Source organism: Gallinula chloropus, assembly GCF_964237585.1.
Source record: "Gallinula chloropus genome assembly, chromosome: 9".
NCBI lineage: Eukaryota > Metazoa > Chordata > Aves > Gruiformes > Rallidae > Gallinula > Gallinula chloropus.
In genome coordinates, this window is record NC_140094.1 from 21,635,736 (window position 1) to 21,707,824 (window position 72,089).

At 39.3% G+C, this 72,089-nt stretch overlaps 2 protein-coding genes across 2 annotated transcripts in view; one reads left to right on the forward strand and one right to left on the reverse strand.

Annotated features, from left to right (window-relative positions):
• Positions 1 to 1,646: 1,646 nt before the first annotated feature.
• On the forward strand, positions 1,647 to 47,590 carry LIPC (lipase C, hepatic type). The gene is made up of 9 exons (XM_084267886.1): positions 1,647 to 1,743; positions 32,757 to 32,944; positions 34,537 to 34,716; positions 36,898 to 37,015; positions 38,523 to 38,756; positions 40,160 to 40,402; positions 44,090 to 44,210; positions 44,893 to 45,111; positions 47,373 to 47,590. The coding sequence occupies exons 1-9, from the start codon at positions 1,662 to 1,664 to the stop codon at positions 47,476 to 47,478; spliced, it is 1,491 nt and encodes a 496-aa protein (XP_084124012.1). The 5' UTR covers positions 1,647 to 1,661; the 3' UTR covers positions 47,479 to 47,590.
• A 3,491-nt stretch (positions 47,591 to 51,081) lies between these two features.
• Positions 51,082 to 72,089, reverse strand: part of ADAM10 (ADAM metallopeptidase domain 10) — a 47,790-nt gene continuing 26,782 nt past the window's right edge. Inside the window, exons 5-16 of the mRNA XM_084268072.1 lie at positions 67,095 to 67,198; positions 65,509 to 65,658; positions 64,551 to 64,643; positions 63,755 to 63,938; positions 61,548 to 61,711; positions 59,787 to 59,970; positions 58,695 to 58,845; positions 56,192 to 56,375; positions 55,107 to 55,215; positions 54,595 to 54,815; positions 53,796 to 53,922; positions 51,082 to 53,340 (exon numbers count right to left, since the gene is read on the reverse strand). Coding sequence (XP_084124198.1) covers positions 53,246 to 53,340; positions 53,796 to 53,922; positions 54,595 to 54,815; positions 55,107 to 55,215; positions 56,192 to 56,375; positions 58,695 to 58,845; positions 59,787 to 59,970; positions 61,548 to 61,711; positions 63,755 to 63,938; positions 64,551 to 64,643; positions 65,509 to 65,658; positions 67,095 to 67,198 — 1,766 coding nt within the window. The 3' untranslated portion in view covers positions 51,082 to 53,245. The remainder of the gene's footprint in view (positions 53,341 to 53,795; positions 53,923 to 54,594; positions 54,816 to 55,106; positions 55,216 to 56,191; positions 56,376 to 58,694; positions 58,846 to 59,786; positions 59,971 to 61,547; positions 61,712 to 63,754; positions 63,939 to 64,550; positions 64,644 to 65,508; positions 65,659 to 67,094; positions 67,199 to 72,089) is intronic.

Consider the following 72,089-nt stretch of genomic DNA (forward strand, 5'->3'; position numbering starts at 1 on the left):
TTTCTAGCTGTCTGCTATACACTAGAGTTGAAGCTTTTTGGAGTGAGCAGGGAAAGGAAGTGATCTGTATTTTTCTACTTTGTTCATGCAACATACAGCACCATGGGCCACTTTCCATGAACACTAAAATAGTTCTTAACTACATATAACTTACAGTTCTTTAAGGACACTAAAATAGTTCTGAATTATAAAAACAATAGAACAATGAAAAATTCATCAGTTTGGGATGGTATAGATATTATTTCACATGTTCTAGACTTAGTAATTAAGACAACAGGCTTCAATAACAAATCTGGGGACCACTGCATACTCAAAATACACTTCTTCAAATTTATAAGCTCTGTTTCCTTTGCTTAGTCTGACACAGACAGTTCTGAAGTTCTTAAAATACTGCCTTGATTCGCTAGTACTAAAAGAAATCCTTAATAAACTCAGTTTAGCAAAGAATTTACACTATTACCCTCTCTTGAGCATGAGGGTTTCTTAATCATTTAGAACCTGTGAGAAAGCTTACTGTGACAGAGGCCTGTTTCTAAGGAAAATTCTTCAATTCTGCCAAAGCATGTAAGTGAAGCATTGCCTGGATATCTGGCTAATTATACACCAGCTCAGGTATGCAGGTAGTGATGGAGGTTGGCAAGGTTAACCTACATAGCTAGCAATGATTAGTGGAAATGCAGGTCGATTTGCAGCCCGTGCTAAGCACTGTGCCACCATGGCTACGTGATAACTGGCACTTGGTTCCTTTAAAATGAGCTAGAATATGTCTCAGGAACACTGATGTGGGAAACCTATGGTGCTCCAGGCTGATGCTAACAAGGCCCAGAGGACAGCATTTGATCCTGCTCTTAAGTGATATCTCACTTCATGGTAGTACTTGCTGCCCTATCCAAGGATACTTTTTGCCCTGTCACACTGCACAGTGTGTACCTATTCATCATGGCATTTAAGCACACTGCTGTAATGAACATTCTGGTTTGATTTTCAGTATAAAACATACCATACTACTTGTAACTTTTTATCTGAAATGACTCCTACATTTACTACATACACTTCCTTCTGATTGTTTCACCAGCCTTGGAGAAAGAGGTTGGTTAGTTGTACTTCATTACTGAATTTCTTAAGTGATTAAAATAGTTCATTTAATTTGAAAGGAAATACTTTGCAATAGCTAAATCTGTACCAATTTTGTCACTGAAATAAGAGAAGTCTTTAGAACATAGAGAGAACTCTGATGTTTCCTTTACTGGGATTTGTCTATGTTAATGAAATATTTAGATTAACCTTCAGCTCTTACAGTTATTTTGCAATGTGTTCAGACTGAGCTGTTGACTAAATTCAAGCTGCCTACCCATGGCCTTTAGCTGTATTAGAGAAACAAACACCCCAAGTCTGCTGTGTTCAGAGCTCAGCACCACTGACCATAGAAAGAACCAGTTACAAATTATTTCTGCCATTCAAATAAAAAGGAAGAGGCTGGAAACTGGCAACTTCCATTTTCATTTCCATAAAAGGAAAGGCCAGAGCAATGGACAGGAGACTTCAAAGTTAATGATTAATGGGCAAAGAATTTCCTGCAAAACACTGATAATTGTTCCCTTTTCCATCTCTTGGCAGAATTTAGTGGTGCATTCCCCAACTCTCATTCAGGGAAAGAAGAAATGAAAAGTTTGCAACTTCTCGTATTTTTGTTGCTTTCTTGTATGATCATCACAGCAAATACATATGGAGGAAAGAAAAAAGGTAATATCCTACGAGAAATAAATAACGAGCATGATTTTTTTTTTAAGTGCTTATGCTATAAAAGTTAAGTTGTATTGGCTGGTCATCAGAATGTTGGGGTTTGGGGTTTGTTCTTTAGTGTTACATTCCCTTAAAGTATGTTTACCTGTGTTTATTGGAAAATGTAGTTATTTGTAATTATAACAAGTATTTCTCTGTGGAAATCTACACATTCTGAGTCCATAGGTTTATGGTAACCTGGCCTTTAACAAAACTGCTGAAGCTAATTTAGAAACGTATTTGTTTGAAAATACACAGGGAACTGACATCAGTTACCAGCCTGGCCTGGAAGCAGTCTATAAAATAGACAGGGTCTCCTCCTATGAATAAAAATTGCTAGTTATCTGGCAGTGTTTAAGCTTTCATTTTCAGAGCTGCCTCAAGTAGGCTGCCTTTCACCTCAAGTGTGATGAGTATCTTTGAGTGAAAGATACATCTGCAGCATGTTTTATAGGGAAGCACTGTGGAGGATCTTTATCAGTTACAGGGTCGTGCAACCATTTTCATTTGTGCCTCTGCACATGATGTCAGTGTCTGTGTGACTTGGATGTGACAGTGCATCACACCACTGCATTTCTTTAAACCTCTCCAGTGTGACTGATAAAGACAATTCCAGGTTTGCCTCCATCATTGAGAGATGCACATCAAGCATTAGTATTCCTTCTTATCTACCTGCATTTCTAATGCTCTAAGTCTAGGGGGGATAAATGTAGCTTTTTAAACTCCCAGGAGCATGCCCCCTTTCAGGAGTGGTGTTTTGCAATTACGTTTATTTGCTTTAACAGTTTTAGAAAACATTTGCTATAAAACTGCTTTATATGTAATAGGCACAGTGACTTCAATCTACAGGAGGCAGGGTCACCTTTCTGTGATTCTGCACATTAAATTTCCCCTTGGGTTTAATTTTGAACAATAGAAACCCCTTGAATTAAACCACAATGGGAACTGTAAATATCAGTTAAGGCCATAGCTTGGCCCAGCTTACCAGGCAGCAAGGCCTGCACATCCTTACCAACTGCTGAACCTTAACAAGCTGTTCAGAAACCTTGATCAAATTCTGTATGTTTGAGAGAACCAAAAACCAGAGCACTGATTTTAGCTTGAGGCTTCTCACATCATCTTTGCCCAGATCTATTCAAAATCCACCATGTGCTTAAAGTTTAGTTCACCTTAGATGCAAACACAAGGCAGAGGGCGGAAGTCACTGCACTCCCCTTCTTTCACAGTCAAAGGTCTTGCCTGATGCCAGCTCACACTCTCCTACCCCCACTATCTGTGGCACCATTTATAGCAAGGTCAGTCACTTCACTCTCTCCATCCCCCTTTCCCCTCGTGACCTAGTACTCCTATGTCAACAGACCTCACTTGTTTGCTCATTGCTTCTGCAGCTTGAAACCCTGCTTGTGGGCCACAAAAGACAAGTCACATGTCATATAAAAACTAGCAGATACACCTAGCTCATAGTATGTTGAAATGAGAGCCTGACTTAAGCAGCAGAGCAGGTACATCTCTAAAAATATAAATACATCTACTTTGTTTTCTTCTAGAGGCTATACACAGCCTAACAAGAACTGCTACAGAGAGTAGTTACAAGGTTAAAGGCCCTAATATTCTATTATGTCAAACTAAGACCCTCATCTTCTGCCAGTTTTAATTTGGTACAGCTCTAATTCCAACTATCCATTTATACAAATGTATATTTCTGCATCTTTTACTCCCTTGTTCTCCTTTTCCAATCTAACCTCAGCCATACCAGCTTTGTGCAGAAGGTAATGTGATTCCCTGTTCTTGACACTTTGACTTACTTCTGTTACCATTTGACTCATCAGTATTGCTCAGGTGGTTCTGTCCTTCCCCAGGCCAGCTCTGGTGTGCTGGCCACAGCTAGCAGCCTCAAGGAGTCTTTCCTCATTTCACTTCTCAGTGCAGCAAGTCCATTTGCCACAATGGTGTATGCAAATGGCAGTAAAGCATTACTCCACTAAGGAAGGGCAGCGAAGCTTATAGCCCTACATGAGAGGCCTTTAACACTGTCAAGTGGAGATGGCTTTTAGTGAGCACAGTATATATTTTACCTGAATATCCTTCTGCCTCAGAGCTTGCTTGTTCTTGCTTCAGCAGGCACTGCAGTAACAAACAATACAAGGAGCTGCAAAGTCTTCTCAAAGCAGAGAGTCTGGCATGTAATTTTAGCACAAGCAATTGCCTGTAAGGGAACCATCCTCCAAAAGAGCAATCACTGTGTAAAAGTCCCTCTCATTTATTTGTACTCGGCAAATAAACTACTCTCTGCTTCAATTTTCTCAGTATCATTCTATCCACCTACACAACAGAAATTACATTACAAAAGAAGAATGTATAGGAATTAGATTGCAGTAGCTAAATGGCTGTAGATAGGTGTATGTAAATCCTTTTGCTTGTTATGTACATTAATGCATTTTATAGGTTCTTATTTTATTCACTAACTACATACAATGAGATGGGCTGCACTACCAAGCAAACACAACATAACATTTAAAACTCACACAGAGGGTATTCTTAAAAAGCCACAGAGTGTTTCTGAAATGCCATGTTTCTCTTGTATATTTATATAGCACAAAATAAGTTTGGCAATTTAAAAAAAAAAACAAACCACAAAAACCCAAACCAAAAATAAGCACCTAAAAAATAACACCACTGAACTCGAGCCAAGATGATTCTTTCTAAAAGCATGTAAAAAATATTGCAACATAAGCTCTTATTTATTTTGATTTCTCTTCTGAAAAAAACCCAACCCACTAGGTGGGAATTTATTCCATTATTCTACTTCACTGTGTAGAGCAGAATTATTCAGTAGTTGACATGAAAATGCACGTTGTTGAGCTAGCACTTCTTACCTGACAGTCTCACAGATGGCAGTTGAACTGGATCTTTTTTTTGCCCAAAAGAGAAGACAACATCTTAGTTGTCATCCAATTCTGCTATATTGTAACTATGACAATGTTAATACGTTAAGATTATAGCACAGACCATAAGAATGGATTACAGAGAAATTTAAATAGCTGTTGTTGTCTTTATTCCCCACTTGTATTACGGAAACATAAAAGACATGTTTGGCTTGTATCTAGGCTTTGGAGGATTTGAGAATTCCTCAGTAAAAAGCAGTGTGCATGGAGTACACCATATCAGAGCTTTTCTACCAGAAGCTGAAAAACTTCTAGAAACACATGAAACGTCTAAGACTCAAAAGCCAGTTAAACTAGAGATGAGAACTAAGGTCTGCTAAGATGATGATCACCTTTGACATTGAAAGTGAATATAACTTTTACAATCTAATGTTTCTTTAGAGTCAACAATAAATACTAAAACCATAGAGAAGACCTCATTTTTAATTCCTTGAAGCATATTCAGTATAATAATAGTAACCTGTGCTTCAACTTTCCATTAATTCCATGCAATTTGTGTTTATACTAAACTGACAAAAGAACACAGAATAAAGTCAACAATCTCACAGGATACTTGTCATCCAGTCTTCTCTCAAACTAGAAGTAAAATTATAATTTTTCATCACAGACAGAGCACTAAAATAGCAAGCTCAGTTCCTGCCATGAGACAGAGTGGCATGGTAATCTGTTCCTCCAGTTAAAACTCCTTGGCTAAAATGTCCAACTACAAACTCGACTGGAACACGCTCAGGCTTCCACTCTCCTCAGGTAGACAAATGAAGCATCTCATCAGTTGTGCACTACTTACAAACCATGGCTTGATGGGTGACTGAATTTAAAATTAACACTTCCATGAGCAGCAGAAGTAACGTTGGTTTCCAGTCCCTTTGACTCTACAATCCTACACTCCTCATGTCCTAAACTCTAGCTGTGCTTCCAGGACATTACTGTCCCAAGGCTCTCCATTCCTTCTCCATTAGGAAAAGTCCTACAAATCTGTTTGTTGCCATTTCCTGAGTGGCTGTTTCAGAAACACTGGATGTGGATGCAGCATTTGCAATACTCTTGGGAGTATTAGAATTCTACCAGAATTTCTATTGTCTAAACCAGCTATTCTTCCTGTCAGTAGCTGGAAAAAATCTACAAATATAATTGCAGGTGTAAATTTTCACCACAGAGTCGAAAATAAAACTATAGCCTAAGTGAAGACCCTTTGCTTTTTCCCATGAAAAGAAACAATAATGGGAACTGGATTGACAAAGGAACTATCCATGCATGAAACAAGTTTCAGTATTTCTACTAATGCAAGTGACTGAACATCTTAATGAGGAGGCTAAATTCACCAGAGGATTGTAGTTCACTCCACCTCAGCATTACATTCTTCTGACTACCCCTGTACCAGAGTGGATAGTGGTTGAACTGATATTTGAGAAAGTTGAACATACAGAAACACTCTTGATACTGTGGCAGTGGGATCTTACTGCTTAACTAATTTCCTTTCTTTTTCTCTCAAAATAGAGGTTATAGTTGTTTTTAAATATATATAATTTTAATGGAAAGTATCAATAAAAACATTGGTTATTAAAGAGAACGTTTTTCTTTTCTGGTTACTTGGTGTTGATGCTAGGTTTACATTGTACATTTCATTCTGGAAAACAGTTATGACTAATCCATGTGGAGCTTCATGGTTTGTAATAGGATTGCATCAAGAGCAGTGCAATATCGGTGATGTAGCTCATAACACCATATGGTCCCCTAGGGTGGCCTTAGCACAGTGACCTTTTTCCCTATATGTCAGCTAGAGCTCCAAGACTCTTTGTTGAAGCTAAGTCGGACTCCTTATACAGTAGAATAGCTTGGCAGCAGGTGGATGGGCCAGCAGCCACTTCCAAGCAGCATGATTAAGATTTCCTGGCAACATAAGCAATAACTGGCAAAAGAGACAGAAGGGGCCATCTATCTGCACATGCCAAGGCTGGGTGATAAAGTTCACTGCTTTGGCAATAGGCCAAATCTGAATTACAATTCTTGAAAAAAAATACTCTAATGTCTATGTTCAAAGTAAAAAAAACCCTCTCTATCCTTTGCACACTTTGTGGCCCTTCTAGAGAAATGTACTGGTTCTGAAATGACATCTTTCTCAATTGTTTCTTTTCATTTTTAAAAAATAGTTACAATTGGTAATATTCCCAGGAAGCATTAACTGCACATCACTGCACAGCCTTTCACAAACCCATTGCCATCAGCCAACGAAAGCTTTTGCTGGTGCTGAAATGCTTCTTATGCAACATGGCTGCAGGAACAGGAGTCGTTGCCTAAAAATACTCATTCTCCTGCCCTCTCTGATTTGCTTGCCCAGCCCAGTAAAATCCCTTTAAATCTTTTACCAACAATACTGTTTATATTTGGGCTCCTATTTGGCCTCTGGACTTTGCAGTGCAACAAATAGCTACAGGTAAATAACAGAAAGGAAGGGACAAGGAAGAAATCTAGAGATAGGAGTGGAGGGTGTTTAAATACATACTGCTCTCCAGCCTAAGGCAGCATGTCCTATGTGAAAGATCAATTTTTATTAAAGAAGGTCCCAAAACTTCTTGCTATTTGATCCAAATGCCTTTTCCTAATTTTGCATATGGCTTTACTGAGTAAGTGAACCTGATGGAGACTGCTGCCAGAGGGAGGTACTGTAGCGTGGGGGAGATGACAGAGCAGCTCCAAGGACACACACACACACGTTTCATCTTGCTTTGCCTCTGGAGTTGACAAACCCCTATAAAATTCTGCCACACTGGCAGGCTTTCTCATATCTTAATGCTAACATTTTAAATATCTAGAAACACTGCTGAGATTATTTTTTTTCATTTAAAAATCCTTTGTATATTAAATCATGTGTGTGTCTGTACATTTCAGTCTGAAAATCATCTGTGGTATCTGGCTGTAGGATTTTATCCAGTCTTTCCCCTTTCAGCAGTAACAGGTCATGTGAGATGTTGAAGGACATCAGTTAAGGTTTAACCCCATGTTTGCCAACCTGCATTTCCAGAAGCCACTCAAATTACGGACTCTGTCATATCAGAGCATGAGGGGAGTGTGTGTTCCTTAGAGGGATAAAAAAGATATACTGAAAAAAAAAAAAATATTCTCATTTATTTACCAGGCAATTCATTACCTAATTAATGCACTAAGCAGTTAACAGTCATGACTTCAGCCTAAAACCTGTCGAGAACTGACCTTTGATGAGAATTCTATGAGTTGTTATATAAATAGGGATAATTACATTTCAGGGGCTCTTTCAGATGAGAAAACATGTTAATAAATTATATAAATTATTTAAGAGGGTAGTATTTTGATTAGTTGTGTCTCCAGCTGATTATTTTCCACATTTTGGTAGAATTATTAGCTTTCATATTTATATCACTTGTACATTTAACTTGAGATGACACTGCCAGTGCCTTCAAGGTTTCCTTTTTATGGGCTGGCGATAGGAAGGGAAGGGACATGGGAGACACTCTGATCTTATTTTGAAAGGGAAATTGTTTGGGCAATTTTTATTCACTCCAAACAAAATATTTTGCATGGCTTACAGCCTTCCAAGGAATTTTTTAAAAAATTTTAATCACTTGCAGAGAATGATGGATACTATTTTAAATTGTTATAATTATTTTCTGAGAGATATGAGAGGTACTGCATTTCTGAAAGCAATTACTGCTACTGAAGGAGAATATTGCTTCCAGTGCCTAAGCTGTAAGGAAGAAATAACAATATCAAGGGTTTTAGGACATGTGGAAAAGGTTTACTCTCCAATTTATTGTGCCAGAGAAGATTTGTAAACTATGCATCTTTCTTACCAAATTAGATTATGTAAGAATCCCAAAAGCCTTCTATAGGTATTTGAATCAAGCCCTGAGTTGTTACTTAAATTCTTTCTTAATGTCTAATCCTAGACTCTAGTCCCTATTACTGCTGCAATATTTCTCTCCTGCAAGTCCCTAGAGTCAGCAGTTTTCAGACCTTTCAAACTCCTGTACAATATTATAACTAATCTTGACTAAAATAGTTTGTCTGTGCCTACAAATAGATTGCCACCTACAGAACAATGCCTGGCTAAACTACAAGGAAACTCGACAGCCTTAATCACATTTCAAGTTTATGCAAGTGAGTAAGCTGGATGCAGCACGACCTAGAGCAGAGCTTCACTATGGAGAGCAAGACTTTCAAAGCCCGTATCTGTGCAGGTTTCCCCAAATCTGCAGTTCCACCTAAGGACCAGCTGCAACCAGGAAGAAAACAAAGTCTTCTCTGACACTTGAAAGTAACCTCAAAGCAGCTTTTGTATATTTTTCAAGAAGTAGTACAGAGTTTAACTGACAGGATGCATTCCTCCCCCCAGAGTTCAGAGGAAATGGAGGGAACTGTGACTAGATTACAGTTAATTCTCTGGCCTCCTCTTCCATTAGTGCAGAAATGAGCAGGGCAGGTTGTAAAATTAGCATCTAGACCTAAAAGAAAGAAGGGAATTGAGAATATTAATATTAAATGCTAAGCATTAGTGACTGGACCTCTGTGGTGCTAGAAGCTACATGGAAAGCCAGCTGGCACATCATCTAAAATCCTCCTGTGCCCTCTACCCATCACGCTGACCTTCTGCTTGCCCAGGAATACAAATTAAAGCTTGTTCTTGTCATTTGGAACAGGTGTTTTCTAAGGGAGGTGCTAAATCATTGCTTTCTTAGTAGATGGCATCAAAGAGTGATGAAAGCTGAGATACTTTTGTGAGGCATTTGTATCAAAAAATCTTTGTCTATAGCTTCCTCTAAAAAGATTCCTAACCAGAATACATCCGTGCTCCTCCGTGTTTCACTGACCACTCAATTCTGCCATCCTTACTCACAGTGGGTGGTATTTCCTTATGCCCAAGCTTGCTTGCATACCATGGTAGTCTGCAATATAAATGTGAGTGCACTGCTTGCACCAAAAGCACAGCATTTCAACTGGTTCCAGTTGACCTGGACATAGTGCTGTCGAGGGCACACCGAGGGCAGTATAGAGGAAAGAAGCACTGAAAGCCTTCTTCTGGCCAATTAATCATCAAGTAACATCAAGAAACATCAAGTATACATAGTATGGATACTATAAACATGATATTTCAGTTATTATACATGAACTGGCAACCATTAGCCACTATTCCACACCAGTAGAATACATTGTCCCACAGAGACCACAGGGAGCTTTCCACATTTTTCCTAGGGTGCAGATACCTTTAGGATTCACCCATTCCTAAAACTTCACATGCCCTTCCTCTCCACCAGAACTCTACCTCCAACCCAACTGCAATCCCTGCACTCTTCCCTGGTGAGAGTTCTTCACGATCCTTCTGCATGTGATTTAATAGCCTTGGTCTCTTCTCACATGCTATGTGACCATAATGGGATCTTTTACTTCAATCTGGTTAACTTTTACAAAACCCCAGCCCAGGAATGTCTCTCAGCACCCCCTGGCTTGGTAGGGTCAATGTTTCTAAGGAATGCAACAGAGATTCCTAACTGAAGTAGATGGGCAAAACTTACAGTCTCTGAGCCAGCTCCCAAAATAGACAGTTGTGCTGCTTACTATTTTAATCTCCCTAAGTCACAGCTCAGATTAAGTGGCAATGGGAAGGACTGCTGACTACACTGTATTCTTCAGGAGGGCAGGACACACAGAAATTTGCTGAGTGTACAGACCTTGACATCTAGAATTTCAGGCAGCAGAAACACAAAACTACTGCAGAGGTTCTTACACAATAAAAATAAAAAGCAGGATTATGATGTATGGATCCACTCCAGAGTTATCTTTGCATCTTTCTCCCAAACCCATCTCTGGAATTTTAGTAAATTCACTTTGGATTTGTTTTGTGGTTTTGTTCAGGTTTTGGAGGTTTTTTTCTCTTATGATTCTGTGCCATTTTTATCTTTCTAGTTTATGAAGACTGTGTATATCTGTAAAAAAATCTTCACATTTAAAAACATGAAGTGCTAATCAATGAATTCCATTGAGGATACCTGCACGGCCTTAAGATTTCCCTGGCTGTTCATTCAAACGAAACATTACTCCCCTGAAAACCATAAACACAAGATGTATTTAAGTTACTAGTTAGTTTCCATCTGTGAAGTATCAATGTTAGTTCTTAAGATGGCAAAAAAAGCCCCCAAAAACCTCAACTTCTGGCTTTCTGTACTTTGAATATGATAGTTCTGATATGCAGAAGGGAATGGAATTCTCACTGCATCCGTTCAGGGACTAGGCACTCTGAGCTCAAGACTTCTCACAACATATGCATGAGATCAGCTTTTAGCACTCTGCAACCCCAGAACACCATTGTGATCTCCTCTTTAGACATTCTGGACCAAGTCCAGAGTAATCTGAACTAATAAGTCTTGGGTCTTTAACAAGTGATTGCAGACTTCTTGTACAGTTACTCTGTAATCTACTTTAAGTAACAAGTCAGCCACTGCCTACCTCTATTTCTGTTTTTCAAAGCAAACACAGCCACACAACTTAATTGTTGTACTAAAGAACTCTCTCCATCCCTAAAATTTCTGAATAGATGATTGTGTGTTTCAGATATCCCTTTATTTCAATAAAATATTCTTTGATTTTAGCTTAAGAAAAATTAATCAGGACTGAAATTATTTAAAGTAAATTTCTAGTAAAGCTGCTAGTATGTTCCCCCTTGGATTTTCTGTGAGCTGATACTGCCTGGAAATTTCTACCTTGATTGCATATTACAAGCTCTTAGATGGTGTGGGTAGTTGGAAAACACAGTAAATCAACATTTCCCCCCCTGCTGTGCAGCAAGATAGTCCCTCAGTCCATAACTGTGATCCTGAGAAAACTTAATTGACCAGAATATGGAAATCAAATGTGAATATGCTTTGCTCTTTGATTTTTAGAGTGCCCTTGAACAGTATAACAAAAAATGAGACTAAGGACATGAGTTATGCCAATTTATGAATCTAAAAGACATCAAATATTTATATTAATACAGGACAAGGGGTGACTTTAGATCCTCGTCCAGCTCTGAGGAAAATCAAGGCCTCAAATATCTGATTTGTGTGTTTTGTACTTGACCAGTGTTAAGTGATGACAGATTTTGTAAAACCAGAGAGAAAGGCTGCAGCTCACTGCACACTCAGAGACATTAACAACTTAAATAGCCCTTGCCTCAGGCCACTGTTGCAGATATTTCATAAGCCTTTCATTGTGCCAGTACAGCTGCTGGTGACAAAACAGCTTGGAAACCCATCCAGTTGAAAGACAATCCTATTTTTTCCTGGGGATCCTACTTTTTCGCTGGATCAGCCCCCTGATCTTGTTCACCAAGCAACTAAGTGACCGGCTGTGCTGGAACAATGGTGGGGACTACAGGTCAGAAACAAGCAACAAGATGGGAAGAAGTCTGCTCAGCTGTTCAGGCAGCACTGAAGGGTAGTTAAAGATTAAAGACCCTAACCATTGAGTCCTTCTATTTTTTTTATTTTATTTTTTCTATAAATTGAGGAAAAAAATGCAGTCTACCTTACCAGGCTTCCCATCATCTACTTTAGGAACAGCATTTGGAAAAAAATAAACTATTGTAGAGTTTACAAAGGAGTAAACACTAGTTACAGCATTACTGGAGCTGACAGAACAGTGGAAAACATTTCTCATGCTCAGCCCAGGCATAGTCATTTGTTGATTTTTCTTAAAATTCCTCTTACATCATAAAGACTACAGTGACCAGATTTTGATGTCATTTATGTCATTAAAAATTTGGGTTAATCTCAACAGTTTCTGGGAAGAATTCTCAACTAATTCTTGTGGAGGAGAATGTAAGCTTTACTTTTCTATGTGTGACTACAATGATTCTTTTATCACTCAGCCCTATTAGAATTTTAAGGACCCTTCTTCCCTCTACTTTAATTGATTTTCAAAGATTGTTTTAGCAAAAGAAAGAGAAGTCAGAAATTTATCATTCCAATAGCAGCTCACAAAAGATTGCAATTCTTTCTTTCTGATTAGTGTTAATAATATTTACACTGGAGAAGTCTCCTTGCAAATACAATTGTTTCCTGCACCATCAGCAACCTATTAGCCAGGTAAAATAAAAAAAAACTCTTGCACTCAGGGCTTTTTTGGGTACTTGCTCAAATTAAAGCTTTAGTTTGCCTCAGACCCTTTGTACATATTTGAGTGAACTAACCATGAAAAAAGGTACCAAAATTAGAGAAAAAAGGTTTAATTATGAATAATCCAAGTCCTATTCTAATTGTCATCCTATTATTATTTCTGGTTTTTATAAAGGTATTTATCCTACAAGAGAAATCCCTCCAACAATGGAATTCTGCTGTAGTATTTGTGAGAGCCCTCTTTGCCTTTTCCCCCTTGATTCCCCAACACCACCCACTTCTCTTTCATTCTGACAAAAGGACCCACTTAGTTGTGTGTTATCACTAAACACAGAAACAAGAAGGCATGAGTGTTCCTAATCAGACACATGCACAGAAACAAAATATCTATCCTTCAAGGACAGGGTAATTTCTGTCAGGCCTTTTAAAGCCAAGACAGTTCACTGAAGTTATTATTAGCTCTAATTAGCACTCCCACAAGCTGTTGAATTCTTTACCTGCAGCCAAAGGGCACTCAATATGGTGCAGAATTTGCTAACATCTCTGAAAGAATCAGAGAAATAGCTCCTTTTTAGAAACATGGGTCTAGTGCATGTGAATAGGCTTTTGGTAAAAGTATGTCTGATCCACTACTGGATGATCTATAGAAGCAGAAATGTGATGAAAGTTGCAAAACAAGAGAGTTCTGCAAATATCTAAACAGAATCGTAATGAGAAAAGGAAGATGCCTGGCTTTATAGTGGTGCTACATTTTAAACTTTCTAGCAGGTTACAGACACATAATTCGTACCCCATCTCAGTTACAGCACTGCTCTTTTAAGAGAATATTTTATGTAGGAATTTAAAGAGATGTCTGAATGAAAACTAATTTTTTTTCACCTTGTGAGCAGCCTCCCCTTGGGAATGAGAGAGACCTGAGCTGAGTCACAGAGCTCCAAGTAAAATACTGATTCTAATTGTGAAATTGGCTAGGATCTGATGAAAGCCCAGTAAGGCGTCACTTTTGTATGTTAGGCACATTTCTAACAAAGTGCTGTAACAAGGCAGCCTGGCAATAGCTCTCATTAGTAAAAAGCACTGCTACAGAGCAGTAGAAAGCTTCATTTGAAAGGGGAGAAAGAAAATGTGTTAAAATAAGCTATTTTGGGTGTACAAAATAATCCACAGTATGACCTTTAGTCTAGAGACAAAGTTTCTACAAAAAGTAAGCAAACTTGTAAGGAGTCAAAAAGCAACATATTGTTAAAGTAAAGCTAGCAAAATATTTATTGTAGAACCTGGCACCTAACAGATTCAAGGACCAGCTCAGTGCAGCTAGACCAGTGGCACCTCTCCATCAGCTGGACCCTTAACCCACCAGATAAAAGCTAATAATGACCAGCATCCAGATGGGGGGTTGCCTGTGCCACCCAGCTATGCCCCAGTTGTCACCAAGAGACTGCCGCTTCCCCGCGAGCTCCGCTTGGCTGCGCACTCGGGCAGTACTGTTATTCCCACTGGGAATAACCACCCCAGGATATACATCACTCCTATGTAATGCAACACATCACACTTGGTGGCTGCAATGGTCAGCCAGCCCCTTTTGACTTCACGTTCAAAGTTTTAAAGAACAAGTCTCCAACTCTGAAGTACTGGTAATATTTAATGGGCACAATTCTTGTGTGCTCAGATCCCTCTGCTTTAAATTACACACCAAACCCCCAAGCTTCTAGGTACCATTACACAGGATTCAGTGCCAGCACTGGAATCCATATTTTCAGTCTCCTGGTCCCAGTCTTGAACCAATTTGCTTTGCTACAGTGCAGACAGCAATATATTTCCTGTAAAAGTAATATACAAATAGCATTAGAATCCTGGCCTCCGGTCCCTCAGTAAGAACACCATTAGGAAACAAATCAAGGTCATGGCTTTTTTTATTTGCAGTACCCACTGTTTGAAAAGGAAGTGCCACAAACTGAGATGTGATACCAGCTGCCAGTGAAGTCTCTCATTTTCTGTAATTTGCAGCAATGTGCTTTTGTAGTGTATTCATTATTGAGTCACTTGATTTTCTGACATCAGGGCACAGCTACAAGGTGTATTTCTGGGAATGCAAAAATCCCATGATCTGTTTACTTTAGCATCATGCCAACAGCTAAAGGGTGAAATAATTGCCTGAAGTGCATTGAGTTGTGTCATTCTGCTAAACTAATTAGGATAATGGGAATTCTGGAACTAATTCCCTGGACATCTAACTAAAATCAAGCCTTTTAAACACTATGACAGACATTAATGTCAACTGTATCAGGAACCCTTTCCTTCACAGATGCAGTAAGACAAACCTATCTACAAGAACAAGCTTCAGTGACTCATAGTAAGAAAGAAAAAAAAATTCTAACAGATAGTGATGATTCTAACACAATTGGTTCACTGGCAAGTCATTTATGAGGTTACAAAGCCATGTAAAAGTTGCCAAGCATTTCCAAATAAATAAGAACTGGACAAATTCAAAGAAAGAGGATGGTGCTTATTTATATATATATGCTTATATATGGTTTTCAGCTTGTGTTTCAACAAAAATATGAGCAAAATTATAGAACTGAAAACAAAAAACTCTGGTTTTGTTAATGCAACACAAGAGATTGTGATTTTGGTATCTGGAGACTAGAAGGCATGCATACTACCCTGTTCACTGAACGATTCACAATGAAAGTAACCAAATGTGTAATGCCTATCTACAAGAAAACAAAGCTCTGATAAATCGAGTATGAACAGTGATGAGCGTTTCACTCATGATTTCACTTATGAAAGGATGACTTTTTTGGGTAACACAATTTTGCAAGACTTTTAAAATTAAATAGAAAGGCATAGCAACTAGCTACTGTCACACAGCATGTAACATTTCATGTTTAAACTGGATTCTGTATAATAAAACCACTTTTATTTTATATATTGGTAGAGAATAAGGCTTATCTTGTTAAGTATGAGGAGTTAATATATACTAGGTCTTGAAGTCAGAATTGTAGAAATAGAAATGGTACAATTAAAACTCATAGTAATTTTATTTCCAGATGTACTGTCATTCAAAAGCGACTTTGAAAGGTCTCATTACTAAGATGAATGGTTAACAGCCAGGCTGAGCAAGGCTTTCATTTTTTTTAACTTATGCTCTGTAAAATCTATTGAGTTTTATTTCTTCTTTAAACATTGTTTACATTCTCAAAAAAAATTTGCACTCTGCTGGTTGAATGTTGAAACAAGTGGCAGGAAATCAGACACAACATTTTACAAGTTTCACTGTGAGGTTCTGCTGAGAAATGATCGTTAGCAGAAAGGCTTTTTTTCCAGCAACGACGTGTACATTTTCTCTCTCCTTTTTTCTTTCCCTTGGTGGTATGTCTAGAAAAATGTTTATATAAAATCACCTCCTCCTCGAATTCCAATTTTTGTTTAAGAAAATTTTGTATTACCTTAGACACACAGCTGTCTCAAACCAGAATCATTTTACACTGAAGTCCTCTGTGCCAGCTACTCCTCACTCCCACAACGGCCCCTCTACCAGGCACGGCCCCCACTGCAGCCATGTACCCAGGCAAACTATTCCTATGACTCACCCCCACTCAAGCATCCGCTTTTCTTTCTAGGGAGGGTACACTTGATGCTTCTGATTGAGGGGAAAAAAACCCAAAACCAGACAAAAACCCAACTGCACATTAATGTCAGGTAAATGAGACCATTTGATTCCTGCTGGCAGTACGGCTGCGTTCTACAGCATATGCTTTCTCATATCGCTCCTTTTCATTGAGGGGCTGTAGAAAATACCTGGTACCATAGAAAGAAGGAGAAAAAGTCTCCACAGTCAGGATTTAGGCTCATATAAAATAACTTTGAAATGTGGATGTATGTTTAAAAATCTATCTTTGATTTATTTTATAATGAGCTCAATTCTTCCTAAATCTATTTATAAAATCCTTCTACCTTATGCAAACTGAGTATCTTGCTAACATATTATTTTTAGAAAATTCCTTGGGCTGACAATTTTGTGGTCTCTACTCAACCAGTCTGTTGATAAATTCAAATTAAAAAGATGATAATTAAATACAGAGAAGTATTTCATTCCGTCACAATCACCAGCTGCCTGAAACATCAGAAGCTGTTACAAAGAAACCGATTTGTTTCCATAGCAAAAAGAAGATACCTAGAAGCTTGTCTGCATTAATTAATCTGTTGCAAGAAGGTCCAACCACCTGGACAAATTTTAGGCATCCTCTATGAGGTTTGGTGTTTGAAGAGGTGTTTATTTTGGCTCTACCATGGGCTCAGATTCCAGTTCTCTTGTTTCTTTGGCAGAGGTGCCATTATCTCCAGCACATGGCTGAGATGATCGGTCTCAGCCAGCAGTTGCTACGATGCACATCAAATTGTCCAGGTGTACTACGTTTTACTCACAATTTTTAGAATTTACACTTACATCAAATGACAAACAGCAAAGCACAAATAGTGTCCTCCAAACAAACTCCTTATTTTGCTGAGCAATAGTTTTGTCAGAGATCCCATAAGGAACTTGAAGCTTATCCATGTCTCTAGACTTCAAAGCTCCATGTTTCTTTCTCCACAAGATGCTCTGCTGCCTTCTTCAGCAAATACATTCTGTCTGCACCGTTACTGAAAGTTAACTGTGTATTCAAGCTGGCAAACAGGTCAGCTATTGCATCCACTCTCAATGCTGCTTCTATCTGACAGGTCTACAAGTCAGTAACACCTTCCTTAAATACTCACTTCCAGTATCCCATCCATAACCACTATGGCATTTTGTTCAAGCGAGTTACGTTCAGTGAACGTGCCCTGGGCACGTCTAGTCCAAAACTAAGAGCAGGAACAGGATTTAGACTCATAAAATATGTTACACATATCTCAAGGCTGCATTGACTTTTAATTCATGCCTCCAGAGTTACCTTTCAAAGTGGCACAGGGCAAAGCACAACACAAGTCCAGTTAGAAGCCTCACAGGCATAGGGAGAAGGGAGGCAGCCCAGGTGAATGCTGATACTGGGTCTTCTCACCTACACCACATACAGCACATATGTAACTGTGCTCGGCTGTCTGGGCATGTTCCCTGCACGCTGGCCAAACTCTCTACTTGCTGACACATTCACACCTCGCCGAGCCAAGGACAAGATTAGGAAAAGTGACTCAACTGTAATCTGTTGCCTGGGAGGGTTAGGGCTCTCCAGTGCCAACACTCAGCTCTCTACCCTAGGCTGAAACGCTACAGTAAACCTGTTTGTATGTTTTACTGCCAAACTGCATTCACCAGAATGTAACAACTATTTGCCTGATGGAATAATGAACCGAATTAGCAGAAACTCTTTTGGGCTGTGGCTGCTGCTCACCGAGTGCGCCTGTCCTGCACCAAGCCCTAAGCTGCCTCTTGCCTTTGGGATGACTTCGTGCTATACGACATGGCTCCTGTCCACAGCAATCTACAGTCCCATCAGAACTGACTGTAGCAAGATTTGACTTTTTTTATGCTTTATTAATAATGCATTAGAGGGAGAATGGGGAATCTCTGAAGATTTTTTCACTGTTCCCATTTCATGTCCATTCCAGACCCAACAGTTCCCAAACTGGACAGGGAACTCTTCTTCCTTACAGCAGATAGAGACATCCTTTTAAAGGATTATGAACCAACCACTTGGCCTACCATGTTTCTGCTATCTTGAAGTGCAGGTGGAAACACAAATAGGTTGTCAGACCTCAGCTGAGAACTTCTGACCTCATATGAGGCTAGTTTCTTTTATCTTCGTGCCCAAGACAAAACAGATAGCTGAATGTGGACTAGAATTCCATTTTCTACTGGCATGTTTACAGTCCAATTCTCTGCTTCTCTTATAGTAAGAAGGAGTATTTTAATTCTCTGTAAAATTTGGAGGGAAATATTTAATTTTTTTTCTTCTCAAAAAATATTTCAATCATGTATTTCAGATAAATAAAATGCACCAGTAAAAGTTGAGCTGGGAGAACTATATTAGGGACATAGGAATTATTCTGCATACCTGAAGGAAACTGGTACGCATCAGTTCCACCAGGGAATTCAAATTACTTAGAATATAAACACTATAATTACACAGCAGCATAATTACAATTAGTTACCTGAAAAGTTAGGAAAGAACTTGTGCAAAACAAAGGAAACCTTTCCTTCAGTTAATGGAAGGTTTTGCTAATGGATCTGTCAGGTCCAGGTAGAAGACAATGTATTCTCTTACAAAATAACATTCCCTTTATACAAAGCCATGGTGGAAAATTACAGGAGTTATTAAACTCACTGTACAGGAATAATATGGTTCTAATTCAAAATGAACTGAGTAGAGTGTGACTATTGCTGTGTGCAATGCCAGTTGTTTGGTTTCAGTGGTCTCCCATAAATCTGAACACAATCCATGATGCTGCTGCAAAATGAAATAAAAAGAAAGTGGACAAATATCTTCACTTTCATTTCTTACAACTGACCCAGCAGCCATGGAAAACCTGTGCTGGATCTCCAGCTGGTACATGCAAGTGATATCCACCAGCACTCACCCCATTTGCATGTCAACCCTCTCTTATCTTATAAACAAAAAAAGCTCTTCAAACCCCTCAAACCAAACAAAAACCACCACTAGAAATAAACCACACCACAAAAAAAAAATTGACAAACAGCCAAGCTGGAAATGTCAATTTAATCATTACATGCAATCCCAACAATGCACCATCTGCAACATCAGGTGCAATGTAAGGAATGGATCCATAGAAAAACACCTGCAAAGCACAGAACACTGGTCGTTACCCATCGCTGTCAGTCACAGCAACCAAGATATTCTCCACAGTCAGTTCATATTGTCTGTGTTGCCCAGATTGTACTAGGAACACTCAAAGTATGCAGGAGAACAATCACAGCATTAAACTAAAACTGGGGGAGTTTCTTGGGTTTTATCTTTCTTCAATTAGCTCAGTGTAAGTTGTTGTGGGCTTTTTCCCTATAATTAAAACTATCTCAAACCATATTCTGTCACTTTCAGCTCTTGATGGAAGCAGTGTTTTTTTTCTTTAAATTAAGGTAAAATCACTAAAATTGCTATGACTTTACAGAATAATTATAGGAATATAACTCCCTGACATTTTTTTGAGCAGAAACAGTCAGCATATTCATACACAGGAAAATAAATGTAACTTCTCACATCCTGTTGAGAAATACTTCTATAACATTCCTAGAAAACTCAGAATTCTCAAACCAGAACAATAGAACCTACTGTACAATGACTTCACTCACTGCACATTTTCTTGTAAAATATAAATTTCTTAAATGTGTCTTGTCAAATAAATTAACAGCTTTTTATTAATCTGAACTTCCTGGTGGTGTCAGCTTTCATTACCAAATACCATCATCAACAGTGTGAGTCACTATTGAGGTGTCTACAGATAATTACATGCTCCTACTGTTTAAGTCAGGCTTAGGCTTACCTTCCTTGTTTACTTTACATACTTATTCAATCAAAATCCATCTTGTTGAATACACACAACACTCAGCTTCTGATGAGCTGTAGCCCTCAGAATACTCTATTACCACAAAGTCGGGGGGGTGGGTTGTTGGTTTGTTTTTAATTTCCAAAACCAGAGACATGGCATCCCTCTTCCTTGTAAACACCATCCCCGAGAACATTCATAAGAATGGGTTTAGTTAAGACTGAGGAGGCAATTTAGCACTCGGCGAAGAGAGAACACTGCAGTACCCTCCAAAAGCTAGATCTCACGTCTGCTGTGAGCACTGGCCAAACTCATCTGCTCATTTAATACAAAATGATTCACTACCCAAGATTTCCCCCTAGAATCCTCCAAATCTATTGCTGAATAATTTCAGTTTACTAAGAACTATGTCTGTGCTGAGTTAAGTTCCAATAGATCCTTCTCCCCCATGACTCTGTACAGAGAAAAACGACTTTAAGTGTCTGGTTATGCAGTACAAAAAATATTGCTAGCGACATTCTCCCCCTTTAAGCAGCATTTTCTTTAGAGAATAGAGAGAAACTGGTTATTACAACTGAGATGCGTGATGTGTACTGGAGAGAGAACAAAAAAAATCCAGCAGCACCAAAGAGAGACAGATGTGCTGAGCTAAGGAATCTGGATGCTCAGACTTTTGCTTCTCTGTTGCTACACCATCAGTTCCCACACTGTGCCAGATATCAGCATGACTCCACTTGATACCTATTCCTCTCCACATGGCCGTATGAAGATCACTAGAACAGTGAATGACAGTTACAGTATATTTCTGCTATCAATATTCTGCCAGTAAAAGGCAGAATACAGACTTCACAGACTTCCTTAGCCAAAAAAATACGTGTCCAAGTGCCCATGCTGATTTCATTGAATTTATGATCCCGTGATAAACCCCAGACAACTGTCACGCTGTTGGAATAGGAAAAAATCTATAGGATAAACTCAGCCTGTGTTTTTCAGTGGAGGCCTCCAAGGAGAAGGTGAAAACTGGATGGTGAATAAGCCTCAGTAGGTGCCCCCTTGTCAGTGCTGTGGGATTCATTCAGGAGCATTCACTGGTCTCCCATCAGCTGTGAGGAAATTTGGGTTGCATTAGTATGCTGGTGATGCTCAGCTTATTTTCTGTTTTTCACCAGATCAGAAATGTCGTTCTTCAGCCAAGATGCAGACATGAATGAGAACAAACTTGGCTGAAGCTGACTCTGCAGTGGACAAAGGCAGTGCTGGCAGCTGGCACTGAAACATTCACATTATTCCAGCCTAAAAAGCAATCTCCACTCTGAGAGAACTTTTTTATCCTGCACAATTATAATGTCCAAGCTAGCAGAGGTGATGGGGGGTTTTTTTGAGTGTCAATACATGGAGACATTTAGGGATACTGGAGAGTCCCCAGGTCCAGACCTTGCTGCTATCTCTGCTACCTTCTTTTGATATAAGACGTGTCACCATGCTGGGTTTGGTTGCTTTGGTATATAATGGAAGATTTGAACTGCATATTTGAGCATGTTTGCTCACTTCATGTAAAGTAGTACAACACAATAGGAGGCTACTACATTTCCTAAAGCAAATATAAAATTCAATGTGTTTCTTTAAAAATGAGGAAACTGATATGAATGTTTACTGGATATTATCATTGCTCTGAAGAGACAGAGCAGAGGGAAAAGGAAATTATGCACTGAATTGGAGACACTGAAAACAAAATGTTCCGGCAGTGTAAGTTATAACATCAGCTTCCGTGACTTAGCCACAGAAACTATGATATATGTAACTTTATTTATGTAAAACTTCAGCTCTGAGGATTCTAAGCTAAAGGCAAATGTAGTGCTAAATCACAAAGTGGATAAATACACCTACTTGGTGTTCCAGGCATGACACTCAGAGGCAAATCATTTTGTTTGTATGTGTAAACTTTTGGCTATGCTACCAGGTTGGTCACCTAGAGGGAAACCAGAAATTCTGTTTAGAGAGACAAAAGAGGGAGTTAGAATCATCACAGAGCTTTCTGCAGTTTAATAAAAGGGAACAATTTGATATTATTTCTGGCTACAGAAATTTGATAAATTGATATTACTGCTTGCTGAAAAATTGACAATAAACTGCATAGGTTATGCCTATTTATAACTAATTTCTGTATCCTTACAGCACAAGGCAAAGTACATTTGAGTGAGTATTACATACAAGCCACTAACCTGACCTTCAGTTTGAAATCCTAAGGAATCAAGAAATATACAGTAGGATAGTCTTCAGGAAGTTATTGAATCACTGCACATGTGTGTTCCAGGCCACGGACAAACATCCTTTTTTTAGTCAAGGGTAACTGCCTGTAGCACTGCCCTGGCTTTCATGGTTTCCTGAAACCTATCATTTTTATCCAACCCATGCAGGAGATCAGTTCACATAAGCCCTATATATAAATCAGGCTAGTTTAAACAGTTAAAGGAGGTGATCTGAGGTAGCCTAGCTGATTTTCCTTGCAGCAAATAGGCAATGCTCCAACATTGTGGAACACTGGCAGCACAACAGTAAGGGTGGTAAACTCTGTCTGGTGGGAGGTGATAAAAGCTGGAGGTGGTAACCTCTCTTCACTGGTACAGATGGATGCAGAGAAGGATGCCTGTCCACTGCTGCAATACAGTCCTTTGTAATGAGTGTTAATGCAGTGGTTTTCTGCAGCACAGAGTTCTACATTCTGAAGCACGTTCATGTGCTTATATACAAAGGAAACTGCACCCAAATAGTTTTGTTTCTATTGTTACAAAAGTTAAAACAAAAACCATAAAAGATCAAACCCATGTTTTTAAACTGCAAAGTGAATTTATATATAGTGTGAAGAAAGAAGCCTACTGGAGGGATTTTTAACTACTGTTTTATACAAGATTGCCTCCTGTTTACAGGGTCTTTAATTCAGCGGTCCCACTTTCTGTGCCCTACAAAATACGACAGATCCTAGATAAAACATGCCAACCAAAGCCAGAAACACAAGCTACAGTGTTATATGCACCACCTATGCACAATATGTCAAAAGCTGCTTTCCCAAACTAGTGTAGTTTAGAGGACAATGCAGGATTGAATTCCTAGGCAGAAATTCACTTCAGCACAGAAAGGTAGTCTCCATATTTGTGCAGTGAGGTTTCCTTCTCTCCAGTTACTGTTCTCCTCACGTTCACAGAAAACCGTACCTACGAGATTCTGATCTGCAGCAGCACCCAGCTGCTCCGTGCGCTGTGGGATGCCCCTGCCCACAGCATACATCACAAGCTCATGGTTCAGCTTCCTCCCTTCCTACTGCACGCCCTAACGCAGCTACTTGGGCAAGGGTGGCAAAAGGATAACCGTTCGGATTTTACTCACACAGCTGTTCTCAGAAATGATTGCATGATAACTCTGATTATGCTTCTTCTGATGCCTTTGTCACGTCTATACTTTGAACAGAAGGGCTGGAAAAAATCTCTCATTCTGACATTGTTCTAGTGCTTTTTGTAGGCTTGCCATGTTCAGCAAGGGCAGCTGTTCACCAAGCAGCAAAACGGCTATCTGCCTGTTCAGCTGAGGCACGGATCGCTCTTCTGGGCTCGTGAATAAGAGACAGAGATTTCTGGATTGGTAACAAACTGTTCTTTTCCTCCACACTGCATTCATGAGACTTTTTGGCTCTGCTGTGTCCCTTCTCAAGCATTAAAAAAGAATGTGCCTCCAGCTGTCCTCTGAGTGTCTCATTAGGTTTTCCCAGGCACTTCTATGAAGTTTCACATTGTTGCCCAAACACAATTGGTCTGTAACTATTTGGAGAATTTTTAACTTCTGAGCCTACATACTTTGTGCTAGTCAAATGAACACAGAGATTATAAAATCAGCTTTCCAGGCACTTTCAAACATACTTTTTCTTATGCTAATAGAAAAATAAGGGAAGATTTGAGTGGGCTGTGTTGATATTTTTCACAGAACAGTCTTCTGCAAATTAAAATGTAAATTTTTCTACAATCACTGCTTTTGGATGAGAAACTTTTTGCTTAAGTCTTTATATGTCTCCCGTCTGTTTTGAATTTCACATTTTGAGGTTTTGGGAGCACTTGCCTGATCAGTTCTGTGATCTCATTTCTTTCTTACTCTTTATGCTGACTTGTCTGATTTCTGTAAGAGTCTCTTCAGCTTGCAAACAGCAACCTAACCCAGTTGAAAGTGAAATGAGTTTTCACAGGTTAGCCGAGTGAACAGAATCAGATGAGTGCAAGATTCCTGGTGGCACTGCTCAGGAATGGGGAAGTGGGATCTCTGAGTTCTCCATTATTGTCTCCACAGACATAGAACTCCTAGGACTGGGCCTGGGCCCTGTCTTGGGAGTGCAGGGGTCACCCTCAGCAGTACTGCATATGGCTCAGTAAAGTCTTCATGAGTCATTTCCCCCCAGAGCAAAGTATGACAGTGGATAGCCTGGCATCAACCGTGGCCTCGCAATACACAACAGGCAGAACACCATCCCTGTCCAGCAACCTCACGCAGAGATCTGCACCAGCTGAGAGGCATCAGTGCCACCAAGGACCAATGACCTTTAGCTCTGAACATCTCCACTCTCAGTGCAGTATGCCTTGTCCCATTATTGTTTGGAACATCCAGGCTTGCATCTTTTAAAAGATTAGCACCCAATGTGTCAGCTGAACATATAAAATTCTCTTAAAACCATGGAAAACTGATTTTCAGGGACACATACCTAACCCACCAGAAGTAAGGCTTAAAGATAAAAGTCAAGCTCATGAAAAATTCTGCTAAATCAACATGGATCTCAGAGGAACAACATCCTGTTCCTCTGATCTTGGATGGTTGGTAGCACTTGCCACAATGGGGCTCCTATCTAATTAGGCCTCTGAGTATGGCTAGAATGTAAATAATAATTCTCAAGCTATTACAATTCAGGGAAATGACTCTCCTGTATTAATGTGTACAGTACATGTATTGCTTATATAAGAGCCCAAAAAGACTTGTTAAATCAACATCTTAAAAGTAGAATGTAGATAGGCTCAATCTAGTAGTTTACACTCAGAACAGCACTCTCAAACACACCCGTTTCTGTTTGGTAGTCAGAAGATACGTCACTGATCAGTGCGCTAAGCACTACAAAAGACCAGATAAAACTCTTGAGGTGAAAAGCCCCAAACTGGTCAGCACCCATGAAGGGTATTAAGTAGTCTGAGCTCCCACTGATTTCAAAAGGAAATCTGCAGGCCTTTTGTTACCCTTGCTGTTGCATGATCAATTTCGAACAACTTCCTTTTCACCATCTGGCAACTGAACTCTTGATTCTTCATTTGTGCTTTCCAGGCTGTCAAATTTAATACATTAATTGTTTAATGATCCCATCCTCACCTTTAAGTTTATGGAGAGTTCTTCCATTCTAGTCTAAGGCAAGTAACACAATCAAAATCCCTATATTTCTACTCCTGCAAGGTAAGCCTTCAGCAAAGTGGACACACTCTTTGGAAAGATTTCATACTTCCAACTTAGAAACCCCGTGAATTTGTAGTAAAATTTAATATTGTGTATGTGTGTTGAATTTTCTCCACTAAAGCAGATCCAGTTTGCATTGCAAAGCAAACTTGGCTTTAGCACACTTTTACTGTGGATTCAGTTGAACGGCTCCTGGTGACAGAACACAAGGCCATTTCATTAACTATCCACCAGCAAATCTAATAACGTGAAGAATTTCATCAGCTCATTCATGGTTCAGTTAATTTATGATAAATTTTTCTCCGAAAAGATATCACAGCAGAGATCAGAGAAATTCCAGAGAACCATTTCTCTTCTCATATTCATACATTTGTGAAGCTGCAAAGAGTCTAGAGAGAATGGGCAAGAGCAGCTGATGAATTAAGACAGTCTGCACTTCAATATGGAGACCAGTTATAAAGTAAAACCCCTGCCCAAGTAGAAAAAGCATAATAGGGAAAAAAAGGTTTTCCTCAAAGTATAGTTCTTATCATCAGGAACATGTTGTTCACTAAAAGACTTTGACTGGGATTCTGAAACTCTGTTTCAGACCAAAACCATCATGGCCAACATAAGCATCCTTGAGTTGTTCTACTCCTGCAGAACACTGTCCATCTGTCCCTGGTTTCTGTTTCTTTTGCTGACAACTCCTATTTAGAGCAAACTAAGACATACTTTTTGGAATGCAAACCTTTCAAATAATACTTGTGGTTGATACATTTATTACTTTTCCCAATTGTTTTCTAATAGGTTTTAGCAAACTAAAGAAATATTAACTAAAACAAATATCATGCATTGTTTTAAGTGTTTTAGAAAACATATACATAAATATCATACCACAATTCACTTTGGAACATAGTGATTTTCTTCATTAACTTCTATGAATTCAAACTTCCAATATAAACGCAAATTCAAAATATAAAAGCAACTTCTGTGTATTTAAAATATAAAGCAACTTCATTCTTCACAGTTTGATTCATGTCATTCTGCCACTGACAAACAACAAACTTCTAAATTAAAAATTATCTAACTGAAAGTGAATACTAAAGCGTCCTGCAATCTGACATACTGTTGTCACTGCCCAAACACGTAGAACTACAGGGACACAAGAGATCAAACCAAAGATATTCTAAAAATCTGGACAGAAACCAATACTGAATAATCTGGAAAAAGATATTAACATTTATCCAGAAAATTAGTGGTTAATTTATGCTCTGAAAAACAAGGGCAAATATTCCATATATACTTTATCCCCTAGTTTAAATCTGGATTTTCTTTTCTCACTCTCAGCTGCCTTCAGTGAGCCACTTTTGGACAACCCAAAAATTGTGGGGAAAAAAAAAATACACGCAGGATAAAGGCAGATTCAGGAATAGTCACCTTACCAGTTCTTCAAGTGAGCAGAGAACATTTAAAATCTTCTGGCTCAGAAGGAAAAAGGAAAACAGATTTTTAAAGAGTTAGATGAAAAGGGTTAAAGAATAGGGTTGCAAGAAACACAGAAATGCAAAGGAAAACCAAGAAAACAAACAGCCCAATCCAATAAGGTGCTGAGTACATGCAACACCCATTAAAATGAAAGGCAGTCAACAAATGTAAATAATTTCCTGAAATCACATCCAAAGGAATAGTCTCTGCTTTTCTCTGATGGAAGGACAGAGGAAAGGGTCCATCATTTCAGCCACTGCTTGGTGAATAAGCTTTTTACCTGTCTAGACATCCTTTTAAAAATAGTAATTAAAACCAAACACAAGCCAACAAAAAGCCCATGTTTCTCTCTTGCTTTCTGTGCTTGCTCTTCTATGGGTATCTGCATTTTTGTATTTCTCTTTTCATACACTAATGCATAAAAAATTACTGAAAAAGATGATTAACAAATTATGTCTACAGACCAACCACATTCTCTGGCTTTATTCAGATTAGTCTTGTTGACATGAACTGGGGAAGATTCCAGCAGACCTAGAGGATTCTTCCAGTCCTAGCATCTCCTATGCCTTCCTCCTCTGCCTCTGTAAAGCTAGCATGTCCCTTTTCTCCAGAGATGCAAACCATTACAGTGCTAAGGGGCATAAGCTAGCAAGGGCTATTCAAAGTACAGCTCTCATCGCTCCTTTTTTTTGTTTTACTGCATGCTCAATATACCAGTGTTATAAGATATCTTTTTTCCCCTCCCTGTATTTCAGCACTAGGTTTAAGGGCATCAGTTATTAGGCTTTGAGTGTGGTTTGCATTCACCTGTGTCTCCAGGACAATGTTAACATTGACAAACCACACTTTTCAAGTAGGCAATGTCACTTAGACAATGAAATGCTTTACATAGCTACAAGTACTAGGTCACAGCAAAAAGAAAACTATAGATGCTCAGGGAAGAGCAAGAGGGAGCTTTGAGTTCAGAAATGCATGGATGCACAGCAAAGATTTTAAAACATTCATTCATTCATACAATTTATGTATATGGTCTCTGAATATCAAACACTTGAGCCTCTGAATACAGATGCCCAAAGTAGTATTTCATTCATATTAACTGCTGTAATAATGAAGGGAATGTCATATACTTTATCATGTACATGTAAGAATTCTAATATTTATACACAGCATTTAACAATGGTGTGTATAAATATTAGGTATAGCTTTTAATAAATATATGTATGCTTCTGTGTATGCACTTTGCACAATATTACATAGGATAATTATACAAATTACATAGCTATAATGGATAATTGTGAACCAAATAATACTCTATAACATATCATTAGGCACTACTTTACTGCTCTCTAACACATATTTACTGCCACTGGTTTCCAAATTTTTGGACTTGAAACAGCTTCAAAACCTGGAGATTTTTAAGTCTCCAGGAAACAGAACTAATATTTCTTTCTCTCCCCATCCCCAATTTGGAATTTTGCACCCAAACCCCAAATGCTACAGGCCCAGAAACAGAATTCTCCCTGTCACTGCAGCAGTGGGTTAAAACACCAGCACTGCGTGCCCTGGCCGTGCCGCCGAGAGACAGGTTGATGGAGATTCGAGGCGTTGAGCAGGGCACAAATCAGCTGCCCAGCCACCTGACTGACTGGACCTCCCCATCAGCACTTCAGAATACTTCTATGATGATTTTATTCTCCCTGTCTCTATGACTGGAATCACAGTGTGCAAAGGTGTCTGGCCTTACGGGTAAAAAGGGGAAAATTCCTGTTAATCTTGTTAATGACTTTTTGCATTTTACCATACATGTAGTAATTACCCCACAGAATAACACCTTACATAACACCTGGAAAGGCCTGTACAACTCAGCAATAGCCTGGCCAATTTGAATAATGGCTCACCCCAAGCTCAGGCTAACAAATGTTGGCAGGATAGCACTGCATGACCACTTTTACTGAAAGAGAGTTGTTCTAGAGTACTAGACAGAAGTACTCAAGAAAGTTTTGTGAATTATGGCTCAAGTGACAGTAATTGTTATAATCTGGACTCAGTTCATCAAAAAGGGAATCTTAATAAAAATTGTATGGCAGCAATAATAAAAACTTTGTAAGGCTGGTTCAGTATGCAGAACATAATTTAAAACATACCCACAGTAAATTTTCCTGCCTCTTAAAGAGTCTAATGTTTAATTAAATTTCATGCAGGGTTTAATAAGAAGTCTTATTTCTAGACATAATTGCATGGAGATAACTTTCGTAAACAGCACACACTGCAGAAGTTTTATAAGAAATTACTACAGGCAGCCACTGTAAAAGATGAGTTTGGAGAAATTCAGGATACGCTTAAAATTACCGAAGCCTTTTGATTCTGAATCAGTGAAACCAAACTCTTACTTAGATGAATGCACCTAGTGACTGTCAAAGCAAACAGTTCCTGTGTGCTGCAAAACCAGGATTTCCCCTCTGCTATTTTGGCTTAACTAAGGCTTTCAGACAAAACCAGTGAAAATAAAACAACTCTAGAAAAAATAATTAAAAGAATAACGAAAGGACACAATGGAAAAAAACAGGACCATGTCTGAGAGGCAAGAGAAAAAAGAAACAAAAGAAATGGAGGAGGGAGCATCTTAAAAAAACCCACCACCAATACCTCCTCTAAAATACAGATTTCTTGGTAGCATGAAAAATTTAAGGGCTTAGACACCAAGTCACCACTCTCAGATTGAGACTTTAGGATGCTTAGTCCTATTCCATTTAGCCCTATTCCTTGAAATTAGCAAAGGCCACTTTGGTAGACTTTGAGATGTAATTATACTTAAGCTAGGCTAACTGGTGCTGGAGAGCTCTCATCTCTCTGTGATTGCTACTACAGTCTGAAGGCTACAATGTACCCAAATTCCCTTTTCTTCCCCCCTTCTTTCCACTGCAACACTTAATCATGTCCCATGCACCTCCGACACCCTGATTTCCCACCGCCCTCCTGCAAACTCCACGACAGCCACGTGTCTTTTCCTGAGTACCAGAATAATGCCAAGCATAAATATTCACAAGGAGAGTTTGTGAGAATAGCTAGGAGCAAACATATCTAAGTAAACCTACAAGTCACTAACTTCCCAGTGCAGACGATGCTGGCTGTGCATACAAATTGTGTGCCTGCACATGCACCCACCTCCTGCCAGCTCGGCTCTGCCTTCCAGGGACTACAGCTATAATGCAGCAGTCTGGCCTGGGTGCTTGTCCCCAGCCCAGTGGGTTTTACTCAGTAATGCCTTCCTGCACGAATATTGTAAAGAGTCTCATGTGTTTTATCTCCTTGTTCTTGGAAGTATTCCCCCACCCACCCCCCCACCCCAGCCTTGTTTTTCTCTTGAGCTCCAAATACAGGTTCTTGCTGCATACATTTAATTTCTGCTCATCCTACAGAAGGCTGAGATCCAGAAGTTACACTCAATTTCTGACATAGTGTTAGTGTCAGACAAGTGATTTCACTGCAGAATCACATAGCAAAAAAGGCCAGAGGAAGAAAATGAACTCCCACTCTCCCAGGAAGACCTACCCAAAAGTACAGTTCCAAAAATGTCTTATCTCACAAGATATTCTTTTTAATCAAAAGTTACACCTGTCATGGCAGTGTCAGGATATGTGAAACTGTTCCAAGGGATATGCACAAAAGTAATTGATGTTTTTCTCCAGGCCCTTAGAAATAAAATGTAAGAAAACAATGCTCTGAATCACAGTGTGCGAAGCAAGAACACGGACAGCGCTGAATATTCTGATCTTTCTTGTTTAGCTTTTGTCCACCTCTTCCACATTAAAAGATGACCTGTCTTTTTACTAGAACTGAACAGGAAAATAATTTCACATCCCAAGAGCATTTTCCGGCCAAAACTAGATTAAAAAGTTCCAACAGCAACAAAACTGCAAATCAAAGCTCCAGATGTTTCAACATAAATTAGTCTTAACATGCTGTCAATCAATTCTAATTTCAACAATTTAAATTACTAAAATTAACAAATATTTCCAATTAATTAACATCAGCAAATATTAACAGTGATAACTTTGATGTAAAGAGGGAATAAAAAAAGTTTTCAATTGATATATTTTCCACACCCTGTTATTTTTTTGCTGGTTGTCTCTGCTTCAAAAAACAGTCAAAATCTAAAGGAACAAGTAACGCTGGGTAGCTGCACACCAAGTGTAAGAATCACAGGATCACAAGGTTGGAAAACACCTTTAAGATCATCAAGCCCAACTGCTCCTGTCCTAAGCTAAACCATATCCCCAAGTACCTCATCTGCCCTTTTTAACTATTTGTTAACCTTTATATGAGTAATAATTTATTAGATTGTGCCCTACTTGAAAACAATCCTGGAAAGACTCATGTAAAGCACCACATGCACTTTCATAGTCAATGTATAAAGAAAACAGCTACTAGACTTGTTTTCTGTAGTATGGACAAACAATACAGAGTGATGAAGCGCCTTTGCATTGCACAAACAGTGGGAAAAGAAAACTAAAACAAGGCAGAAACCAAGGAAAGGATGTGTACAATGGGACAGGCACAGATTACCTCTTTTTGTTTTCTTTTTGTGCTAAAAATAGAACACTGCTTATATTTGTGTAGAGACTACTCACCAGAGCCTGACTGAAACAGAGGTTAGGAATATCAACACCATTAAAACTCTGTCATGATAACTCTGTTCACTGTTACTTTCTTCAGAAACAGAGTCCTCTCACAGCACAAAATAAAGATCTAGCAGTAGTGCTCTTAAGTAGGCATTTTAACAGAAATGATCAGATTTTGTCCTAGATAGCTACCACAGTTAAAAGTGCCATTAAACAAACATGTGAAGCACTGAGCTAATAATTTAGACAACCATATATATTGATACCATTCCATGCACCTAATAGGTATTTTTGAAAAAGCTGTCCTAAAACCCAAAGTATCACAACTAGAACATTTAATCTTTTCTTTTTAGAGGAAAAGTCTTTTATGATGTGGTTTAATCGTTTTAAGCAGTCACCTAGTATCTAAGCAGAGTGCTAACCCTGAATAAAATGGTTATTTTAATGTAATGTCGCTTGCTCAGCAGTTACTAGCAAATGCACATTAAGAAAATACAACCTGGGGAGCTAACAGCCAACAAATGTGCTTGCCTATGCATGCACTAACACTGTAAAGTCACACCACCTCTCCGTGTTTTTAGAATACTTATGCATACTCTAAAGGCCCACAGAAATAAGATCAATTTTTTCTGTGTAACTGTTATTGTTCAGATAGATGGAAGCATATCTAAGACATGAAAGAGATCACTTTGAACTAAAATGTACAGCTTAGGCCCATCAGGAGTAGGCAGCATTTATACATAACTAGAGTTTCAGTCTGACTAGTTGATTTTGTCTTAATAACTGTGTTTCACTAGTAACTTCTTCAGGTTTTAGGTTTCATTCTATGATGACTGTTGTTACGAATTTCATTTCAGAGACACTGGGATCACAGAGTCAGCACACTAGAGCAAAGAAAGCTCAGCAAAATTTAGAAACCAAATTTCAACTCTATACAGACACAACTGAAGAAGGCTGTCAGATTTTTATCAATCAGCTGGAGACTCTTGAGAAATGCAGTTTCAATGCCTCCCTTCCTCTGGTGATGATAGTCCATGGCTGGTCGGTATGAACTCACGTTTTACTTTTAATTCAAACTACATCTGATTTGATACACTTGTCTTCTCACTGTGCTACTGCCAAAAGTAACTTCAGAAGAAAGGTTGTCATTAGAAAGATGGTCGATTTCCCTGGTAGCAATCATGGCTAGAAATAATACCAAGTGGATACTCCCCACTGAGATTCTGAAGGAACAGTCTCCAAGCAATTTTTCATACAGGAGTCCCATGCCAAGGATTAGATTCAGCCCTGGTTTAAAGCCAGCAGAATTTGAACAAGTAGCTGAATTAATGCACCATGCCACTGGAGGAATGAATACCAGTTTCATTTCTCTGATATGCTCACTGCCAAATATTTGCAGACTTATTGAAAATAAGCATACAGAATCTCCCCACATCTTTCTCACAGATACACCTTGTGAAGAGAACTTAACTATAAGCCCTTTTGGCTGAAAAGAAAGCCTTCAGCCTTGATGAATTATCACTGGACTACTGCCACTTAAGCTGAAAAAATACCCCAACCAAACCCCCCAAAAATCCACCATGATAACCTTTCTCTAAAGCACTGCAGTAGTAAGAGTGACTTTTGACTGGCTTCTCAGTTGAAAGGAAACAAAAGGCAGGAAAAGAAATGTCATTTGAACAGATCCTTGTCATAGAACCAATGGCATCACAGAAGGTGGCAAAATGGATCTTTCTTGCACATCTACAAATATGCAAAGAAACTCTGAACACCACACTTGAAACATGTAACTCTACAGCAAGTAAGATCAGAGCTGACTTTGGATGAAATACTGCCAAAGATTAATTTAGCCAAGACTCCCAAATAAGAATTTGTTCAAAACCTATACCCTCCCCACAGACAAACCATGCACCTGAAGCTGCTGACATTGAGCTTTTTCATTCACATTAAATCCATTTGCAGAGGTGTTAGGCTCTTACAGGAATAATTTGGAAACCCAGAACTGAGAGTCCCAAATTCTTTTTAAAACACCAGAAGAGAGATAAGGATAGTCTATCAGTTGTGGAAATACATGCATCTAGAACAACAATTAAATCTGATAGATTAAATACCTCTGGTCCATCAAGTCAGAAACAGTCTTTGATGCTAGTAAGAAAATCATTATCAGGTCCTTAAAGAAATTATTCAAAAAACCCCAAACCAGATCTCAAAGTGGAACAGTTGTAGAAGGTAAATGCCCACCAATCTGCAACCCTCCAGCTTTCCTCTCTCTCCAACCCTTCTACCTTAAGTTGAATGAAATCAGAAATTCGGGGCATTTCTGTCTTTTAAATCAGTAATACCAATTCTCTCAGAATGAGTGAAAACATTCCAGGACATCATTTCACTGCTAAGAGTTCATATTACAAGACAAATTATTATACAGTTCTTATATTGATTTTTTTTTCTCCATCAAAACCCCAAGATTCTCAGCACTGAAGCATACTGAACCCCCTAAAATCTACTTATCAGCATTAAGCCCTCCTTGCTTATATTGGTTTTGTTTCCTTGAGTTTTTCACAAGAAATATCTGGCAGAGACTGCTTTCCCTTTTTTTTTATTTGGTTGGGTTTTTGGTTTGGTCTTTTTATAAAACAGGTGGATGGGATATTAGAGGCCTGGATTTGGAAAATGGCAGCAGCTCTGAAATCTCAGCATGAACCAATGAACGTGATCATTGCAGACTGGCTTACATTTGCTCACCAGCACTATCCCATTGCCGTACAGAATACACGCTACATAGGACAGGAGATAGCAGACTTCCTGGAATGGCTGGAGGTAAGAGCATCCAGATCAAAAGTTGTTTCTCTGAAAAAGACCTGTTTACCTGTTCTGATGCTTCTACCTCCTTTCTGACACAGTACACCGGTCACTGCTGTTCATTTAAGTCACTTACGTTTCCTTAACACACTGCAGATTTTTCTTCCAAAAACTTTCACGTTACTTCCTGAAACTTTCATCACACAAAGGAAAGGCAAGTAGACTTGCTCAGTAAAATATTTTGGTCTTTAGATCTGCGATAATCTCCTGTTACTTCAGCTTTTCAGTTAGCACGTGTGCTAACTGTCACACATTAACAAGTACCAAGTTCAGTAAAATGGGTTTACTCCATTTCTGCATCATTTCTGCTTTTAATGCAGAACTCAAGCACAACATTGTGCCTGATTCTTGCTTCAGTTCCCCAAACTCTATTCTAATAGAGATCCAGAATGTAAAGGAAGATCTTTTAAGAGGACAGACATGCCTCACAAAGCAGATGACACAGAGGCAGTAGGAAGTAAAGAGCCAGGCTAAGGCAGTGACAACTCATCCTAACTCCCTCTGCATGGGAAGCAGTTGCCATGGCTGGACTACAAAGGCTGTCTCCAGCACTGTTTAAGAAAAGGCAGAAGGCAAACACTAGAATAGGAATCACTTGTACACACCAAACAACCTAGAAAACTGACTTCAGCTGTCTCTAGTACTCATTTAAGATACCTAGTGTGAAACTAAATTATACTTATGTACCTAAGAATTTTTGAATACATTCATTTAAACAAAGAAAGGCCCAAGGTGGAAGGGAAATACACTGCAAAGCTGAGGATCTGGAGCAAATACTGTTGAAGGGTAAGATGGTTTCAACAGGAATCCCAAGGCAGAAGTTGTCAGATACCATGCCCAGTTAGGGACAACAGGCACAAAAGACAAGCCAGAACAGGCAGAGTCATTATTTTCCACTGTGAGAGTACAGGACACCTTAGCTCTTGGTCAAATGTCGTGTGAGCTGCTGGAGCCTAAAGTTGTATTTTGCAGCCGTTTAATTATTGAATGAATCAAACAGTGGACTTCGTTCAGTTCCCAGGATGACACACCTCACTGTCAACAATAAAGATGGTGTGTGATTTATCCAGTGTCAGCAAACCAACTGAGGTCTGAATAAATGACTGCGGTAGCTTCTCTCGTCCCATGATATGTTCTGTTGAGAAGCACCCCTCCTGAGTTTAACAGTTAAAACTCCCATAACTACCTTTCCACTCTGCCTCTGCCTTTTTGTGGGCAGGTAAGTCTTTGAAATATCCTCAATATATTTAACAAAAACTACAGCACTGTGCAACACTTAAATGTAAAATTAAAGTAAATCTTATTAGCCCTCGGACTGAGTGCTAAGGCATGATCTCAAGCCATCTCAAATCAGTCAACTTGGGATTTCTCAGAGCTCTCTCTCAAAAGAAGGCTGCCAAATTTCACCTCATTCTCATAAGAGACTGGTATTGAGACCACAAGGTCAGTCCACTGGGACATGCAATATCCACAATGAAATTAAAACTGAGGTTTGCCTTTCCTGCAAGAAAAAAAAAAATCACATTTTTCTCTGCAAGTGAGAAAAAACTTTGAGCCTTGCAGCTGGGGTGACAAGCTTAATATCTATATAGTATTGATTAGGCACCAAAAAAAGGGCATGAGGCCATTTCTGTTTCTTTCAGATACCCAGTTTTGCACAAATCAGTCCATGAAATGTCACCACTGTGTCACTTAGCATGTCTGATCAATATTTTGATACTTTGCTTCATGTTTTGCCCGTGCTAGTATCTCAAGCTCAAAAAAAAGCAAGGCGCTTTCTCTAAAGGGTTGTCTTACACTGAGGTTAAAGGACAGACATCCATTTTATAGTCACAGGACAGTCAAATGCTGCAGACAAAAGCAGCATAACTTGCAACAAACAGCAACAAGAATCCTACTGTGCCAGTGTTTCCCCTGAGCACAGCACACAAGAAGCAGTGTCCATATGTGTGGCATTTTCCTGCTGCATGAGGGAAGGAGTAACATACAATCAGCAAAGAAATTTAGTGCATGATCTCTGCACCTCATTTGACTATCACGAGCATAACAAATTTCTTGTGTCATAATTCAGGGCATTCCTAGCTTGCAGTAAGTATTGCACTGTTTACTTTTCACATTTTCTGCATCTAAACCTTCCAGGAATCCATTCAATTTTCCAGAAGCAATGCTCATCTAATTGGGTACAGCCTAGGAGCTCACGTTTCAGGGTTTGCTGGCAGTTATATCAGTGGTACGAACAAGATCGGAAGAATTACAGGTAAAAGACTTATACCTTCAAGAAATGTAATGGTCAACTGATTTAAGTTACACAGATATCTGACATATCAATACTTGGCTGTTGATTAGCAACATTTGCCCCATTTTCATCCCACTAGTTTAGAAATTGGATTTTCAAAAATAAAGTACCGTAGTATTTCTAGCTTTGATCTTTCCTACCTCAGCAACAATTATGACATACAGAATATACTAGCATGGGGGCTACAAATCATAAACCAAAGATTCAAGTGGCTTGTTGCTTGAATTTCTCTTGTATGGATTCCCAGTAACACCTTAAACTGTTAGCCTTTTAGATGTTTGACCCAAAGCCATTCAAATGCACCGCTCATTGTTAGCATTATACACACTGCCCACATCAGCTACATTTAAGTTAGAGAGAACACTTTAATCTGATTTGGGAGCAAGGCAAACATACACGACTGCAGTTTGGAGTCACGACTCTGATCTTGGATTCACTGTCACAAAGCATAGTGCTTTCTACACTCAGCTCTTGTGAAAATGTCAGCATGCCAAAAAGCTGATTTTACTGTGGTATTACGCCTGTGTATACAATGAAGGACTTTAATTCATCAGCACTGCTTGTTCAAGCCTTATTGATACATCAAACCTTGAAAATGGATAAATAAACTACATCAAAACACATTATTTTTGTACCAACTATATGCATTCTTCAGCAAAAGTTACCATAGCTTGTAACATTAATCTCCAAAAATTCATAGTAATAAAAGCTATTAAAAGCAAACTTACGTCTTCAGGGTGACATTCCTACTTGTAGCCTTGCCTGGTTACATCTATGCAACTACATTAGTCCATAGCACCAACTGACAAATCTCAAATTTAGAAGCTTATTGTGGAAACTGAAGGCAGTCCTTTGTCATAAAGCGGTTTCCAACCCAAAGGAGCACCATACAAAAATATCTAGCAAACTAAAAAAATTAGCAAGACCCCAAGTCTGCTGATATTTTTCTGAATATTGTAGTAATTTGCCTTGAAGAGTTTTAAAGTCCAAAAATCATTATAAACAACATCCAGCAGACATACTGCTCTTTGAAGCAACAAGAGAAGCTTTATAAAATTTCAGGTCCCAAATGTGGGCTAAAAGTGAACCTTTTTGTGGGGCTGGTGTCTTCAAAAGGCCCCTGAAATGCATGACCTCTAGAGTATGAAAAAATTAAGTAAACACCCCTCAAGTAACAAAGCAGTAGCGAGCATGGTTTGCCTATAACAAACACATCTATCTCCGGGCCTGTGTCCTTGTGCATGTAGCAGTCACTGTTTATTACAGCACCCATGTTTACTTTAGGTTTTGGTGCAACCACGTACCCTCTGCAGTACAAGTGTTCCTAGCCTTGTTTTTATCAGTGAAAAGGCCTTGTAAAGTATCACTGGTGTCTGTTTTCAATACTTAATCACGGACTTTTCTCATAGCAGTAAAAGAGCATCCCATCTGCACTGTATCACAACTGGATTATTTGCATTTATTGCAGGCCTTGACCCTGCTGGTCCCTTATTTGAAGGAATGTCATCAACAGACCGTTTATCTCCAGATGATGCAAACTTTGTAGATGCAATCCATACATTCACTAAACAGCACATGGGTCTCAGTGTTGGCATCAAGCAGCCCGTGGCTCATTTTGATTTCTATCCCAACGGAGGCACCTTTCAGCCTGGCTGTCACATCATGCATGTCTACAATCACATTGCACAATACGGCATCACTGGTAAGAACCAACGGCACAGAGCAGGAAGCAGCGCTGCAGCTGCACAGACACTCTCTCTGGGAAACTTTACTTACCACTGTGGTTCTAAACAGTACCTAAGGGGAGTATTATCTCCCATTGTATGCAAGGAAATTTCTTTTCTAGAAGTTGGTTTTCTGATTTTTACATGTATTGAGTTCAACCTGTTCTTACTGACTCCAGTACGGAATTTGGCTGCCTGCCACTTCCAAAAATGAGGTCATGAGCATCCTGCTGTCCAGCGCTTCTGAATAATTGCAAAGTTATTTGTCTTAAGGAAAACAAATTTACAGAAAATGGGAAAACTTACTTTAATCAAGGCAGTTTCATCTAGTGTCCAATTCATTCTTTCAAATAAAAGAAAACAGAGGGCTGTACTACTCACCTCCTTAGCCCATCTCTTCCCATTTTCCTGTCCTTCAGCTGCACAGATGATGCCTTCTCTAGGATCAGGCTGCCAATGCTCCAGGCTAGGTTTTATATACAGAAGCTTATTTCCAGTGTACCTAAACATAAACATATAGAGAAAGCGATGCAGCATACTTAAAACAGATAAAGTAACTGATGCACAGTGACGACCAGAACTGTTCACTGAAAAATCCTAAAAGATTACTGCTTACCCAATGTACTGCACTGTAAAAATATTTCTCGATTATCATCACACTATCTAAAAGGAGGCCTTACTTGCTAGCAGGGAATTCAAAACAAATGTGAAACCAAGCATCAGCTACAAAACCTGCTGTTGGAGACATATAAACACAGTCCATCATGATCTATCCTGACTACACAGAGGAAAATAACTTTTGTAATTCAACAACACTTAAGATACATGCTTCTCGTAAAAGCAGATCTATGTATTTAATACTTCTTTTAAATGCATTTAATACTTTTTTCCTCCTTTTTCCCCAGTAATAGCTGCAAGCAAAATTCAATTCAACAAGAGTTTGTCACTGTGATAGGGAGAAAATGTGTAAGCATCCAAAAGACAGCAGTGTTCAAGCATTCTGAGTGAGGCTGCTGCCTTCAACATGGCATGATCTGAAAGGTTGCATATAGTCTCATAGTGTGTTTCATATGGACCAAAAAAGCCAAGACAATGAAATCAAGGCTCAATATTTCCCATCTTAAAGAGTCAGCCTAGGAAAGTTTAAGCAGAAAATTATTAAATTATATTATAATATAGGTTCAGCTAAACTATTTTTGGATGATCCTAAAAATCAAGTTGCTATGCCACAATATAGGATTTCTGAGGAAAAATCATGATGTTTTAGTAGTAAAGGGGAGGGGGAGAAACAATAACATGTAAGTGGTTACTGTGCTCTGCAGTTAAGATGGGGGAAGACTAACAAGGGCATGCAAAATTTTGCTGTTTGCATTTTTTTCAGGCATCACTCAAACTGTGAAATGTGCTCATGAGAGGTCAGTTCACTTGTTCATCGATTCTCTGCTTCACAAGGATAAGCAAAGCACAGCATACTGGTGCAACGACATCAACACTTTCAACAAAGGACTGTGCCTCAGCTGTAGAAAGAACCGGTGCAACACACTGGGCTACAACATTCGTGAGGAAAAGCTACCAAAAAGTAGACAACTCTTTTTGAAAACAAGAGCACATATGCCTTTCAAAGGTTTGTGGGAATACTTGTTACATTCTCCAGCTCTATCACAAAGTGTGAGAATGAGCCTATGGTTTGTGATCCTGTTTATGCACTGAGTAAAGCTTATAAAAATCCATGGGAATAATCTATTTGCTGAGAAAACAGAGAATCCTGGTAGTCCATCTGGGTGCCCTTTCATCAAGATTGAGAGTCTTTAATATTTCTGTGTGGCAAAAGCATGCTGCATACTTGCCACAGGCTAACTGCGGATCTGAGGCCTTGCAGAGGCTTAGGGCCCTGATCCACAGGCCTTTGCTGTAACCGGTCTCTGCCGGTTTGTTGGGACATACACAGGCATACAGCCAAGCCAAAAAAAGCAACATAATTGCTCTGGGAGGCCAATAAAACCTCCTGTTCCGAGTTTGCCCGAATTTTATCTGCAATTAGTCTACAAAATGACATATAAATTATTACTTTTCAAACAATGGCTAGAGAACAGAATAACATGGGCTTGTACAGGGCAGAACTGCAGCACTAAAATAAAGCGACTAGTACCCTAGCTTTATCTCTATTAAATTACTTTATCAAGAGCAGAAAGTAACAATTTTCTAGGCTCAGACAGACAAATCAGTGTGTTTTGTTGTACGTATTACCAGATAGAGCAGGGGAAGCAGTCTGAGGGAAACCGGGCCTATCTGCTGATCTCCGTTACAAAATGGCCTGGCTGGAGGCTGGTTACAACTCGCCTGTCAGCCCTCAGGTGGCTGCAGCTGCTGAGCAGACATTCACCCGCCAGTGGGAAGGTTTACACACATTTTAAAGCAAGAAGGAGCAGGGCTGTGTGGGACAAAGGGCAGGGACGCGCTTCTTCCAAGCGACTTTCAGCATGTGGCGTGCGCCTTCCTACCTGCTTCCATGGCTATCGAAAAGCGCAGCGCAGCCCGCGCCCCGGGCCCCGCTCGCACTCAGAGCTGCAGCCCACCACACAGCACAGCCCGCGCCCCGGGCCCCGCTCGCACTCAGAGCCGCAGGATACCACACAGCGCAGCCCGCGCCCCGGGCCAGGCTCGCACTCAGAGCCGCAGCCCACCACACAGCAAGAGACTTGTGAGGTACACCCACCTCCCCGTGAATGGCCAGCGTCCCTCACACAGCCCCGGGCCCGGCCGCACCACAGCCCTGCCCCGCCCTTCTCCTCAGCTCGGAGGCCCTGCAAACCCCCTGCTCCTCAGCACAGTCCCACAGGCCCGGGACGCCCTCACCCCCTCATCACCCGCTGCCAGGGCCAGCCCATTCTGCCCAGCACAGCCAGAAAGTGGATGCCTCCCTTCTCTAAGAGGGGTCAGCCTGCTTGTCCTCTGCCCAAGACATCAGGGCTGGGGAAGCATTTTGAATATCCACAGTGCATCCCTGGAATGATCACTCAAGGCCTTTCCAGTTCTGAGGAGAAATGCTTTAAAGTGCTGCTTGCATTACACCTTGTTTCCTCACAGTGCCCAAGTACTCAGCTACGCAATCCATCATGGATTCTTAAAAAAATAACAAAGATTCAGGTACATTAAAATAAATTTTGGATGTCTTCCACTAACACAGCAGTGAAGTGTTTGGTGATGACTCCAGGGGTGCCTGCTCAGCCCTGACTGATGCTTTGAGCAGCTGAATCTCTTCTCAAACTTTTAAAAACAGCTCAGAAAGCTGTCTGAAGTAGATTTAAAAAATGCTAGAGGCTGTGTTAAGTTCCCGATGCTACTTTGCTGCAGTGCAGTCAGGTGACTGGCAGAATCAGGAAAATTAGTTGCTCTAAGGATACAGTGTATGCTACCATGGCACAGAAACACAACCCCTGTGTTGCATTCTTTGGACACACAGTTTCAGCTTGTGGTAAAATATCTGTGTCCTTTTGGCTTTGATTTAAATTTTAAGCACATTGCATTTTTATGCTCGAAACTGGTTTTGCTTCAAAAACAAGTCTGTGGCATGTATGCAGGTATCAGTGCTGCAGACAATGGTTTCCTTTCACAAAAGTTCCCAAAAAAGGCGGCAACTGTGGGAGGGCACGTACAAAGTCATCTTTGTCATGCCCTTAAAAAAATGTTTCAAGATCACGTGAGAAGCCCAAACAAGAAATTTGAGAAACTTGCTATTCTGCATCTTCACAAAATCTGACATTTCATTTTTTGATTTAATGGCATTATTTTCTGGAGCATACATTAACCCAGTTACTATTTACAATAAAGCTGTGCTGGGACCCCAGCTCAGTGTTTTCATCTGAATATGCACAGCTTTTTCCTTACAGTGAACATCATAATCACAGCAGAAGCCTAGGCTTTATCAGAACATACAATTTTTATCAGAGCAATCAATTTTTACATGAAGACAAAACTCACAAGACAGACAGGACAATAATAAAAGTGATCTGCAAACAAGCCCCTCTGCCTACTTTGTCCCCATCGGGTTTGCCACAGAGTGTCAGCCATTTTGTTTTCTACTGAGTGGCTCCTTTTTAAAAGAAAATACATTCGTTCACTAACATATGAAACAAGAACAAAAAAAGGATACACCTTTTCTGGCAAATACCTTCCACTGCAAACACTCAGAGCTGCAAAAAGAAAAAAAATCTACCTGTGTATATACATAAAAAGGTGACTCCCTTAGCAGTGTGGTGGAGCCATTTTAAGTGTAGTGAAGCCTGAAGTGGGTGAGCAGAGGAAATGAGGCAAGAGCATCTTTCATCTCAAAACTGGAACAGTTTCCCACATGTAACCTGATTGTTAAGGATAAATACAACACCCTGAATTCTTCCAAATAGACTGGGGTCCTTGTTGACGGAAACTACATACGGTTTTCTTCCTTAACACCTAAATCTATCAGCTTTGTTAAGAAGGCACCTGGTAAAATCACTAGACCTGTATGAGTGTTTCGGACATTCAAATCTAGCTGACAAGATTGTCGTCACATGGCATCTAACCACATGTTGGGGTTTGGTGTTTTGTTTCTTGTTTTTTTCCCCCCATAACTTACTAAATGTCAAACTGCACGTAATCAGTACACTGATTTCTCAGGCATTCTTCATTTTGACAGTATTCAGTTCAAAGTCTTCCTAAACACTGTTCTTCCAGAAACCCACCAAATCTCTAAGTATTAATGACTCTTTCTTAGAGTTATGTGCTTGAACAAAGTCATATTGTTAATGGATGTATGCTAAGCACAATGTATCATTATGCAGTCAAGGAAAGTTTGCGAGTCATCTGATTTACAGGGTGATTTTCTAGCTGATCAGAGGAAAAGCCTGACTACATTGCATAAGTTCTTGTATCATACGTCTCTAGCTGTGTCCTGTCATAGGGATTTTGTCTGCTGGTTAGCTAGAGGTCTTGCAGAAATTCTAACAATTAAACTTCAGAAAACCTGCAGTATTTCCCGTGGAAGAATATTTTGTCCTACAACAGGAACTGAACCCATGTTATCTTTTATCTCCATCTTTTTGATTAAAGTGACAGGGCCCTGAGCACTGAGTACACAGCACAGCAACAATCAGAAAAAAATGATGATGATTTATTGATGAGGATTTAATTGCAACAAATTTTTCTTAAAAATAAGATGGAAATATCAATCAAGTTTCTGCTCTGAAATGCAGAAATCTTTTTGCTTGAGAAACCTATTGCCTTTTTGACACAATTGCCTTTTCACCACTTTGCAAATTCTTCCCTTCTACAGTCTATCATTATCAGTTCAAGATTCACTTCATCAATGAAATCCAAGGCAAGCAGATAGACCCAACTTTTACCATCTCTCTCACAGGCACTAAGGAGGATGCTAAAAACCTGCCCATTACACTGTGAGTACTGGTATGACATGTCACTGTGCAGGTGAGAAACATGGGGCCAATTTACCATATCACATACATAATCAAGCTATGAGTAAAATGGTTTGGTGCAGTTAAGCGAAGATGAACTGGAAAATTCACCCATACTCACTAAAAATCACCAACTTTTACAGTGCTCACATGTTTTTTTGCATGAAAAGTCTCTATTAAACAAATTTTGTAATCTTGGAAGTTTCCCTGAGCTTTAAGTATGCCATCCACTTACATTTGGTCCATCCCTTGGCTAACACAGGGAGGTCTAATCAATTAAAACACAAATAACTAAGCTGCTGTCAATAAGGTAAAGAATTTTTGATATTTCTCATGATGGACACTATCTCATTAACAAAAGCAAAGGCAACAATGTGGCTCAGCATTTGCATTATCAGCCAAAAGAACACAGACACTGTTATGAGACCTTTTCTTTTGCTGTCAAGATATAATTGACACCAGCTTTTAAAGCACTTTTCTAGCACATTATCATAGTTCACTGCTTTATGCACCTGGAGGAAAGTATCCTAGAGACAGTAATGTTCTCCCCAAGAAGGAGGAAACACAGTTCATTCTTTGGTTTTAAAGAGAAGACAAACAAATTTTTTTTTTACTTTAATTAATAATAATTGAGAAAGCATTGTTCTGGTTTTGTTCTCTGCAGATTTGAAGGCATTAGTGGAAATAAAACCTACTCTTTCCTCATCACCCTGGATACTGATATTGGTGAGCTAATAATGGTTAAGTTCAAATGGGAAGGAACTGCAGTTTGGGAAAATATCTGGGACACTGTTCAAACCATAATACCATGGACAAAAGGCACCCGTCGACCAGGAATTATAGTGAAGACAATAAGAGTGAAAGCAGGGGAAACACAGCAAAAGTAAGTGTAATGTTCTGTAATAACACCTGCGTTTGGCACACAGGTTACCCTAGTTCAAATACAAGCATGGGAGTCCCGGCACTCACACCAAAGATGAATTTACCCCCATACGACCTCCAGCTCTCTCTCCTTCCTCAGTCAGCCTGCATGATGTTTAGGTTTCTGTTGTGAGGTCAGAAACGACCAGTGGGAAATGTTCGGGCTTACCACTGCCATTAATCTGAATTTAAGGCACAAGAACCTTGGGGGACAATTTTGTTGGTACTTGGGAATAAAGAATAGGGAAGGAGTTAGAATATAAATCCAAGGAAAAAAATTAACAAGTTCTGCAGTGCAATTTTTCTGTACAATCACGACAATATCCAATGACAATTTCTTACTTATTTTTAGAATGTGATTATCTCACTCCATAAGGACCATGTGAAATTTCAGAGAAACAAGACACTATGTAAGATATTAATTCCAAGATAAGGCCATGAAAAATTTTAATTTTTACTTATAAAAACCATGCCAAATAATTGTTGGACTTTCAGTATCTACTTCATATAGAGAAACTCAGCATCATCATTCTTGAAAGCCCTCATTAGAAGGATCACATGCAGAACTACAGTCATCTGATTAGTCATTGAACTATTTTATCATGAACTTCTCCTATGTTTGCCTCCTTCTTTTAAAAGCCAGTGCAGTGTCTGGTAGTTGATAATGGATAACACCATGCAGGCTGTGTAAGAGGTCCCTGGAGCGATAAACCATGGAAGCAAAGTGGCAACTACAGACGCTTTGAAATGTCTGTGGTGGGCAAACATAACGTGAGCAGTCCTGACAAAGAAAGACTATCCACACTTGTACATACCACACTTCCACTGGTCTTTCACAGTCATTTTTGAGGTCTGGTTGTGCTTTTTTCTACAGTATGAAATCAGTCATGTGAATTTTGTCAGCTGAACTCTGTAGCAGTAGGGAGCAGTTTTCTGGAGAAAAAGAATTCTGAATGCAAACTGAATTTGTGTGTGTGTGATTGTTTTGTGGGGTTTTTTGGGGGGGTGGGGAGAGGTGTGGGTATTCTTTTTTCCTGATGATTGCTTTGGAACTGGATTGCCAAGTCCAAGTGGCCTTATTTTCTACATACACCAATGTTAATAACATTTCTGAAACTGCTTATTCACAGAAAGAAATTTCAGCCAGAAGACAGAATAACCAAAATTGTAACTATTCCCACTGCTTTAATCCTTTGAGAAATTTCTGAGCAGTTTAATTAAGGTTAATGAGAAAAGCATGTCTTACCTTGTAACTGTGGTTCAGTCATAGAAAGTGATTTTTTTCCTTGCTACAGTCTCTTTCTTGCTAGCACCAGTTATAACTACTGCAGACATTCTGTGGGACGGTGTTTCTTGGTAGAGCTGCATCTCCTTGACACAGAAACTCTAAAGACAGATCAGACCATTTAAAGAGACATTTTCATATGACATTTTCATATTTGCTTGGGCTTTGTCCCCCCCAAAATCTATTTTGTAGGCACTTTCCCCTCCTAATCCAGTGCTTGGCACATGCTTCTGCAATTAAAACAAACAAAAAAATCTATCATCCCCCACTGTTTTAAAAACAGATTGATCCCAAATCAGTACTGACCTAGCTGCCAAAACCAATTAAAGCATAGTAATAGTAACTGCAAGTTAGAGAGCTCTGTTTAAATAGAGATTCCTGTACCTTGAGAAAGAGAAAAGGTGGCTGTGAAAGGCTAAGCCAGCTGTACTCATTTTTCTGAGCATATGAAAAGTTTCTCCTGTCCAATTCAGGTGTCAGTAACCTGGCAGAAGCCAATTACTACTGATGCACTTAAGGAATCCTAGGAAACGCGTTACTGAGGTGGATAGTTGTTAGACTAGCGAGAAAAGATGCTGCTATCTTCAGGTACCTAATGCTCCTTACCAGGTTTTTTGGCTGCAAGCAGACGCAGAGGAGTTCATGTCAAGATTTTAATGGACACTAATTACATGCTGTGGTTTTTCTCTGTGCCATCTTGGCTTGTCAGGGGAATTGAGGGGAGTAAGAGACCAGAGAGAGTTGGAGGCATAATTTATGCCCGTAGTGCATGGGAGTTGCCTACTCTGGCAGCCAGACACATCTGTTCCCTCAGAAGCCTACCAAACCAATCACGCACCTACCTGTAAGAGCCAGGGTCAAGAAAGTCAAGTCAGTGTATCTGGAGAGCATGTTTTCATACTGGTACCATTATGTTGATGTGCTGTGTTGTTTCCCAGGATGACATTTTGTTCTCAAAGCATCGACAACATTCACCTGCACCCAGCCCAAGAGAAAACGTTTGTGAGATGTGAAGATCGCGTCCGGAGACAGAACAGAAAGTGAGCACCAACACAAACAGCTGCTCACCAGAAGTGCATGCAACATACTATACATCTAGCAAAGTGTTAAAAGAAATACAGAGCTGCTTTAAATTTAAATATCCTGATGGTTTCAGAAGCGGCGAAGAAAATACATTAAAATATTTAATTTTGTGATCAGCTAAGTTGAAATACGTGCCTTGTTAATCTATGACTCTACTCTCAAAGTGATCAATAAGCAATTTAATCAACAGCTTCTGACAACTTTAAATTGTTTATAGTTTAAAACCCCACGTTTACTAGAAAAGATTACTATTTGAACGAATCATCCCCACAAGCCTTTGAAAAAAAATTTTTCTTGGTTTTAAGGGAAAAAGGTGCCTCATTTCCTATTACTTTGCAATATTAATCGTGACTATTGTCAGTTAAGACTTTCATTAATAATTTCTTAATAAAGGGGGAGTTAACCAACTCATAGATGAAAATATTCACAGCTAGGTAACCCTGTTAAAGAGTTTGAAGGTTTTACTTCAACACTCAAAACACATCTCAACACAGAGAATGCTTGAGCTATCTTTCACGACTGTATGACAAGCCAAGTAACTATAGCATCTAAAATGTTATACTAAGCTTTGTCCTCTTGGAGAATGCGTTGCTGTTCGACTATTTTAATTATGGATTTAAATGACTAGCAATTTAATTATTTGAATGATGTTTACTATACTACATGCAATTCTAGCAGAACTACGTTCAGTTAACCTTTTGCATTAAAATCATATTTACTTGTTGGCTAAGGCCTAGAGATTCTGAATCATTGTTCAGCAGATTTTAGCCTGATTTGAAACTGCATGAGTAAATGAAAACGGTAAAACTCTCAAACACCTTCAGTGCATATAAACAAACTGTATAAATTCAAACATACATAATTTCCTCCTTTCCTATGTCAAGATAGAAACTACACAAAGAAGCGTTATTGTCTCAGATGAGTTTTATTTTATGGCTAGTGCATACTGAAATAGAAGTCAGTATGTATGTCAATATTTCATCTCTCACTTTGTAATGCAAAGCACAAGATTCATTAAAATTTACGTTTCTACAGCTCTGTATTCTGAATGTCATTTGTTGAAAATGTTGTCTGACTGGGAAAAAAGTGTGTAAGAGTCCTCAGGCCTGGAGCAAAGCCTGTTTTCCATACCAAGATATGGGAACTGAAGCATACTTACTTTTCCAATGAGAATGGTTGTCCTTCCTGAAGTATCCATTTCAGAAGGTAATCTGACATGTAAAATGGTCACTTGGAGTAGCATCTTGATTAGGAGAAATATTTCTCTATTTACACAGAAATTCCATGCAAAAGAATCAAAACACTTTTACTTCTCTATGTTTAGGGTTGTTTTGTTTATAAAAGACTTGCCAATTTATAGAAGAATTGAAATACCATCATTGGAACTGCATTAGCAACACTGGTTATCACTAAACTTTCTAAGCTCTGAACCCTGTAAGGTTCCTGAACCAAATCCTACCCACACTCCCCAAAAGCAGCTTTGTTCAGAAGACACTGAAGGATGAGGGAGCAAGAGACAAAGGCTGGAAAGGACTGGACTGTGCTGCTTCTCCAGTGCAGACACAACATCAGTGTTTCTCTGTACCTGAAAAAGAAACACTAGAGAGATGTGGAGACAGCTTTTAACGCTGTGTGATGTGAAACATGTACTGACAGAGCCTTTCAAGTCCTGATTGTCATGCAGTTACACATCCTAACACACGGAGAAGCATTTCAGGCATTAGAATCAGCATTGCATAGCACTGTCACTTACTTGTTAAGAAGGCTGGTAGAGGGATCTAACCTTTAGGAGAAACGAGTTGGAAAACATGAGTTCAGGAAAAGCAGGTGGAAAAAAGCTGAGGGACGTCTACAGTGTGTCAACATGTACAATCCTCAGGTGACAGGGATACTGCAGTTTGTTTTTTCCCCAGACACCTCAGAAGTCCTCACGCTCTGGTTCATCTGAAACAAGCTAGCTTACCCTCAGGAACACAGTGCAAAAGCTTCCAAAAGTCAAATAGCAGAATTAAAATTTAGTACTTGAACTCTTGCCAACATGAAGATATTCTGGCAGCTTCCACAAAGCATGTGACCAAATCAATCCTGTCCTGTGTTTTGATAGCCACTGCACTGACTTCTGATGCAAAAATGAAACAAACCCCATGTTGCAGCATACACAATCTTACAGTGCATGAACATAACACCAAGTCATACCTACAACTGCAAGTTCCTGCAGCGGTGCCTCACGGTGTGCTCACTGCAATTATTCCTGTCTTACTCCACACAACTGAACTGAGACTTAGAAAGCCATCAGGAGCCCATTCCTGTCAGGCACACAAAGCTCCAAACAGCCTAACAGCTGCTGTCCTTTTAACCACCTCTCTGAAATAATCACAAGCAAAAATCTCTTCCCTCTTTTCATAGCTTTTTCCTGAAAGAAATATCAGAACATTAATTAAAAGGCAAACTAGATCATTGGCTTACATTTTGTATGGGATAGATACAGTTGTACAATGTAAGAGGAGTTTGCTGCCCTTCTCACATTCACACCACATGCTTCTAACACCAGAGGTGTGTGTATACATTTAATGACCAAAACATCAAGAAACACATGATTAACAGCTACAACTAGGGATTATCAGGTCAAATATTACTTAGAAAAAACCCCACCCATTTGTGTACTAATTCGCTTTCCCCAAACACACTTTAAAAGATACACAAAACTTGTACTTTTTATGCTTAGGCATTATTTCTGTCCCTCTGGTTTGCATTCCTAGGCAGAAATTTAAGTGCAACCACCACCAAGTCTATTATGCATCCATGATGCTGATTTACTGAAGGGCTCTGCTCCAACCAATTTGCTTTTAATACCTTTTACCCTGAAAATGCCATTTAGCTGCAAGGGGAAGCACTTCTATTAAAAAAAAGTCATAGAGAAAAATAAAAGTATCACAAGGAAGGAACTCTCAATGTTTTGATTACATCAAAGCCTATGCTGCACAGGGAAACAGATGTCTAAGCAGGTCATCCTCAACAAAAGGCCCCAAGAATGACACAGTAGCTGGCAGGACTTGCCTTTTAAAAGCAGTCTTGACACTTAAATCAACTCTACACCACACATAAACACACAGAGACCCAGCTATGGAGTTTTAAAACACCTTGCAAAAAGTACATTTGCTCCTTCTGACAGCCTGATCCATCAGCTGTGCAGAGTATTGTGTGTTAATTCAAGTATTCCTTCTCAAAAATCTCCCTCTTGCAGCAGCTCCAGGGCCAGGCCTGAGCACCACACCAGCAACCAGCTTCCCTCTTCAAAGTACAGCCTGAGAAAGCTGTACTCCTGGCATCACACAAATAAACTCAAGGTAATTTTAGGGCTTTCCCTTAAGAAAGTTACAGAAGAACATTTACTCCTGTATTAACTGCCTGATATTAAAACTGGGAGGAGCACTTGGATAGAGCAAAGATGGTACAATTACCTTTTGGCACAGCAGCCCGTTGCAGCAGATGCCAGTGAAGGAGTAGCTGGAATCTGCATATTCCTGCTCGTTTCAGTGTGCAAAGAGTAAATGGGCCTTTGGGTCATTTCATCAAGTCTATTTATTAATGCATTTCAAGTTTCAAAAAACCTTACATATCCTCGCACAATACTTTTATTTTTTGCATTTTTAGTAAAAATTTCCAAAGTGAACAGAAAAAAGATACTGTATAAAACACAGTGGACATGAAATCGACAGTAGTATTCTGTTTCATTGTCTCCGACTTCCTTTAGCTCTGACCACATCTTGACTTGCAGAGGAGAGTTCAGTGCACATTTCTGTTTGCAGAAAACGTTTAACTTAGACTCAAAATAAAACAGGGCAGCACTTGACTGCCAAAATCCTACCACAGGATAACGTCACAGCCAAAAAATTTACATGTTCCAAAGTCTACCACACTCAAGAAGTTACTAAGAACTCTTGCTGAAGAAAAGTCACCATTTTAGAAATGCAAACCCACTTCCAATCTTTGCACAGTCTTAAAACAAACGTATTTAAAATGACTTAAAAGCAACTACATACACTTCTAGCTAGTTAAGATCATTTAGAATTATTTATATAGTCTATTGGACTTGGGGGTTCATGTACAAAATTTGTCTCTAAACCATGTACAAAAAGCTCTTTTGAAAAAGTTACCACATACTGTACAAGTTTACAAGGAAGAGATCCCATTATATTCTGTAACATTTTTGGCCTTGCTGGCTTGCGTCACATTATGAGAATGATTGTGTAAACCTTATACTCTTAAAAAACAAAACAAAAGACAAACAAAGGAAGCCTGTCCATCCCTTAGTAAGTTTTCTCCTAAGCAAAGCCAGGAAAATTACAGCCATTTGCATCTCTAATTAGCTCGGTGCTTTTGGAAAACAAGCAGTACATATATCACAAGCTTTAAACATTTTGTAATGCCCCCTTTCATCTCCTGCATAGCAGTAAGCACCTTAAGACTTCGTTTGTTTCCTCTCTCAAAAATGCCAATTCTTTACATTCGCAGTAAGAACTTTGGAATGGGACACTGTGCTGTTGAACTTCACTACTGTTGTAAAATGTGGGGATACTGGTAAGTCCTAACTACAGTCTTAACTCTGCCACAGTAGCTGGGCAAGTCGCTCTACTTTAGTGGTTATTGATCAACAGTATCATGCTGAAAAGTTATACACATATCTGATAAATTAGAAAATAAAAACCCTACAGCTTTTCTTTCTTTCCACAACCCTCAGAGCACAAACTTAATGATCATACTGTAAGATCATCTGCACAGCCCAAATAAACAGGTTGAGTAACAAGCAGAATTTTCTAGTAAAGCATGGCAATATTTCACTATTCATTATTTAACTGAATAATCAAACGAATTAAGAACATTTAGGCTGAGCTACAAGAAATCAGACACTTCTACAAAACCTTTCTGGAACACTCTGGCATTTGCAAAGTTTACAGGACACCTGCCGTGTCGCTAACAGACCGTCCCATCTCATATGCCACGTCTTAGCAGCTGCTGGAGAAAGATGAAATGAGTGCTTGAAACAATTCTGATCGTGATAAAAACAAGTTTGATTTGATTCAAAATTGCTGTGTAAAGCATCACAGGATCCTCGACCAACACACACCATCATCCTCTGTTATCCTGAGTATGTCAATTAAACAGTAATTTCTTCATTAATAGCGGAAAAGTTTTATCATACAAAGAAACATCCATATTGCAATTCTCTTGTTTACAATTGCACACAAGTACGGGTGTACGTTAGAAATACATGTCTGCATATAACAATGTATATACATTGACAAGTAATGTCTCCAATGCTGAGGTGGTCTAGCTTCCTATAGCCTTGTCTGGCAGTTGAAAAATATATCTCTTTTTTTTTTTTTTCCTCAATTCTTGAGTAGAAGTTTTACTACAGCCATATTTGCCTGCAAGTGAAGAAAATGCAGCAATGAAGAGCACAGAAGGGGGAAAGAACCATGATACTCTAGGACTTTGTGCCACTAAATTAAAAACACACAAGAAGAACAATTTTCTTCTCTCTGAGCTGGAAGATTCGCTCATTGAAAATTAACCATTTCCACTTGTTTGAGGGCATCTCGTGCTGGAATTTCTTTTTCCTCTTCAATTTTTGAGCATTAGACCGGGGACGATGACTTGTTAGGTTTTCTTTGGAGTGAGATTTCCCATTGTAGGCACTAGGAAGAACCAAGGCAAAAAGCTGCAATCAACGTCTCATGTGTCCCATCTGATAACTCTCTCGGGGCCTTTGCCGCTGCGGTGGCTGAGTGGTTTGTGGTGGTCTCCTCCTTTTTAAAGTGCCTGTTTCAAATGACAGTAGACATGATTAAAATTAATTTAAAAAAAGGAAGTTATTTCCAGAGAAGCTGCCCAATCATGCAAATTACACGTAACTCTTTCTGAAAGGCATCACATTCAAATCTGCAAGGATAATTAACTGCATGGAGTATTTACAGAATACTTTTTATTATCTCAACAATAGTTCCTTAAGCAGGATGGTTTTCACAAAATGTAGCATGGAATTGAAGATAAAAGGAACTCCTGACTTAGAAAAGGTCTTCAAAGCTTTCTTTTGATATGCAGATTGTGCTATAGGAAAACAAGGCAAGAATTGCATTTTTAGGAGTTGTTTCACTGGCACAAATTGGATTTGTAGTTTCACAACCCCAGACTAAGAACTGCAGGCTGGGATAACTGAAACTTCCCTTCAGAACAGAACAGTTGAGCAGAAAACATTTGTCTATAAACTTAATTACCTGGAAGTGGTTTATGAGGAGGCAACTTTGGATTACTGCTTGGAGTATGAACACTGCATATCTTAATGAAACCAGCCATTAACATGATCAAGGCAATTCCCATAAGCAACACTGCCCACCAATAAGCCTAAAAAAAGAATTTAAAGAAGTTTGAGGGGCTGGCACACACGTACAAGAGACAAGCAACCAGAGTCATCAACAAGCTGGTCTGAAACGCTGCCCAATTAGACTGTAATATTTTAAAGACAAACATCCTCAAAGTTCTTGCACAATCCCCCACCAAATACTTCATCTTCATTTTAGTATCAGAAGAGTATTTCAGAGAAGACAGCTCTGCTATACTGTACCTAAGTCTAAACCAATCAACACAAAACTGACTGTGCATCTCCATAATGGTGTTTCACTGTAGCTCCCCTCCCAGTCTATTGTTAGGAAAGTGTCATCTAGTGCAGTAAACATAGTAAGAGGTGCTGGAGATCAATGTATCTAGTTCCTTAAAAGAAATCAGAGCATTCAAATATGGAGAGTTAAAAAGGGAAAACACCAAAAGAGAGAGCAGAGTGAATACAGGTATTAACACAAAATATTGACTTGTGTATTCATTATTGGTTTCCATTCCCTTTGCTCTGTCAAACTTCTCTGCTGCACTCAAGGTACTTAGAGAAAAACTGGTAAAACCAGGACTGATTCTCCTCTGGAGAATGCTGAAACACTGTACATATCCAGCAACTCTTACCAACTCGGAACATTGATTGGCAATACAGCGCTGTGTTAGACTGGTAACAAACCAGGTACTCACCACAATCCACTCTGCAATATTTTCATACAGCTCTGGGTTAAAAATAGCTTTCTTTAATCTAGCCAGAGGGCCATCAGCATCTACTAGCCGGCACCTCATGAACACATCACAGTAGCCTTTGAAATCATTACAAGGAGATCCAGGTTGCAAAGTGATAGTTTTACGGCCGAAGTGCCTCTCCCACTGATGAGAGCCTGTACTCGCACAGGTAGCCGGTTCCACTGCAAGGCGAATACAAAGGAGGTTAACCAAAGCACCCCTGTATGGAAACACACGTGCATGAGCATGCTGGAGATCTACTGTGCAAAATGCTTTCAAAACTCTGCCAATTACTATTCATCTGTAAAATCCCAAAAGACATTTACTGCCTATCCAACACAATGCAGTGTCTACCTGAACGCATGCACGAGAGCACAGCACGCCCTCCAGTTAAGAAACAACATATAAACCCAGGAGAAGATTCCTTAGTTACCTTCTGCTACATTTATGCTTACAATTCAGACAAATCTTACTTTTTCTCATGCAGCAGACATGACACAATTCTCTATCGTCCTTGCCATCTGAACTAGCACATGTACATTCCTCCAAGTCATATTTCTCACAGATAGAGCCAGCACATTGCTGTTTGAGACAAAAGCACGAGAGCACAATAGTCAATTTTACCTTCAAGCACACTGACATCAGGAAAGATATTAATTTTTAATAGCTGAAAGCATAATCACAGGTCAAAAGATGCTTATCAATAAAAATAATAGCTTGAATTTATTCTAAGATTTATAGAACAAAAAAAAATCATTAAATATTCAATTGCAGTACTTAGGCTTATTTTATGTGGGGTTTTTGTTAAAGGTGAGTTACCCTATTTTATTTAACACCATATCTGCTTTTAGGGTCTCAGAGTAGCCTGCAATACATATAATCTTGTTTCGAAGTGACTACGAAAAGAAAATTCCTCTATTTTTAAGGCAACTCTAAATCAGCTGAAAAAATATTATAAGCAGCAGCATTTGCTTAAAACCAAAAAGACTTACAGCTCTTCACATGGATGACTTCTGCTTGTTTCTGCTTCCAAGTAAGCACAGATCAATTTATAAGAGTACTCCCATCAATATTTCATAGCAACTGCCATAGACTCCAACTCAGGGAACTAATGGCAGTTCAGAGTAATTCTATATGCCTGCACATCTGTGTTACATGTGCATGGGTGGCAGAACTGTGTATTTTCATTGCACCAAATTCAACATGTATTGGTAGCATATCTCATTTTCTAAGGCAACAAAATTACTTGACCAAGACTGAAGAGAAATGAAACGATGCAACTAGCAAATCCAACACTTTCATATCCCTAATGTTTACAAAAATACTTAAAAAGGCCTCTTTCAAATAGTAAAGCTAGCTTGGCATTTGTTACCTGTTTCTTAACACTTGGGGTGCCTCCACAGTTGTTCTGATTGAAACCTATAAAGATTTTTTTGTTAAATGGGAGAAGATTATTCTTGTACTCTCCTCCACTAAGTACTGTCACGGCATCACCTCACAATTCACAGGGTGCTCACAATAAACAACTGCAGTTGCACATGATTGGAGAAAAACATACCCCTTTTATGCAAACTTGTGTGCCCCTGTTGCAGTCTGTGAAGTTTTTCTTGGGTTCAGATGCTGGACAGAGAGCACTGACACCATTACACATTCCTTCTCTTGCACAGTCAGAATCATTTCGACACTTATCAGTCTTCAGTTTGAAATTACACTGTGCAGTACAGCAGGGGCCTTGACTAGGGCTAGAAATAAACACAAAATATGGATGTAAGGAAAAAGCATGAATGATTCCAAAACAACTACTGATCCTGAAACCCCCTTAAACACTCAGCATGCTTCTAATTTGTGCTAGGTAAAATAAACATGAATTGGAAGGAATACCTTTGTCCCTGAAGGTAACAAAAGCTTACTGCACTGAGTACTGATTCCTCAGTCATCACCAACAATTAAGCTACTTGCAGAATATTAGAAAAAAAAGTACAAACATACTTTAAATTCACATGTACAAAAAATAACAGCCTTTCAAAAATTGTGTATACAAAGCTTTCTATTGCCAAATTGGCAAAATTATTCAGGAACACCACAGTAGTTTGGTAGTACCAGTTTCAAGGTAATAAGTGTTGAGATTTATCTGTGTCAGCATCTGTGGGAATATTCTTTCCCTTTCTGCAGCCATACCACCACCCTGCTTAAACAAATGAGCAAAGGGACAGAAACAAGTCAAATCTCTTAACAGAAATCACAGTCAGCACTGAAACACATCTTGGGGCAGAGAAGCCAGCCTCACTGGTTCCCCCTAAAACACTTGTGCTCCTTTCTGTCACAGACATGAAAGGTTCAGCACAAGCACCAGTACATCATAGCAGCATACTGGTCAAACAGCAGGAAACCAGCCTGTCTCTATCTGCAGCTGTGTGTGGGTACATGCACCATTGCAAGCAGAAGAGCAAGGGGTATAAACCATATGTAACTACTTGATTAAATCTAAGCCTCATGAGCTTCCACCTCAAATCAGTCTGTCTCTCAACACTATTCAGTGTGCTGCTGGGCATTCAGTGGACACCAGAAGACAGCACAGCCCTTCTGCAAGTCAGGATCTGTTTTCAAACTATAGCATGCAAAGAAAAAAACCAAACCACTCTTGCCTCACCCAGGAAAGACAAGTAAAGCAGCTGGACAGGTATCAGTTTGCCTAAACAATGTGTTAAAAAGATCCATTATCACACTTGGATTTGCATGTCTTTAGAAACTGCTGTACAGCAAAATTTTCAGTCTTAGTAGAATTGAAAGAAAGAGAATCCTAAATCAGTAGCAATGCAGCAATTCACATTTCAGACTGTTCCAGCAGGGCACAGCTAGGCTACAGTCGGCTGACTGCAAGAGAGCAACCGAGCAGGTGCCACTGCCACCTCCTATACTCAGGAGGAAGCAGCTCCTCACCATAGGTGCACCATAAGATCTCAGAACCCAGTTGTAAGACAAGACAATGTAAGGACTTATTTTAGCAGAAATAATAAGAATTTGCAAGGGGGGCTGGGGAGGGGAGACACAAAGTTACTGTGAATTCACAGGACACTGTTCTTCTACCATGTTGATCCTGTCAAACACATTTTCACAGTAGATGCTACTTCCACTCCCAGGATGACAAAGATCATTTCTGGGGCTGGAAAATTTAATTAGAAAAAACAAACGTCTATGTTGTATTTAAGAAGTTGAGCTGGTTTAGACTTAAATAGTAATTTTCTCTTCATCTTTGTCCAAGTGTCTAAGCAGACAACAGGGTAATGTCTGTCTTTAGAGAGGAACAAAAGCTAATGCCTTTCGTGTGAAAAAAGTTCCTCTGAAGCTTTCAGCAGAGAAAAATTTACCATGTGTCTTAAGTCAGGGAACTGAAAAGATGGAAGTTGTCTTACTTCACTGTAGATATTATGGTCTTTAAAAGTTCCTCTTATAAATCACTGCGCATGCAACACTGCCAAGATGCAAGGTGACTTAAAAATGTAGTTCAATTTAATTTAAAAAACAAGCATTTAAAAAAGAATAAATAAAATCAATTCTATCCTTTGGTCATCTCCCAGTTAGGCAATACTGTAACAATAGCACTAGGATAGGAGCCAACCCTACAATGCCCTCCACTGCCCTTCAGCAATTAACCCCTTCCTGTACCTACTGTAGGAACAGCACCCTGGCTGTGTTTTTCTGAATCAGTGTGCAGGATTGACTCAGTTTTGCAGGACCTCAGCACAAAGTGCTTCTGATAAACCTAACAGAATCTCAACACACACATATCTGTCTGCACTTCTGCAGTCCTGAAGTATTGATACAACCCTGTGCCACACGATGCATTTTGACAAGCTAGAGACCAGTCACCCAAGGGAAAGCAAACTACACTCAGCACCAAGAGCTGCACAGCGTAACTGTGCTGATGAACTTCTCACTGACTGTAAACAACTGTTCACACAAAATGAATACTGTAAGAACAATGCAGCCAAACAGAGCCAGATTCTAGCTACCATTAAATAAAAACAATTCAAATGCACTGTAGCAGACATGCACAATACCTGCAGTATTTGCCTGGTTTTAATTTGCATTTCTTATCTTCTGATTGGTTGGCATCATAACAGCATTCATCTTTACACTGGTCGCTGTACCCACAGTCACACTGCTCTCCTTGTTCAACCAGCCCATTACCACAGATGGGTTGACCAGACTCTGAAAAATGCCAGTATATTTACGTACAAATCAGTGCAAGGAACATGCAAATAGACTTAGAAATGTTGACATGGACTTGCAACAGCAGCCAGCTAGCTGTGAGGGAAAATGCCTGGGAAAGATGGACATCAGTCATCTTGCATTGTTTGCCTACCACCCCAGCTGAGTCATTCCTACCACTCACAGGACTTTAAGCCTCTGAGTACAAGGTTTCTGCTGATAACAGTGGGAGTTTCTTGTGTGGATAGGAAATCAGCAGTGATAAGAGGAATTTTGTGCTAAGCCTCCAATGGAGCAGCATCCTTTCTTGCACTCTTTTCCCTTTAACTGAGCCCCAGGACCTTAAGACAAAAGCTGATGGTACTGGAGTGAACCACTCCTTCAAAATCCAAACCTCCTCACTGCATAATATCACAAAAACTGTGAGACCTCACACAGCACAGAACCCAGGAAGATAACTCCTGCAAAATCCTCTTCTATTTTTCATGTTTAAATATAATTTCCTGTATTTTAATATTTTCATTTCTTTCCTCACCTCTTGTCCTTTCACTGGCCATGACTGGGAACAGGCTGGCCCTGTTTTCTTTATTCCCTCCCATCAGGCATTTCTGAAGACAGACAAGAACCGACCCCCCAGCCTTCTCCTGACTGAACAGTATCAGATCTCACAGTGTCTCCTCATGTCAGATGGATGCTCTGATCCCTTAATAACCTTTGTGGCTCTTTGCTGGACTCAGTCCAGCATTTCCACATCTTTTCTGTACTGGGGAGCTCAGAACTTGACACAGGACTCCAGATCTCATACTCAATTCTTTACTAACAGCATCTTTCAGTAAACAAAAAAGGCATGAGACAAATTTAAGAAACAATAGAATTATTTTCTAATTAGGCATAATAGTAATAGCTTAGCCATTCTGATTTCAGGATGGCTAAATACATACCAACAAAACAATTATTTCTCTTTTTCTCAAGAACTTGGCTGATGTTTCGAATGCTACAGATAGAGAACTTGTTGTTGTTAAGCTTGTCCCCAGATGTAGCTCTTGCATACATGATATAATTGCCATTTTCTTTCTGTCCCAAGTTCTTGGACTCTCCTGGAGTGCACTCCATTCCAGAATCATGCTGCAAAAGAAGTATTTTAAAACATTTCTATCAAAAGAGCTTCTTTAATTCCTCCATTTCTATACATGAGTGAAAGTAACCTGCCTGGGTACCCTTAACACAGCAAGAAAGAAAGGTTCATAAAAACAGAAGTGTCCTCCTAGACTCCAGGGTGTCCTGGAATACAAAAGTTTACAGAAAGCAAAGGCTTGTTTTGGGCTTTTTGTTTGTCTGTTTTCCTTTATTGTTTGTCTGTCCATTCCTCCCCCCTGCCTCCCCAACAGGAACAAGTATCTAGTTTCTTAAGTTTCATTTTATTTGCACTCCTGGTAACACATACCCCAAGTGTTACATATCCTGGAAGCAATCCTGACATGAAGTTGCCATCTCCTAAGAAGTGGCTTTGTAATTTCAAAAGGTAGTAAGTATTCTCTGGAGGAGTTAACTGAAACAGCAGCCCATGTTCCTTTGCTTCTTTTGAGGCAGTGCAAAGAGATCTTCAGAACAGAAGAGATGTCTGTTTCTGTCAGCCAGTGGCTAGATCTATGTGATCTCCAGCATGAAGAATGAAATGCACTGCAGGTTGGCACGCTAGCAGTTATCAGACTGGCAACATACTCAGTAGTTCAGTGTAAGAGGAATGCTAATGCTGTTCTGATGCATCAAACTCTCCAGAAATACAGCATGTGGCTCCAAAAGAAGGGGTTCATTTTTTAGCTTTTCAACATAGATGTGCAAATGGTGTAATTTGCTACACTTTGGTAGAACCAAACACATACTTTTATGTATTTCCCTGGATCAAATGCAACTTGGAGTAAAATAAAAATGAAAACAATCTTCCAGGCTGATCCAAAAGAAGTTTCACTCAGTGGGACTGTTTGTTTCAGTTATGCTTGGGAGGCTTATCCCCACTCACAGCAGTGGTTGTAGGCATTTTCTCAAGGTACATGAAGAAAGCATTGACATGCTTTCCATTTAATTTAATGTCTGAGAGTAGAGAGCCTATATACTTTGAAAATAAAACCAACATCAAACCAGAAAACCATATTCTCATTTCCAGTGAAGCTGAAGTCTCATGCTTTCATGAGCTTGCCACAAACAAGTTGTGCCCCTAAACAACTGAGAGACAATTTTGCTCTAGAATATTGTTCTTGGTTTCTTAATCATCTCCACAATTTTATTCAGTAACCTTGTAAACATAAATAACTGAACATAAAAGAGCTGAATCTCTCTTCACCTGTTGAATAAAGTGTAGCCTTAATCAGTTTTTCATTGATTTTTCCACTTCTCTAGGATAAACTAAAATACATTTTAAAGATGTGTGTGATCCTGAGTTTATAGGAGATTATAACTGAGTCCCTTTGTAAGAGACTGAGCCAGTAGAAATAAACAATTCACAACATCCAGTTGCACCAGTGTTGTCAAATACTCATAGAAGTTTGGCAGTCAGTTTTGTGGTTGTACACTACATATGTGCACATAATCCCACGGAGTCACAGTCATGTATTTCCTTGTTTAAAAGAAATAAAGACCCCATTTCCAACTCCTGGACCTCAACATGGTTGAAAGCAAGTTAACAGATGGACAGAGATACTCACAGGTGAACCGAAGTTATGCCCAACCTCGTGAGCAAAAGTGATGTGTGAAACCTTGGGGGGAACATGAGACCCATAGTTCTGCACAGTGATGATCCCAGTGTTCAGAGACTTCTTCTTACCATCAGAATACAGCTTGCTCTTCTCACATATTCCACCAGAGCTCCCTGCATTTAGACAGAGGTATGACAGTTAGCCATTTAAGAAAAGAAGCCCTGTGTTACTTTTTTAGTGACATTTAGAACAGGAAACACCTTCCTTCCTCAAAGGATGATTAAGGGACCAATAATTATACAGAGAAATTCTTAGTAACCCAACTCTGAAAGTAGATTAGTTTTATCCACACTGAGGCTCTCAGCACTGGGTGGATGCATTAAGGTAACTTGTTTAGAACAGATAAGAGCTATTTCAGACGTCCACTGCATGGACAAGCCCTGATTTCATCATACTTGTAGTAAGAGACTAGCAGGGTGCAACATCTGATACAGCCCCAAGCTACATCTCATTTGGATTTCACCAAGGAAAAAAACCCACAGTAAAAAACACAAGAGAACATCTCTTGTAGCAAGAGCATGTATTTAAGATGCCTAAGATTAGCTATAGACCCTTGTCAGCAGAAGGGACTCATTTTCCACTGTACAAACCAGAACTGAACACGTTTTTGATGTGTGGGTTAATCAGACCCATATCTAGTGCATCACACTTCCTGTCTGTAGAAGTCCCAAAATGATGACTAACTTCATGATTTTTTTTCATAACTTGAATTTGTACTGAGGCATAAACGATCTAAAATACAGCTATTCCATTCCTAATATAAATGTGTCTAACACACACTAAGGAAGTTGCCTTTTCAATGCCCCATTTAACCTCTGTCGGTATGTGGCTTAAGGATGAAAATCTCTCAAAGCAACTTAATTTTTCTCAATCAAATGTAGTTTTGGAAGCAGTGTTTATGGAATACACATTTCAGTTCATCCTATACTTACTCAGTTTATATGCTAGAGCAGCCACCACAGACCCAGTTTCTGATTTACACAGGCCAGCTGGGTATTATTTTTCCTACGTGTCTTCTGCAGTCACTAAGGTTACCCCACACAGGTCCCTCTAACATACTTACTACACGTGTCCACTGATTTGTTATCCCTCTGAAAACTCTAATAATACTTATTTAAGCATCTGCATCTCCTAAAATCAAAGTCTGAGAGACTGTCACACTGCGACAATTTTCCACACAGCTTCACTACTCCACAACTAACAAGTCCTTTAGAGGAAAGCACAGCAGTGAAAGTGAGGTGAGAATGTATACCTACATCAAATAAATGGTTTATGATCCTTCCACAATCACTCAAATTCTCTTAAAGCTCTTGATAATGTGCTCATAAAAGCATCCAATCTCTTGCAAAGTCTCATAAAACCTGTTGCTCTTCAGCCTAATAACTTCCTATACAGAAATCACCCAAGGGAAGGAACAAGGCAAGACTTCTTGTTCCTTCTGAACTCCTGATTGTGATTTCTGTGAAAGTTTCCACAATTTTGAATTTGTGATAAGTTATAATTAAAGACTTTTATTTACTCAACTTTAAAGACTAACAACTTTCAACATGTAATTTTATAAAACCATTACAAAACTAATACATCCAGGACAAAGATTGACATGCTGCACTCCTGAAGACCACTGTTTGATTTTCTTCTGATCAAGACATACTTTAGGCCCAAAATACACAACTAGATTGAAACTAATGACGAGCAGTTCAAGACCAGTCACAATAATTAGTTATCTGCCAGAACAAGATAACACTGCTTCCAATAGTACCTAGAAAAACTAAGGAATTCTGCAGTCTAGTTATGCTACAAAATTCAAAGTGCACAGTTAGAAGCTCTGTTTATATATAGCAGGAATACTTGTTTCTTCTGTCATTTTACTGGTCACTCATTCCTGTCACGAGTAGAAAGTCATCCAAGTACTACCACCTTTGACTAACAGAACAAAGATATTCATGTCTTCCTGCTCATGAGGAAGACAGTGAGACTAATTGAAGTGGCACACGTATTACACAAACAATCCAGCCACACCTAACCAGAACTGTGAGGAGTCGGTTATGAGATTATTCTCTATCTGCTGGCAATTTAAATGACAGTTTCTCCTTTTCTTTGCACCTACCCACAATACTTCATCTCATCGACCATGCTGAAGGGTTGCATTTAATTACCTGAAGGGGCTCCAACCCAAGCCAGACCAAGGACTCCATCATCAAAATCACGGTCTGTGAACACATATGCCAAGCAATAATCATCATGATTCTGTTCCGAGTTCAGCTCCAGAAACTTTTCCACACCAATGTTAGGAAATCTGAAGGGATTGGAAGAGTCTCTCTCATCTACAGTGGTGTTAATCTAAAGGTAAATTGAAACAAACAGTAAGGCATGATTCATTTTCATCTGACTTGCAAATACCCGTTGTTTGCTGCTGTCAATACCTTGTTACGTTAAATATTTAAAGACATTGCTAAAGATTTATAGGCCTCAACAAATTACCACTTCAGTGTTTGGAAAGCCAAAGTCCACGATAAAGAAAGAACTGCACTTCTGTAGTAAGTCCTCACTCTTCTTTCCTTTTCAGTATCCTTTTAAATCATCAGTGTTGGAAGACATTTGCCACCTTTATCTCCTTTAACAAGCAGCATGGCTGTAAAAAGCCATTATCTACTTTAGCATTAAAGTACTTGCAGAGCAACACAGTGAATTTGCCACACAGCCAACGCTGCTGAAACTTAAGTAGCTGATGTCTACAAAAACTGCCTACACCTTCATAGAAGTGGCAGGGGTTTAACAAGAAGCACTAGAACCAACGCAAATAAACGGGTCAAGGAACCATTTACCACAGAGACACAGGTGTTACCACACTGCTAACAATAAATGGTTACACATGAAGGGCATCAGGGCTGCTGAAAAACACAGCCTCCAGTCAACACCAGTGAAACTAGAAGCATTTCCAGCACAACTCACCCTTATTCGTTTCACCATGAAGCTGATGTTACGGATTCCTGAGAAATCTGTGGACTGGTAAATTGTGTCAATCGCTTTAACGTGGCTGGATATCTGTCAAAACAAAAGTACCTGCAGTTCAAATCCCCATGCACTTCCCTGCATTTCTTTAAGAAAAAAAACAAAACAAAACAAAACAAAACTTGTTACAGCATTTTTTTGTTGTTTCTAGTGGAAACGTGGGAAAAAATGATCATTTGCCTTTCCCAAGAGCACACAGAAACTCTAGCTCATTGAAAACCCAATTTTGAAGGTGACTTCAGAGCTCTGGAAATTATTACTCAAATGGAATTATCTATGTGCAGCGTGATAAATAAACAGTCAGATTTGCAAGTGGCAATGAAACTTCAGACCTCAAGAATTATGTTAACAGGGTAGTTATGTTTTTAGCAAATGATCATGAAAAAAGCCAACTCCTTTTTCCAGTTAACTGTTAACATGTTAACACACAAGAAGCTTCTGCCTTTAGCTGCCACTGCTTTTTAACCTTCCACTACATCAGGGAACAGATTTCAGTGTCATTATCTCACAGTTTCTTGAACTAAGGTTTCCAATGGAAGGTTATGCAAGTGTTATCACAGAGGCTCGGCAGGCTGTCAAACAGAATATAACTCCTCATGAAGTCTTACTTTTCTGAGCTAAGAACTGAGAAAAGTCAGGCTTCAAGCCTTGCTCCACCTTGCTGAACAAACCTCAGCTGCTATTAACAACTACAGGAGGCACAAATGTCCTGAACTTCTCACAGACACATAGCATCTTTTTAGTGGACTAAAAAAAAAGCTGTTTCAATAACATCAAGGCCACTGTAACAAGTGAAACAAGAAATTCTAGAGTAAACAAGAATAATATACACAATTAAATTTTATGCAACTTGTTAGAAATAGAAGCAGATTGTTTAAAACAAAGGAATTGGAAATACCTGTGCAATTACAGCTTCCCTTGTTCCATAATGCTTGTAGAACAGGTGGTCAGTCTGAATATACAGCTGACATGTATTTTTTTCAGCCTGAGTGGCACGCTTTTTCCTTAAAAGCTGTGGGCCACTGTTCTTAGGCTCTTCAAAAGGCTTCTACATATCACAGAATCACAGAATTACAAGGTTGGAAAAGACCTTTAAGATCATCACATACACAGGAAACAGATATATTAATTTTGCATATCTACATGCTGCATGGGATTACCTAAAGAGTGATGGATTTTTCTAAACATACTCCACTAATACAAACAGATTTTAAGCTTTTTTTTCTTTAACCCACAAAGTTCCATGAATCTTGAACTAAGCTGTGTATGCTGTGGCCAGTTTTCCACATGCCATCTATTCTAACGATACCTCTGTCAAACCTTTCTACCCCTTTCATTTTACACTACAAAAGGCAATGTGAAACAGCACTTTCATTCAAGTGATCTTTTGAGTTTTTATTTTGCATACTCCTATTTTAAGATGAAGCAGTCTGTGGATGAGAAAACACCCAGCGCTGCGGGACTTCAGTGCACCCTCCCTAACCCAGATTACTTCACACTGTGATTACCTCAGTCAGCCACTTCAGCAAACAGAAATACTCCAGCACTTCAGCATGGAACAAACAGTACACTAAACATGAAGTCAAAATAATGCTCATTAGTCTGAGCAGTATTTGCTAACACGTTCCCCTTATGGTGTTCACCAGCTGACTGCCCACTCTCTCCACCAAGTTTTACAAGTAAATTTTTGGGAAAGCTGGTTATTGTTACCAGTGCTGCTGAGAACTTCTGGAGTCATAACGTAAATAAACTTTAAGTTGATGACGGCATTTAACAAGCTACATTATGTAGTTTTGTTGGCATTTACACCACAAAACAATGCCAAAAGTTGAAACAGCTCAGAACACAGCTAACACCAAGAGCAACTCAGTAATTTACCTCTGGAAAGCGTTAAAAACCCACATAATTTCATGACACGTGGTGCAAACCTGAAGGTAAAAACATGCAGGACTCTGAACAGGTACACAAGTCCCTTCTGTAGACCACTTACCTCCTATTAACAGGCAGTTTATAGCGTGATGTAACCACTTCAATCTTTCAACACTAAAAGTAAGACCCTATCATATCACTTCATTTACTTCTGATAGCACTCAGATATTACAAGTGTGCAACATTAACATTACTTGAAACTCTAGAAGTTATTACTATCTAAGGACCAATCTATTACTTAGAGATCAAGGGATATTGAAACTCTTCCTTCTTAACTGCAATAAAGGATATTCCTCATCTCAAGCCTGATTTCTACATGCATCTAAAATTCCAACTGTTGGAGAATTTGAGGTCATTAAGACCAAGCACATCTATGTTGTAGGAGCAATAAGAAAGAATTTAGAAAAAATAAGTTTGTAGGAAACCTGCAGCAATAATGTAAGTACCTCAAAATATTGAGGGATGATGACGGACCCAAACCTAAGAGAGACAATATACAAGAAACAGGAAGTTACTACATGAATAAACAACATAACCCACGAGCCTGTGTTGTACCTCTGTTGTTGGCTCTTCTATACCAGTCATCTGGTACTTCTGCATCCTTTCAAATACTGAGTGATCTGCACAACCTCCTTGTGGTCCATATTTATGTGGATATTCTAAAGAGAGAAAGGCCAGGTTAAGTTTTCAAATTCCAAGTGTAAGTACAAAATATGGCTGTATCACTGCAACTTATTCAGTTTATATCCAGTATTGTTCATGTGGTTTGAGAGAAACATTCAGGGATAAAGAAAAAAAAAGCTGCAAAAGATGTACCTAATGTTCTTAATTTTTACAAACTGAACAAAACTGACAATTGCTTCTTAACAACTTTTTCTTAGAGACAGCAGAAGAAAATATGAACAGCACTATCTAGCACAGTAACAAGAGCTGTACTTATACATGCCTACCAATTAGACTGAACTAACAGCAGCCTGAAAACATCAACTCACAGTAGAAAGTTATTAGAAATCAAGTGTACTGAAGACTGCTTGGATAAAAGGGGGGTTACTCTACTTGGTAAACTAAAGCTAAGAAATCTTGCTGACATGCTGAGGATTCTATTACCTCAGTCACCTTCCACAGAACTGTTGAACATTTTATATTGTGCATCTTAACTACCAATACCTGAGAACTGGAACTCTGATGATCCATGGTTTCAAATTTCAACTCTACAATTTTAGAATTAGGCATTTAGTAGCAATTTTGTTGACAGAGCGAGATGCAGGATTTCCATTCTGGAAAGTAAACACTACATTTAAGGATAAGAGATCAGCCTCTGTGTGTATATTTTTATATATTTGTACGTGTAAATGGACAGAATTACAGATTACAAAATTTACAGATTTATGTATCTTTACAGGCAATGTGAAACAAGACTGAAAAGAAACATTTCCATCACCTCCTCACTACAGCTGACTTGGTATCGTCCAACAGAGCTGTAGCACTATCCAGGTACACGTCAGCTGAACATGCTGCAGATCCAAAGTAGCTCAGGGGCAGTACCATTCAACTGGCTGCTTACTGAGGGAGATTCTTGTCACTGTAACCCTCACTGCACGTGTGAACGTGCTCCAGACATAAACGGTGACGTTCTGACTCTTAGAATCCGCCGGAAACTTGTCAGCAACCTGTACTTGCAGAGACTTCCTCTCGAGATACTAAATCCTGAAGGGAAGAGCTCTGCCCTTCCACTTCCTCTGCATGTGGGATTCCATTTTAAGTTGCTACCCCAGGAAGAGGTAACAGAACACAGACGATGGGAGCCACACATGCAAACACTTCTCTGTAGAGCAAACTACAGCTTTACCACCATCTCAGTAGGGAGCCAGCTTTGTCAGCAATGTGTGAACTGTGCCAAGGTTTGTTGATGGGTTGGGGGTTTTTAAAATTTTATTTCTACTTTTAAAAGAGGGTGTGAAGATGCAGAATCACAGAATAAGTGGAACAGCCACATAGGAGTGGATTTATAGAGCCTCAGACCTGGCACTGAGGATGTCATGTCCACATTACATGTACTTCACAGAGGCTTTTATCCAGAACTAGCTCTGGTTTGGTTCTGTGGAGTCAAAGGCTGTTAACAGTTGGAGCATGGCAGATGCACTGGGAGTATGCACTCTGGTGCAGTTTCATTTGACAGCTGCCTTTAACTACCTGTGATTCTCATACCTGTTTCCTGCACACAGACTATATGCTACTGCTAAACTACTTCAATATACAGCCCAACTTGCTTCAGATTTTCTCCCTATATAATTAAGCTCTAAACTTTGCCTTTCAATCATTAAAAGCTGAGTGGAAACTAAATAGCAAACAGGAATTTAAAAAAAAAACCAAAACCACCATCTTCTTGGCACACAGTAAAGTTGAGATCTGAAAAAACCAAATAATTTAATGAGTTTGTGCTCCAAAATACCCAAAGATTGGATTCAGTGTACTCACTGATAAGTTTATGAGGACTCCAAGAAATAAAAGGGATCTTCCAACTTTCATTCCTTCATTTGCAAGTGTTTCAAGAGGCACTGCTTAACTAGGTTTGTTGGGTTTTTTTTAAACAGTGATAATGACAAAGGAGGCTAATTATGGTTATTTAATTTATTTGCAGATCAGGGTCTTCCCCAGGTACTGAGTATTTTACTGCAATTGTAAACTTTGCTTACCAAAGAATACCCAGATTTAACCAACACACTGCTTGGCAAAGAAAGTTTAATCCAAAGGGTAATTATAAGATCGTAGCTGTGTATAAACAGTTATCTCAGTTGCAATAATTAATTTTAATCTACTGCAAAGGCATCCAAGTATTGTATTTAAAAACTTATTTCCAGTATGAATTTTAGAGAAGCTGCTCCAACATATCAACAAAATCAGTTTTTCTTTGGTCAACTTTACACTTACTCTGCTTTGAGTAGTGCTGGCCAACAAGACCACTTGCAGTATCTTGCTGTTCTGAGAGGGGCAATTTGTCTGGATCAGGAGAGAGCTGTTTCTTTAATTTAAAGTAAAAAAAAAAAAACCCAAACTTTGAGAGGTAACTACAATAAATATTCAGTACATTGTTTTTTGAAAATTTCTGGACTTCTGAAGGAACTTGTATTTTGTTTTCTCTATTCTAAAGAAATGCTTGTGAACTACTGCTACTACAACCTCGTCAGTTCATTTAACGACTGTCTGCACAGTAATTTCTCACATTTCAGTTTCTAACATTGCACAAACACCATCACCACACTCCTTCCTGTCCGATTAGCCCCACACTGCCAGAAGAACAGAGTCAAAAAGAGAAGCAAGCTGTGCCTGTAAGCCACCCCACCCAAACCGAGCAGCCAGGCAGTGGAGCACCGCTCCTGCCATACCCAATATTAAAGAAAGAGCAGCACTCACTGTTGAGGTCATCCCTGCTTTCTGGAATCCTGTTTACTACCACTAGATTAGTGTTAAGAGCACAGGATGGCAGATACCATCCTCCCCTCCTCCATCTCCATCACCTTTTTCCTCCCACCACAGTGTGAAAACATTCTCCTGCATTTAGATCTAAGCAAAGTTATCCTTACCCACCCTTACCACCTGATCTCACACCGTACGCTGCACAGGTGCCTCCCCAGCAGCACTCTGTCTACATGAAGCCCCCTTAACTCTAAAGCTGCTCCTGCAGGTATCCCCAGAAACCACCTGGAAACATGACAGCACGGTGTGTTTTGTGCAGGCACAAGATGCCATATCCTGCTACCACCACACTTCTAGTCACTCTCTGTGGCACGAGGACAGTTGACAGAGCAGTACTAGAAGTGCTCTCAGTGCACTACACAACAGCAGTCTCTCCTCGGTGTCTCGTTTCTCAAGCAGGTTAGGAAACCACTTAGTACAGACTGCCTGCAATTCAAACAAGTCTTTCTCACTTCAGAAGTAATAACCTAGTAAGAAACCTAGTAAGAAAGCATGACAGTTAAAAATACAAAGAATTGAACGTGAAACTGTGCACAAGAGCAACTGCTGAGGTTCTGCAGGTGCTGAAAGAGACATGCTCCCCATGGACAGCTCTGAACCCACCCTGCTGAACACGGGAGGCAGGCAGTGTAGGATGCTTCACTTTGGAGCCACGTCTAGCTGGTGGAGGAAGTTGTACACAGCTTTCTTTTGAGAACTGCAGCATCACCCCCAGACTGTGAAGGCATTGTTCACTCCAGCTTTGGAGGCTTCCTGCAGCAGTTCCATGTCTGGAGCCAGGCAAGAACAACGTGGTGCCAGACAACTTGGACAGTTTTGACCCACACCACAGAAGTCTGGCCTGTGCTCTTGGGATTTTAAAAAGCTTTGTGAAGTACAGCCCTCGACAGATCTTTGGAAGGAAGAGGTTTCTAGCCCATCCCTACGACAACCCTGTGAACTGATAAAAACACCCCACAAGCCCTTCCCATGAAGTGATGGCTTACAGTGCATGCAGAGCTGAGAAAAACTAGAAGCCTACTTTCCATCAGGTCTATAAAACACGAGTTTAACAGAGGGCCCACTCTCTAACTCTAACTTTTCTGGTATTATCTACTGTCCACTTCAAGTTTTTGTGTCCCCTGATAGAATGTTCAGAAACAGCAAACAATACTGTAATGATAAAAAGCCTAAAAAGGTAACAAAAATTTTTGCCATTCCATGTAATTTTGTTTATTCTAACTAGATGATAGATCATGAATTAATTATATATATATATATGCACACTGCTACAGATGCTCAAAGTAAGAATTTTTATCATTTAAAAAAGGCATTACTACCACAAAAGATTCCAGATCACATTCATTTCTTTTTTTTTTCCTCAATAAACAGTATGTTTTGGTAAGAGTTTAAGTTAACTACTTAATGGATACCAGATTCAGGCATCTGGGGCAAGGATATGGCACCAAACTTCCATTAAAAATGCTGAAAGTTCAGTTTTTCCAAAAGCTATAGGGATTTGCCCAGTACTAGTAAAAGCAATAGCATCAGAGCAAACTTCAGATTTAAGCAGATACCAAAAATAGCCTTATTACAGATTTAGTTCTAAGTAGTCTGCCACACTGTGCTCCCTTGACAACTGCCAAGCAGACCTTCATTATTAAATCAACAGCCACAATATGAAAAGAACCAGCCACCAAGTGCTCACTAATAATACAGAGTTTGCAATGGTCAGTTCACTCAGCAGATAAAAGTATTTCATAGTTGTGCAGAGCTCTGCTTTTTGTTCTCAGTTGTACAGTTCTGTCACGACAATTAAATAACCACATTCATTTTCTGAAGGTCTGAACACAATTTCCCTCTCTACTGTTGATCGATTTTGTATTTTATAGTGTGAACTCAAACACATGTGAAGCCTGTATGATTTACATAAAGTAAATCTAGTTCCAATGAAATCCTAATCCTTAAGGAATAGGTTCCAAAATATTTTCATTAAAATAGCAATCTGCATCTTTCCATCACTAAATCAGTTTGATCAGGAATGGTTTGGAAATGAAAGTAACTTGTGTTTCAGTCAGGAAGAGAAATCTGCCT

Coding starts and splice junctions, on each gene's coding strand:
- LIPC (XM_084267886.1), top strand. CDS start 1,662: ATGAAAAGTTTGCAACTTCTCGTATTTTTGTTGCTTTCTTGTATGATC. Junction 32,945..34,536: donor TGATAGTCCATGGCTGGTCG/GTATGAACTCAC, acceptor TTTATAAAACAG/GTGGATGGGATATTAGAGGC. Junction 34,717..36,897: donor ACTTCCTGGAATGGCTGGAG/GTAAGAGCATCC, acceptor TAAACCTTCCAG/GAATCCATTCAATTTTCCAG.